Here is a 61,318-nt window from a genome sequence, read left to right on the forward strand (position 1 = left end):
AATTGACTATAAAGGGCAATAACTCCTAAAGGGGTCAACTGACCATTTCGGTCAAGTTGACTTATTTGTAAATCTTACTTTGCTGAACATTATTGCTGTTTACAGTTTATCTATATCTATAATAATATCCAAGATAATAACCAAAAACAGCAAAATTTCCTTAAAATTACTGATTCAGGGGCAGTAACCCAATAACGGGTTGTCTGATTCATCTGAAAATTTCAGGGCAGATAGATCTTGACCTGATAAATTTTTTTACCCTTCTGTCAGATTTGCTCTAAATGCTTTGGTTTTTGAGTTATAAGCCAAAAACTGCATTTTACCCCTATGTTCTATTTTTAGCCGTGGCGGCCATCTTGATTTGATGGCCGTGTCACCGGACACATTTTTTAAAATAGATACCCCCCCCCCCCCCCCCCCCAACATGATTGTGGCCAAGTTTGGATTAATTTGTCCCAGTAGTTTCAGAGGAGAAGATTTTTGTAAAAGATAACTAAGATTTACGAAAAATGGTTAAAAATGGACTAAAAAGGGCAATAACTCCTAAAGGGGTCAACTGACCATTTCGGTCACGTTGACTTATTTGTAAATCTTACTTTGCTGAACATTATTGCTGTTTACAGTTTATCTCTATCTATAATAATATTCAAGATAATAACCAAAAACAGCAAAATATTTTTAGCCATGGCGGCCATCTTGGTTGGTTTGGCGGGTCACGCCACACATTTTTTAAACTAGATACCCCAATGATGATTGTGGTCAAGTTTGGTTTAATTTGGCCCAGTAGTTTCAGAGGAGAAGATTTTTGTAAAAGTAAACGACGACGGACGACGGACGACGGACGCAAAGTGATGGGAAAAGCTCACTTGGCCCTCGGGCCAGGTGAGCTAAAAATTTGATGGCTCTTTTTTTTCGGACTGACTTAATATTGTATTTTAGTATTCACAGCATTGGTATATTACGAACTTTCTTCCTGGTTATAATGGCGTTAAAATCATTCACAGGAACAGAGGAAGGTAGAGTATTTTTTGCAGTTACATTTTTTCCACGTTTATATAAAGATGAAATGAAATTTTTGTTTTAGATACTGACTTTTCTCAGCAAGAATTTCAAGCGAGCCGGCAGTGAACCGAACTAATGAAGTCAGCATCAAAATATAAAATACCGCTATTTCCTTCTATGTCCTTTTATCGGCAATTTGTATCAACAAAATGCTTTTTTGGTTGAGCCGATATAAAGTTAAAGGAATTTGTTAGTAATATTTTATGTGTTCAAAAGGTTATGATAGTTGTTCGGTTATATGAACGAAGTCGCGTCCCATTTTGGACAAAAGATGTGTGGTGTAGATATAAAATTTCAGAAGATGAGACATCCTTGTTCAGCCACATTTAGTATTCGTGTGTTTCTCTGTCCTATATGTTCTCCCATTTATAATTTGTATTGTAGTCTTGTCATGTAATGTTGTCATTTTAATGTTATATTTAACATTGCCATAAAAGTGGTAGGTTTCTACAAAACCAGGTTCAACCCACCATTTTTTCTTTAAATGTCCTGTACCAAGTCAGGAAAATGGTCATTGTGATTGTTATATTATAGTTCGTTTCTGTGTGTTTTACATTTTAAGGTTGTGTTTCTGTTGTGTCGTTGTTCTCTACTTATATTTGATGCGTTTCCCCCAGTTTTTGTAACCGGGATTTTTTTTCTCAATCGATTTATGAGTTTCGAACAGCGATAATAATGGTGTATACGGTATACTACCGTTGCCTTTATTAAGTTCTCAATATTATATGTCTAGTAAAGACGTTGTTGATAAGTTTTCAATTTGAGGAAATTTATTTTTGAAACTTTTTAAATTAATCGTTTATAATTACTATCAATTTTGTTTATTTATGATTTTATTTCTTGTTTGCTACCTAAGCCCTTAGCCACTGGTATTTTGGTGATGCTTTAGCAACTGCATGGATCTCCTATGTTTATCATTACTAAAACCTATGAAAATACTGAACTATCTGAAAGAATTGAGTATATAGGAGTCAGGATTTAAAAATTGTTTTCGAGTGACAAGAAGTATCACATATCAGGCATGTCCAAATGCTGAAGAATTTCTGAACTTTTCCTACAAGGATAGGGTCTTGATATGGAGGGGGTCATTCATAACTGTATTTAAACAAACGTAGGCTATTTTTCTGGGGTTTTTTTTTCTGTTTTTTTTATACTTTTTGTCCATTTTTTTATATTTTTGGTCCATTTTTCTCTATGCTATTATTCCCATCCACACATTCAATGGCTGTATTTATATTAACATATTCTATATATGCCACCATTTATCACAGTTATTGCAGTTATCACAGACAATCGCATCACTCTCCCGGGTACACTCACGTTAAAAGATTGAGGATAACTAGATTCATACATGCAAGCTAATTATGTGGCTTAGGGAGGGTTAAAGTGTGTTGCTTTAAAGGATTTAGTTAAAAGATGGATGATGCGATCTGATTTGCCAGTAATAGAACTGTGTCAGTGATACCACGCTAGTTGTATACTATTGTTGTATTTGTTATGTATCGAGTTCTGTCTTCAAACCTCGATTAGGATTTAGAACGTAGCAATAAGGAAGCATTTTTGCAACCCAAGTAAAAAGATATTTTTCAACTTCCCATGCAATAACAAGAAAAGATCGATTAATTGATTGGTTGTTGATTACGTAAGTTTCAGTGACACATATTTGAAGCATCCTGACCAGTGGCGGATCCAGAAATTTTCATAAGTGGGGGCCCACTGACTGACCTTAGAGGGGGCCCGCTCCAGTCACGCTTCAGTGATTCCCTATATAAGCAACCAAATTTTTCCCAAAAAGGGGGGGGCCCGGCTCCCCCCCCCCCCCCCTAAATCCGCCTCTGCTGACCGATAAGAACATTTTTTGTTTTGATGATTTGTTGTGTATGACTTTTAAAAAAAATTAAAGGGAAAATGTATAGATCCTTTTTAATACATTTTGTCTTGTTTATTAAGTATTTTCTAGTCCAAAAAATGCGGGACAGCTTTCAAATATGTTCGATATTCTCATCATTTGAGAGTCCGGTATTTAAGATATTGTTATAAATGGGGATATCCCGTATTTAAGATTTTTCTTATAAATTGGAATATCAAGTGGTTAAGATATTCCAAGCAATTGGGATTTCCAGAAATTTAGATATCGTTGTAAATATTAATATTAAGTAATTAAAAACTACTATTATTCTTATAAAAATATATTGTTTTTACTTTAGGGGCAAATGGACAGCCACTTGTTTCATTAGAAGAATTCCATGAACTGTTCGCCGTTCCATTTAAGTATGGTGATAGAGAACAACCTTGGCCACGTTCAACAATTCTACTTTACAAATACAGCTCAAAAGCCACCTTAAAGTATGGGGACATTCCTGAGAACACATGGATTAGGATAGACAATGCTATAGGAAAACATGCTGAAATAATAATGATAAAAGATCTGAAGAAAATTCAGCACCATTTGGAAGTACAGCCAGATTATAAAGTAGGAAGTTATAAAGGTATACTCAGCATAGAAGTCATAATTAACTACTCACCAGATAGAGATTGTTCCGATAAATTGTGCACTTGTAAGAAATATCTGGATGCAGAAATAGTCAAGCAACGGAGAGATGTAGAAAAAGTCAAGCAACGGACAAACAGATATGAAGGACCTGCTGATAAGGTTAGGAAAATGTCCCCGACAACTGAAGTTGAAAGAGGAGAAAACATTAAGTTTAAAATCACTTTTTCTAACTTCTATAAACATATTGAAGACATATATGGACCAGAAAACATGGAAGGATTGACAAATCTTTTGAAAAGTGATATAAAACTTGATATATTGACAGATGAGAACTGGACATATTTTTTTAATGCTGCTGGATTAGAAACCGAAAGACAAAAAAGAGAAAAGGATGATAAGAAAATTTTCCAATACCTAAAAGGATTAGCAGCTCTTGATCAGACCAATATTGATTACCTAATAGACAATAACCTTGTGTAGTAAATATCATAAACAAAGCACCTCTTGATCAGACCAATATAGTAGATATCATAAACAATAACCTGGAAGTGGTTTTAGTGATTTATTTATTTAGGTTACTAGTGTTTAAATGGCAACTGATAAAAAAAAATAAACATATTATTAAATATAACCAATGTTAATGCATATATATGAGGGAGATAAAGTCCTTAATTTAAAATTAAATTCATATCTGATAACAAGTTTTCATTATTATCAAACAATACTAGCACATCCATGCAATTCAAAAAGTACTTGAAACTGGGCTGGTTATACCTTAAAAAACTCAAAGTCCACCAGCAGTTGTATCATAAACAGCTAGTACTATAGAATATACACTCATCCATATACTAGTTTCACTGTTATAATCAATCTAATAAAAACACTTTACATGTTCAAAATATTATAGCAGTCTTAACAAAAGTTCACACACAGACACATCTGGCCTGCTTTACAGACTAAGGATTTAATGTTGACAGTCCTAATTATAAAGTATCACATTAACTTGATCCAAGAAAATGAGGTCAAGGCCAAAATTTACTTATAAGGGCAATAACTCTGGAAAGGGACAATTATTGGCAATTTGGATTATGCTGACTTATTTGTAGAGCTTACTTTGCTAAACAATTTAGCTGTTTATAGTTTCTCTTATATTATTCAAGATAACCAAACACTGCAAATGTCCTTAAAATTACGAATTCAGGAGCAGCAACCCAACAACAGGTTGTCCAATGAATCTGAAAATTTCAGGGCAGATAGATCTTGACCTGTTAAACATTTTTACCCCCGTGTAGGATTTGCTCTAAATGCTTAAAATTCAGAGCAATAAGCAAAAAACAGTATTTTACCCGTCACTATGTCCTATATTTAGCCATGACAGCCATCTTGGTTGATGGCCCAGATACATTTTTAAAACATGATATCCTAAGGATGATTTAGGCCAAAAGTAGTTTTATACGACCGCAGAGGTCGGAACCCTGAACAGTTGGGGCAAGTATTGACACAACATTCAAGCTTGATATAGCTCTGAATTTGGATTGTGATCAAATAGTTGACACAGCAAAGGTTTAAACACTTAAACACAAGTTATTGACTGAAAACTACAAAAATGCTTATTTGGGACCCTTTTTTGGCCTCTCACTTGTTGAAACCCCCCTTGAAGCAACAACCCCAAAACTCAATTCCAGCCTTACCTTTGTAGTAAGAAACCTTGTAGTATAATTTCAGAGAGAATCATACACTTAAGTTATTGTCTGTAAACTAGAAAAATTCTTCTTTTCGGCCGTTTATTCCTAAATGTTTAGGGATATTAACCCCAAACTGACACCAAGCCTTCCCTTCATTATATGGAACCTTGTGGTACAATGTCAGAGAGATCCATAGTTAAACATAAGTTATAGTCCCAAAGCTTGAAAAAAGCTTGTTTTTGGCCCTTAATTCCAAGACTGTTTGCCCCATAGCCCTTAAAATAAATCCCAACCTTCTACTTAATGGTATGAACATTGTGGTACAATTTCAGAGTAATTGAAATACTTATACACAACTTATTGTTCTGAAACTAGATAGATGTATGTTTTGGGCCCCTAATTCCTGAACTGATGGGACCATAACCCCAAAATTAATCCCAACCTTCCTTTTGTGGTTATAAACATTGTGTTAAAAATGAAAAAAAGAAAAACCCTTATTTGGGCCCCTTTTTGGCCCCTAATTCCAAACTGTTCGGACCTCAACTCCCAAAATCTATCCCAACCTTCCTTTTGTGGTCATAAACTTTGAGTTTAAATTTTATTGATTTCTATTTACTTATACTAAAGTTATTATCTGGAAACCATCTGTCTTCGAACGACGCTGACAACGATGTGATACCAATATATGACAGCAAAAATTTTGCAGTCAAATAAAAAGGAACAAGTGAGCTAAAAACTTCACTAAACTACTGAAACATTAAAATGAGGTCAAAGAAAACCAGAGTGCACATGCTGAAATGTCTTGTCTTCTTTACTTACCATTGATATTATGTTGATATTCCTAAATGTAAAGCTTTACTACAACTATCACATAAACTCAACATGATCCAAGAAAATGAGGTCAAGGTTGTATAAACCAAACAAGAAATACATATACACCTTACAATCATTCAATTCACTAAATATAGTTTACCTATTGCTTAAAGATTCTAAGAAACAGACTTAACAAGGAAACTAAACATTGACCAATAAACCATGCAAATGAGGTCAAGGTCAGATGAACCATGCCAGGCAGGACCTATTGCTTATAGTTTAAGAAAAATATACCAAAACACAAACACTTAACAATGAACCATTAAAATCATAAAATAAGGTCAAGGTCAAATAAAACCAGTGAGACTGACATTTACATCATAAAATACTTCCATACACCAAATGCAATTGACCTATTGCATACAGTATAAGAAAAACAGACCAAAACACAAAAACTTAATGAGGTCAATGTCAGATGACACCTGCCAGTTTTACATGTACAACTTACAATCCTTCCATACACCAAATATAATAGACCTATTGCTTATAGTATCTGAGATATGGACCTGACCACCAAAACTTACCGGTAACCTTGTTCACCCATCAATGAAATGAGGTAGAGGTCAAATAAAACATGGCTGATGGGCATGAGGACCTTGCAAGGTAAGCACATACCAATATAGTTCTACTACTCAACTATTACCTCATGTTGAGGTTTTTGCACCAAAAGTCGCAGGCTTGACAAAGTCTGTAATGACAGTTGCCAATTAGACATGTACACTTTACAATCATTCTATACACCAAATATAGTAAACCTATTGCTAAAAGTATCAGATATATCATAATCAATTGGACCACGAAAACTTAATCGTTTTCACTAATCCATGAAATGAGGTCGAGAATAAAACTGTCCGACATGCACAAGGACCTTGCAAGGTACTCACATTCTAAATATAGTTATCCTTTTACTCATAAGAGCAAGATAAACAAATCTGAACTTTCTTTTCCAAGTAGTCATTGAACCATAAAAACGAGGTCGTGGACAAAAGACATATGGAATATTATGCTTTGTGAAAAATAGTTAACACCACAGCTGGATCAATATCCGTATGTCAAGCTTTCTCCGACAGATGTCTCAGTTTCTAAGTCTTGCTTATGAAATAGATGTACATGATATGCTTTTCTCATATTTCAAGTAAAACTATTGAAGTCAATTAACTTTCAAAGGAGAAATCTTGTTTATAATTTTGGTCAACAGTTTCTGAGCAAAAACTTGTGAACCCAACTGATGACAAAATTAAGGTAAATTTCGATAGGGCTTACCATTGCCGTTCAGTGGTTATTGTCCTTGATATATGGGAAAATGTCAGTTCCTGGCATCTTGACAAACTTATAGATTTTGTTTATTGAACATAAATGACCAAAAAAGATTATTGTTAAAGGGCATTAATACAAGCCGTTCAAAAAAAATTAAGGACAGTAGGGAGATATCATCATCTGATCATTGCTGCTTCTGCAACATTATATCTGTTAATAAGATAAAACTTGCATTTTACCCCTTTTTTTATTTTAAGCCATGCTGTCTTTTGTATGATATGATCATATGACTCAATTTTTTCTTTTTTAAGCTATGGCTTTGTTTGTGTCTGTTTTTGACTGATAAGTTTAAGAATCATCAACTTATATAGTTTCAAGTCTTGTATAACCCGGCTATGAAGGGTTCCTAACCTTCCATTTCTATAACCTATAGTTTCTTGCTACAGGACAAACAAAATGTTTCTCTGAACTGTTTACAGTAGTATTTTATTATGTGATAAACTTCATAAATTACTTAATTACATATCAAGCTGAATCAATTTCTGGTATAAAAATTTCATCTTATCAGCGTTTGTATCACAGTTATGAAATCTTCATTCATATTTCCTATTTGAAAATTCTTTGAAAATTTCCAAGAATCAGAAACCTGCGACATGAGAGTCTTATGTTGTTTTTATTGTCAATTTAACTCGAGCTTATTCATTCTTGTGTTGACTGTATTCTCCCACTAAGGTTTGATCTCAAGAGATGCATTTGATCCAAGGCTTTGGTGAGGAATGGTCTTGCAGTGTTCAACTCCATCAATGTCAAATAATTCAACTGAAATAATTATTATCAATGATTAAAATAACCACAATAAAATTGTACAGAAGCCTATTGTTAAGTGGGAATTATAGGAGTGCATGCCTTTATTTACCCTTCATTATGCTAAAGATCATATCTTGAAAATAGTTCTATTAAAACATAAATTTAATCTTTCGAAATTACAAGAAGCAAAAAAATAAATTTTCTCAGAGTTTCATCATGAAATTGTGAATTTAAAACTACAGAGAGTCAGGGTTCTCAACATTCTTTTTCCTGAGGGGTTCTTTCAGAAATCTGCTGCTTCTCACTGTTATTGCTATTGTTCCCTCAAATTTAGGTGGTCAACACCTTAAGACCACCACTAATAAAGAATTCTGCTAGGTGTGTTTGTTTGACTGAATTGATCATTATAAATCTTGGAGAACCTAGCAACTATAGAACTATCTTGGAATACCAGATATTGATTCAGATAAGTAGATGAAATGTTGTAATTTGTAGAAATTTTGGGAATGTTGTAAAAATATTTGCATAATACCACATTTTTATGTGAAGCGGAATAATCAGTGATCAAATTTGTCAAATAATTCAGTGTTAGGAGGATTCAAATGATCTCAGTGTGCCATTATGTTGCAATATGCCAAAAATAGTAAAAGTTCCATTATCCCTGTAAATCTAGTCAAATCTAAATGGCCGTGCAGAGAGGTCAACAACTAATGAGAAAAGTATGCTTGCTATGGACAGACAGACAGACTAATACTCTACGAGTTCATAAATAGGACATTCACTATAAAGCTACCAAGTTTTAATTGGTATTTTTGTTAATATCTTCTTTTTGTTTCATTAGGCCACCCTTAAAAAATTGTTTGTTTGGCATTGCCGACCCACACTATTAGCAGGTGGGTAGGTAGGTAGGGATTTTTTTTTTTTTTTTTACATTTAAAAGCCTTATACATGTAAATCATGAAGTCTCCAGATCAATGCTGTCTAAAGCATTGCAGCATTGTTGTGTGTACATGCTGGTGGTTTTTTTGAAAGGGGTCAACCATCAATGTCACATTCTACATCATATGGATAATTTCACGTAAGACAGTCAGTTTTATTGGCAAAGTTAACCAAAGTACCCAGAAAAAAACACAGAACTGAGGCAGGAAACTGACAAATTAACCATATAAAATGTACGACGTGAAAATTGAACTTTTTTTGTGGGACTGCCCATTGAACAGAGGCCTGATGTCACATCTTGAAGTTGTGGTCACAGTTTGGTAAAATTACCATAAGTTAAATGGCTCAACCACTACGGCTCCTTGTACAAATGGACAAAGATTTAAAACTTTGCTTTGGTTTTATAAACATCACTTTCTACACCATATGGGTAATTTCATGGCAGTCAGTTTTAGTGCTGTACTAAACCGTAGTACTTGAAGGAAAATGGCAACCTGTGGGAGGAAACTGACTAACCTTATCACATCTGACATGAAAATCAAACCTTAATTTTGCAACTGCCCAGCTAGGGCTCAAACCAATACCTGGAGGCTAGTAATCATACATGAAAGGTGTGACGAACTACCATACAAACATGCCTGATAAGTTTTGAGGATAAAGGATCTGTTCCAAATTAGGATAGCAAAATATTAAAAATTTGGAAGGTTGGCACAAATAGACATGGTGTTTATACTAATATTATCCAAGTGCAAGGTTTTTCAGGGATAGGTTTAAAACGTATGATAAATTCAAAATGGAAATATGCAGCAGGACAGACAATTTTTGCAGATAAATAAATTATTGGTTGTAATGCTTGTTTGATTAACAGAAATCTGGACATGCATTACATGAATACAGATAAATTAATGAGTCCTTAGAATTGTGGAAAAGGAGGGGATTTTATAAGCTTTGGTGCTTACAGCCATAATTATCTTGAATGCATCATTGTGGTTCTGACTATAGTAGATACTTTGTTCTCTGGTTCAATGGAAAATTTGTCAATGATAAATTTCAAATATTTAATAAGTTCATCAAATGTAAGAGCCACGCATATTTGTTCTGTGATGTCCCGGTGAAAAACTTCTATCTCATGAAGCGACAAAGTCAAGCAGAAATCATCTGTTTCTGCTTTACAAAAGATAAAATTGAGTCCTCTACAAGGTCTCTCAGAACGTTTCTTTCAAAGAATAGCTGAAATTTGATTTTTGATAAAATCCATCTCCCTTAACCAATGCATTGCAGCATAGGGAGATGCCTTCCCCTGCCGGCCTCTTTGACATTACTTTTTCTATTCCATGTGATTTAAATGTTTGCTCCCAATACAGTGTAAGGCAAGCGCTTTTAAGATCATGATTTGAAATAAGTAAAGCCAGGAACAAACTCGGTGGATACGATCAATTTCCGGCACAATTTCGATATTTTTAAATAAAAAAAAAAAAATTTCTGAAACGCAAATAAAATTATTTGGGCGGCAAGTTTTTCAGTGGGTCGGGCGGCAATGCCAAACAAATGAAATTTTATTTTAGGCCTTATTGATGGAAATCTTATAAGTGTTCAATTACAACAGGAATTGTGTAACAACAAAAGCTTATGCAGCTAGAATTTAGTAGTACCTTGGCATGTGTAGCATCACTTTTAAGAAAAGTGTCAATACTGCTTCTTAACTTGGCTATTCTTAAATCCCATATATCTTTTACAAGGGTTCGTATTTCGTCTGCATGAGGAATATCGTCTGTCGCACTGAAAGTATAAAATACTATTCTTATTTGTCAAGTAATTACATGACGAAAGAACTAAACAAATTTGTGAATGATTGATAAAATGTACATGTACAATGCTCTGAGTTTTAATACTGGAAGATTAACATCTTGTATAGTAGAACATGGGATGTCCAATACAAAAGTAAACTTTCTTGTGAATGTGTTATTTGGTTGTTGAGTAAACATTAACTTACCATTCAAGTGAAAACAGTTGTTCTATTTCTTAGTTGATGAGGATAAATTTACTTTACATTACCATTTAAGTTACAGTTGTGTTATTTCTTTGATGGCGAGTATACAGTAACTTAACATTTCAGTTACAGTTGTGTTATTTCTTTAATGATGAGTCTACCATAACTTACAATTTCCATGCGTATTGTGATCACCGGATTTTTACGAGATGGGTCACACTAAGGTCACTTTGAATACCGAAAATATGTTGGGGAATTGCTGGAAGGAAGCAATTAACATAAAGTTAACTTCTTTTAAATATGAACAAATCAAAGAATTTTCTTCAGAAAAAAGTATATGTACATAAGTTTTATAATGAAAACTTTCCATTGAGTAATAAAAAAACATATGCATATTTTAATTTGAAGTTTCCTATGACTTTAAGTAACAGCTGAGTTATTTCTTTAATGACGAGGGGGGAGCAAGAATCTTAAAAATCTGATTGGTGGTGGTTATTTTAGAAAGATTGCTTTAACATTTAAATGAAATATCCAAGTTTAAAATGAATGCATGGTGGGGTCAAATAAAAAGTCCCTTCCTCATTTAAGTGGCAACTGTGTTATTTCTTTGATGAGTATACCATGTATATAGTGACTTACAATTTAAGTAATAGCAGTGTTATTTCTTTGATGATGAGTATACAGTGACTTACCATTTAATTAACAGCTGTGTTATTCTTTGATGATGAGTATACAGTGACTTACCATTTAAGTAACAGCAGTGTTATTTCTTTGATGATGAGTATACAGTGACTTACCATTTAAGTAACAGCTGTGTTATTTCTTTGATGATGAGTATACAGTAACTTACCATTTAAGTAACAGCAGTGTTATTTCTTTGATGATGAGTATACAGTGACTTACCATTTAAGTAACAGCAGTGTTATTTCTTTGATGATGAGTATACAGTAACTTACCATTTAAGTAACAGTTGTGTTATTTCTTTGATGATGAGTATCCAGTGACTTACCATTTAAGTGGCAACTGTGTTATTTCTTTGATGAGTATACCATGTATACAGTGACTTACCATTTAAGTAACAGCTGTGTTATTTCTTTGATGATGAGTATACAGTGACTTACCATTTAAGTAGCAACTGTGTTATTCTTTGATAATGAGTATACAGTAACTTACCATTTAAGTAACAGCTGTGTTATTTCCATGAAATGAGGACTAGGCATCTCTGTAAAGAACTTGCTATCTGTTTCTTCTTGTTTCTTGTCTTGAAGCCTCTCTAAGAAATAAAACGTCTACAGATTAATAAAAGAAGCTGACGACTCTTAATAAATCCAACAACCCAATAAGGTTGCCTGAAAATAAGATAGTTAAAGAAGCGTTTATAAATATGAAGAGTTCAGAGTAGGATAATTTCACAAATAGAAGTGAAATGTGCTTAAAGGGGGAATAAATCCAATCTTTTACTTGTTTATCACTTTATCCTTGTACCTTTGATAACTTTTTACATCAAATCAGTATGAGTTTTAGAGTTATTTTCATCTACAAAGCCAAAATGGTTAATGTGGGAGTCTTGGAAAGTAACAAGAGGCTCTCAAGAGCCTGAATCGCTCACCTTAATTCTTTTGGTTAAATCTCTCATCAATGATTATTTTGGCTTTTCAATTTATTTAAATGTTTTTTGGATCGTCCTATTTTCTTCAAAAGCCAAAAAAAATAATCATTTTCTCCTATGTTCTATTTTAGCCATAGGAGCTATGTTTCTTGACATACAAGGAAATAAAATATAAAATTTATACTAGATACTCTGAAACTCATTTAGCCTAAGTTTGGCTGAAATTGATACAGCAGTTTCAAAGGAGAAGATTTTTTAAAGTAAGTCAACATGATGAACACATTGTGAAAAAAGTCTTTAAAGGGCAATAACTCCTTAAGGGGTCAACTGACAATTTTGGTCAAATTGACTTAATTGAAGATCTTACTTTGCTGAACATTATTGCTGTTTACAGTTTATTTCTATCTATAATTATATTCAAGATAATAAACAAAAACAGCAAAATTTCCTTAAAATTATCAATTCAGGTGCAGCAACCCAACAACAGGTTGTCTGATTCATCTGAAAATTTCAGGGCAGATAGAAATTGACCTGATAAACAATATTACCCAACGTCAGATTTGCTCTAAATGCTTTGGTTTTTGAGTTATAAGCCAAAAACTGCATTTGACCCCTATGTTCTATTTTTAGCAATGGCGACCATGTTTGTTGATAGATCATAACTTCGGATACAATTTACAAACTAGATACCCTAAGGAACATTCAGTTAAAGTTTGGAAGTATTTGGCCCAGTAGTTTCAGAGGAGAAGATTTTTGTAAAAGATTACTAAGATTTACGAAAAATGGTTAAAAATTAACTATAAAGGGCAATAACTCCTAAAGGGGTCAACTGACCATTTCCGTCATGTTGACTTATTTGTAAATCTTACTTTGCTGAACATTATTCCTGTTTACAGTTTATCTCTATCTATAATAATATTCAAGAAAATAACCAAAAACAGCAAAATTTCCTTAAAATTACCAATTCAGGGCAGCAACCCAACAACAGGTTGTCTGATTCATCTGAAAATTTCAGGGCAGATAGATCTTGACCTGATAAACAATATTACACCATGTCAGATTTGCTCTAAATGCTTTGGTTTTTGAGTTATAAGCCAAAAACTGCATTTGACCCCTATGTTCTATGTTTAGCAATGGCGACCATGTTTGTTGATAGATCATAACTTCGGATACAATTTACAAACTAGATACCCTAAGGAACATTCAATTAAAGTTTGGAAGTATTTGGCCCAGTAGTTTCAGAGGAGAAGATTTTTGTAAAAGATTACTAAGATTTACGAAAAATGGTTAAAAATTAACTATAAAGGGCAATAACTCCTAAAGGGGTCAACTGACCATTTCCGTCATGTTGACTTATTTGTAAATCTTACTTTGCTGAACATTATTCCTGTTTACAGTTTATCTCTATCTATAATAATATTCAAGATAATAACAAAAAACAGCAAAATTTCCTTAAAATTACCAATTCAGGGGCAGCAACCCAACAACAGGTTGTCTGATTCATCTGAAAATTTCAGGGCAGATAGATCTTGACCTGATAAACAATATTACCCAACGTCAGATTTGCTCTAAATGCTTTGGTTTTTGAGTTATAAGCCAAAAACTGCATTTGACCCCTATGTTCTATTTTTAGCAATGGCGACCATGTTTGTTGATAGATCAAAACTTCAGATACAATTTATAAATTAGATACCCTAAGGAACATTCAGTTAAAGTTTGAAAGTATTTGGCCCAGTAGTTTCAGAGAAGATTCTTGAAATAGTTTACGACGACAGGTGAGCTAAAAATGAATGTCTGGTCAACCCTATATGTCATTACAGCTTGAAGGCTTTTTCCCAAAAATGATTAAAATATCTAAAACACATGAGCAACTTTCTTATTGCATTGATAACAAATACACAATTCATCATAATTTATTTTTTAATTTTAACAATTCTTTAATTTTTGTCTTTTTATGATTGATTGATTATACGTTGCTTAATGTCCAATGGCAAATATTTCATGCATGTTGAATTGTTAAGGAGGATTTGCATGAAATATCATAAAAAGGTGATAGGATTTATAAACATGATGGACAAACCATGCAAAATTAGGGAATGTCCTTACTTAACAGGAATGGCCTTTAACATACATACTTTTTCTGATTAGAAGTCATGTTTTAAGTTTATAGATATAATTTCCTATAAGTGGTTAAATACCTGTATCCATCCAATCAGGGGGAATAATCCTACATTTTTGTCCTTGCTTCAGGTTAATGGCCATCCATAGTGGTACTTTGACTGGAAGCCCAGCATTAAAAGGTCCTACATCTCCCTATAACATATACAACACACTGTACATTTGAATGTTTATTTCAATTGCCAGTTACACAACAGTAAGAAGTAGTATTCAGCACATGTCATCCCCCATTCTCATTCTCAGTTTAATGTTTCTCCCATTGCATGTAAACTAGCAACCTGCCCAAAACAAAAATAATTAAAGTAGGAAAAACAGGCCAAGTCACCAATAACAGAAAACTTTACATTTCTGAATGAATTTAGATTTAGCTACATCACTAAATCAATTTTCAATTAAACGCTGATAATTTCATAGTGAATGGAAATACTCTCAGAGCCCTTCAAAACTCCATAGATGTTAGGCATGTCTAGTTGCATTGACACACTGAGATGCTGGCCTACAAATAAATGCCAGCATACAAAATGTGCCAAATAACCAAACAAATCAGAAAAGAACTTCCTTTTCTTAATTTAGAATTATATGCAAAAAGAACAACAAAATGTGCCACATAACCAGCAAATGACTCAAAAGAACAATTTATATTACCATTATCAATACCAAATTTATCTGATCAGAAATTTAACTTTTAAGCAGATTGGATATTGTTTCTGACGATACCTGTACCCAAAAAGACATTTACAGAAATTCAAACAGATCCCTTGGGAAAAGCTAAAGGGTATTGGGAATAACAAATTCTAAATTCATAAATATATTAGAGGTATTACAGTAACAACAGTCTTGCATCACATTTGAAACAAGTACAGTCATGTATGTAATTAGTCCGAGATTACTATGACGTCAAACGGCTGTTTTTCCAGACAAGCTAGGATGGAATATTTGTCCGTCCTAATGAATGCACTGCTATTTGGCTTCTGGAGGAGAATGACCGCCTTAGATCTATATAAATTGATCAATTTGTTCTTTGTGTACCTGCCACCCTTTACTTTCTCATATTCGAACGGTTTTCACAGTGAGGCCTAAATTAAAATATTGTTTGTTTGCCCTTTTCCGACCATATGTTTTGAAACAGGGTAGGTAGGTAGGTAAAATATTTTATTTTTTTCCCCAAAAAAATAACTTGGCTCGGTATATTATTTGTTATGGGTAGGCAGGTAGGTAAAATATTTTATTTTATAGATACAAAATCTGCATAATGTCATTTTTTTGTCCGTTTTGTTTTTGCAAATAAGTTTTCCGCTGGGACTATTAATTTTGAAAAAAAATATATAAGAGATAACTTTGTACTGGTAAGATAATGTCCGTGCAGACATATATTACTAGTAGAAAAAGTCCCTAGAGTGTTACAAATTTCGTGTGTGCTTTTTTTTCCAATAAAAATGCTATAAGACTTAAAACTCAATTGTCACGTATTTTGCATCACATTTATAAATGATCTGTATGGAAAACTTGGCGATTTTACTGCCAGATATTCTCCACTTTACAGGGTTTTGTCACTTTTGGTTCATGTCAGATATAAATATAAATTTAGCGGCATCGTTAACATAATCATTCTGATATGCGGATCACAAAAGGCCATCCCTACATAGAATACAACGTCCGTTTACAAATTAGTTTGTACACACGTTAATACTTTTGTATCAAACAAACTTTTTTGTAAATGAATTTAAGTTTAAAGGTACAGAGTAACGTACTTCATATCATGATTTCAGAAAGCGTTCAACATCGATTTCAAACAAATGCTTTGAAACTTCAAATGCAAGTGTTCATGTCAAACGCTCAGGTGATGCCAAACGGACTGGACCTTATACGTAAAGATAAAACCCGAGGATTCCGGTAAAAAAGTTTTGAGCGGGAAATACAAATATAAGATTTTTGGTAGGAACGAAAAAATAAAATAAAATAAAATCTTGCTGGTAAATACAAATAAAAGATTTTCAGGCGGAACGAATTGATAGGGTCGGTCGGTAAAGGGCAAACAAACAATATTTTAATTTAAGCCTGACTGATCGATTTTAGCTATTCAACTTTCATACTTCTACTTTGTTATGACCACCTTCAACATGATGAAGTTTAGGTTACTTTTACTTGGGGGTTCTGATCCCGGATCCCGCTCACTGTTTTGTCATATTCCTGTATCCAGCTCACACAATCTAATTAATCAAAGAGCTGAAAGCTCTGAGGAAAAATGACGCCACTGTCTCTAATATTGGGATATTTTTTATGCAAGTCTTGATTTTCACATACCGTAATTAGTTTAACAATGCAACATGTCTCGTAAGCATATAATTGATATTCGTATATATGTGTGTGTGAAGTGAAGATGACAACTGGCTGTTTTTTTAAGACAAATGAATAGGTCAAGACTACCTGAATTGTACAAATAAATACTGTAGAAAGGCTTGTATATTTCTCACTGGTACATAGTCCGAAACCCCCTTCTCCCAGAAAATTTTAGGTAATTTTAAATAATCTTTTTGTTACTGTTATCAAAGGTCTTATGAAACTCGGGTAATTTCAAAGAATTCTAGTCAAACCGGCACCTGGTTAAATTGGCACCTGTTCAAATCGGCACCCGGTATAGTCAAATCGGCACCTGGTTAAATCGACACCTGATTAAATCGACACCTGATATATTCAATTCGTCACTCATGTTAAATATATATTTTTAACAGTATTTTAAGCAAAAAGAGTAAAAATAAGAAAGGGGTTGCCAGATTTGTTTTCAGTATTTAAGCAAAAAGAGTTAAATACCTAAGGAAGGGATTGTCCAAAAATATTACGAAAAAATACGAAGTCTCCCAAACAAAGCTTCCATAACTCGCCATTCATATGGTCCCATGTTCATTTGATTTGATTTTTTGTCCCATACAGGAATATATATGGCTTACGAGTAGGGATCTCCACCATTTACAAGTATTCAAACAGGAGGGGGTGGTGGTGACCCCCAGGGAATTTACCTACATTTCATTTCATTTGTTTTATTGTCCCCTACAAGAAAGTATATGGTTTAAGGGTGGGGATCTGGACCGTTTACAAGATAGTAGCACATTCTCAAATTGAACGGGGTGGGGCAACCCCCAGGAACTTCCCTTTAATTTCATTTGATTAGCTTTATTGTCCCATAGAAAAATACATATGGTTCAGGGGTGGGGATGTTGACCGTTTACAAGTTTTCAAACAAGAGGGGGTGGGGTGACCCCCTAGGGACTTCCCTCTTATTTCATTTCATTTGTTTTATTGTCCCCTACAAGAATATATATGGTTTAGGGGTGGGGATGTTGACCGTTTACAAGTTTTCAAACAAGAGGGGTGGGGTGACCCCCTACGGAATTCCCTTTTATTTCATTTAATTTGTTTTATTGTCCCCTACATGAATATATATGGTTTAGGGGTGGGGATGTTGACCGTTTACAAGTTTTCAAATAAGAAGGGGTGGGGTGACCCCCTAGGAACTTCCCTTTAATTTCATTTCATTTGTTTTATTGTCCCCTCCAAGAATATATATGGTTTAGGGGTGGGGATGTTGACCGTTTACAAGTTTTCAAACAAGAAGGGGTGGGGATGACCCCCTAGGGACTTCCCTTTAATTTAATTTCATTTATTTTATTGTCCCCTACAAGAATATATGTAGTTTAGGGGTGGGGATCTGGACCGTTTACAAGATAAAAGCACATTCTCAAATTGACAAGGGTGGGGATGACCCCCTGGGCCCTCCCATTAATTTCATTTGATTTGTTTTATCGTCCCATTCAAGAATATATATGGTTTAGGGGTGGGGATCTGGACCGTTTACAAAATATAAGCATATTCTCAAATTGAAGGGAGTGGGGATGAACTCCCAGGGACTCCCCCTATATTTCATGTGATTTGTTTTATTGTCCTATAATCAATTCTGAAGACTGCATGTATCTATCACTTACAGTTTTCAAGTTATATTCATTTGAAAATTTTAGAAAATAAAATCCCATATGGTTCTATAGTAAACTCCTTCCTCCTTTCTACCCCCCAAAATACCCCTTAATAGACCCCAATGCACAAATGAAAGATTGATGGCTCACCTAGACATATTAGGCTACCATTTTATGAAATTCTAAGTCAATCTGACAAGCGGTTTTGGAGAAACGCTGCGGACAAGTTCATTTTTTAAAGTTTTTAAAGAAGAAGAAGAAGAAGAAGAAGAAGAAGAAGAAGAAGAAGAAGATAAGTCTCCAAACTTTGTTTGGGAGACTTAATAAAAACTTTATTTTTTAACTAATACAAAAATTCAAGCTTATTAAATCTGTTAATATCTTGTATTTAGCATGTGGATCAGTAATACATTAATTGAATTATGATCATAGAAATTTACGATATCAGAATTAACATAATGTGGGACGACAATTTTAGAATATTAGAAACTTTACAAAATAATGCAAATGCAAAGGAACATGAATGAACTGCAAACATGTAAATGTAAAAAATATATCATTAATTGTGGTAGTAAGTGTCACCTTGGGCGAGAGTACCAAAATAGGATTCAGATAAACAATTAAACAAATATTTAATTTCAATTGTTCAATTTATCCATCTAAAAGTAATTGTAATGAACATAATTTATAAAACTAAAAATAAAGATTGTGATAAATGGTTAGCTCGTACTGGACCATACGCGTCTACTCATATGGTCCGACCGTACGCGTATGGTGGGACCGTACGATTATACGTATACAGTCCGGACCGTACATGTACGGTCCAAATACTCATATGGTCTGGAACATGTATTTTTAATTATATATATGAGGTATATTTAGGAATTAACGGTATTGGATATTTTGTTATGCATTTTTTAACCAGTTGAGCATTTTACAGGAGTGTTGGCTTAATGCTGTTTAAACTTTCCTGAAAAAGAACACCTTAAATTTGCTATTATTTGGCATGAAAGTTTGATTTATTGAAAGGTACTTGTAGTTTTCCATTTTATTTTTCTAATTGTCTCATTGTTAAAACAACAGCTTGGGTAAGGGCTTCGTTGTTTACCTTTATACACAACAACATATTAACTATGTACTTGGTAAAAGTTATTAATTAATTGAATAGAAAATATTATAATATGCCGAATTGAGTTCAAATAGGTGCCGATTTGACTACATGCCGATTTGATTTGTACATTTCAAATCCTCTGCGATCGTTTGCCGTATTTTCTTGAGACGGCCCTGTTTTCGATCATCAAACAGAAGTAGAAACTGCTTTAAAATGATTTTAGAACGCTTCATGATTGTTAAAATAAGTTTAATTCACCTAAAAAACAATTTTGAACTTTGCGATGTTTTGAAAGGAAGTTTGAAAAGCACGTGTAAAAGAAGAAATTAACCGGTGAGAGTCGAAATCCGTACATGACAGATATCATTATAATATGACTTTGAAAATAAAACAGTTCTATCCTTTTGTAAAACAGTCTTTAATATTCCTATCACATTAATGTTTGAAGGGTCTTAAGTTTATACAAACCATTTAAGTCGGTATGAAACACCAAAACGGAATGAACAATAACCGAGTACGTTTTGTAGTTTACAAATTCTAAATGCATTGAACCGAAAGGAGAAATTTGTAATGAAAGGTTTAGTTTTTATATTTATCACTTTTAATTTGATATTAAATAGAAATAACTTATTAATATGGATGAGTTAAAATAATAAGTTTGAAAAATCATGAGAGCGCCCTCTACAATATCAATAACAAAGATGGCGGAACGTAAACAACCTCGCCGCGAATATTGAACTTGTTCTCCTATTTCTTGCTAATTGTACTATATAGTCCGCATCCCCACTGGAAGGTCCAAATTTGGAGAATAAAAGCGCGGACTATACAAGCCTTCCTATGGACAGGTCAACATTTTTGTTGTAAATACAATAAAGTATGTAAACTGGTTTCCTTCCGACTACAACACTTTGTTTGAGTGTAGTGGAATACAAGCAGATACCAGTTAGTTTGTAAAATAGTAAATATGAAACCGAGTGCGGTAGGCAGAGGCAATAATCGACTTCCTGTTGTTCTGGTCAATGGTATTGGAACAATGCCGCTGACGCGTCATTTTCCAAAAACCGATCTCTCATCGCTCCTGTTTCTGATATGTTGAGTGGGAGATCTAACGAAACCGGCTATGAGGTCACATGTGAGTGAACTTAAAGTTATGAATTTATAAAGATATGCAAATGAGTTGACTACCTATTAATAAGCCAATCAAAAAAGTTTATGAATTATTTTGACTGACGATTTCGTCGTAAATAAAATGAGTTACATCCCTTTGCCTTACGTTAAACTTCCAAGATCGTGGAAGACTCAATTTCATTGGTCGAAAAAGACACACCTACAAGGTCACTCACAAGTGACCTCAAAGCGGGTTTCGTTAGATCTCCCACGCGACATATCAGAAACAGGAGCGATGAGAGATCGGTTTTAAATTAGATTGCAGCTCACACTATGTACATAAGCAATTCTCATTCTTTTGTAATTTCCCTATATCTGGCTAGACTTCATTTCCCTTTTTCACAGGGGTACCACGATTTCCTGAGAAATACAAGAACAAGGTAATTTCCCCAAAACAGATATATCCTGAAAACAAGATTTTTTATGCTGTTATACTGCTTAAATTGGTATAACATCACACAACTATAAGGATTAATTAGGCGTAAATAATTAATGAAAGTACATGGAATCTTCAGAAAATCAATTCGTATATCTTGAATGCAAATTCCTTGTTAAAAACAATATGGCGTATATCATATTTTGCATACAACACATACAAATCAAGTTCTTGAAGTGAAATTGCACTTTTAGTGAGTAACAAATATCTTTACTATTTTTTAATATTGTTAAAAGTAGCATAACACCACAAGAAAAAAGCATAATACCATATAACAAATCTTTGTTACATGTATCTGTATATATCAGTTTGTTTTGGGGATATTATAAAGGTTTTTGTATTTCTCGGGAAATCGTGGTACTGTTTTCACAGCACAACAATTATTACGTGTCATGATAAGAAAAATAATGGCAATCCAGCATCACGCTTAGATCCCAATGAGACCCACTTTATACTATAGTACATTGCTGTGAGATTTTTGGGAATATTTTAGTTAGTCTTTTAGACTGTAGAGATGACTTTGACATGTCTTAAGTATTTTTGTAAGTCCAGCTGGGCCTGTGGTTAAGTGTGAAGACTGGTAACCAAACATAGACTTATGCATTATGGAATAATTATGGCACCAAATAAATGCCTTCAAATTATGCTACTGTATAACAAAAATGTCATGCATAAGAAGTAAATTGAGCGTTCTTATTGTGTTATTACTAACACCAATCAGGTATATCTTATCCTGTGTAAAGTTGGGGACAACAGATATTTCCTCTTTTTCAGCAAGAAATTCCACTTCAGCCGGATCCATTCAAGATTTTCGCGGGAGTTACGGTCAAGGTGACATGAATCGGCGTTGTTCGAATGAATTTGCAGCTAAGGGAAAAGCCCGTTCGTCAAACGCTTTTATGAGACAGACTGTGCAATCGGGCAGTATGGCTGTCCTTCTGCTGTCCCGAAAAGCAGGACTTGCAAAACAAGTAGCAAAAGGAGTAAAGGTCTTTTAAATTATTCATTGCCCTTGCATTCAACGTTTTTGTGACATTTTTCTATTATTTCTTGAGAGTCAGACCTCTGACATTGGCTTGAGTAAATAGGAAATTGACATCCTTGTCAATCTGTTTTTTTGACAGTTAATGAGTTATCTACCACATCTACATAATACTGCTTAACTTCAATATGTTGAAGATTACAAGAAGGCACATACAAGGGAAACAAATTAACTTAACATATTTACAATAATTGCAAAAAACATTTTTTTTTTTTTTAATTTTTTTTTGTATTTTGATAAAAACATGGTTTGGTTTAGCAGTACATATGTGGTTTTGCACCAGACTTAAAAGCTTCTAAGTCTGGGCTACAGGCTACTTGGTGTAACGTTCGTATTTGCTTGATCTCTTATCCTTGTCGCTTAAGTTACATGAAGAGGTAGTTACATGTGAAAGCATATGAAGTATGTAAAGATAGCAGTTACACAGATTATGACTTTATGAGTTAAAGGACAAAAGTCGAAAAGAGACCTTGCAACCTAAATTCCCCCATATGAAGCAGGTGCTCCCAAGGTTATAGGTTTTTAAGAGGCTTTTATGTCAATAAGGCCATAAGTTGAATAGGCCCTATTATAAAAACGCAGTGGAAATTTTGCGGGCTCTGACAAAATAGCCTCTATGGGGCTATTTTACTTGCTCCGACAAAATAGCCTCCTTGACGCTAATTTGTGGCTCCGGCAAAACAGTGATCATGATAATATGGACAAATAAAACTTACAGAGTTTTTTTCTTATTTTGTCGGTCTTAAGATTAATAAGAAGTATATACATGTAGATTAAGAAAGAAACATGCACTTATTAAAATTAGAAATCTTTCAGCAAATAAGTCTTCTCCTAAATATTTTAATAATATAAGCGCATATTAAATTGGATATTCTTTAATTTAATAAGAACTCTCTAAAACATGTTTTAAAACATTTTTAAAAGTATACATATTAAAATTGATACTAGTATTCTTTTATTAAAATTTGCTTTGATGAAAATACTGCATGTATTTGCCTTGGTATGAGTTAAACATTTCAGATTTAAAAGAAAAAACAAGAAAGTTAATTGTTTTTAACAGCTTGCCCCCTTGATCTTACTTTATTTTGCATTGTGTATATAAAAAAAACACAATGTGGGATTGAATATAATATTCCTATACGTTCAGTGCAGTAGAACAGCGGGTGATTGTGATAGCGCTGAAAAGCACAGCACTAAAACAGCCTTGGGAGAACACTGTTAACCCATCCCATGTCTATCTGTGATATTGGTTACAAAGGCTAATAAATGAGGCCATGTTTATTGTATTGCTTCAAAAAGGTAGACAAATTGCAAATCCTTTTGATATGAATTCTTATAGCTGTCTTACTTAAAAGAAGACTATATGATGGTCCCTTAAAGAAGTCATCAGACTTTGGATGGCCACAACCCTAGCACATGTAACAGTAAATTCGGTCCAGTAATAAAAAATTTCTGCCAGATTTTTCTTCCAAGGTAATCAAGTCTATGACCATAATTTTATTAGGAATGTGTGTCTTGCAATTATATTCCTAAGAAAAGTTTTATTTGTCCATATTATCATGATCATGTTTTTTCTATGAAAAAGGTCCCGCTTTATTAAAATTTGGATACTTTATTATGATAATCTTACACTTTTGTTAATTATTATAATATACAATACTAAAAAGCACTTTTACAACCAGACTGACAAAGACTATTTTATTTTGCACCTTAGGTTACTTGAACAAACATAAACATTCTTAAATATAAAATTTTATTATATTTACAGTGTTTACTGAATCATGAATTCACCATATGTTCTTCAAAAGCACCAAGACATTACCATCTCAAGACATGCCAACACATACAATGGCGTACAATTTCTACAACTAGATGTGTAGGAAATGATAAGCTAGCTGAGACGTCTGATCCAAAGAATGAAGTTGTAACTGCACCTGTTCTAGAAGTAGAAGAGGAAGAAGATTTGTACAAGTAATTTCTAATTATATGTTTGCTACAGATTTGATTTATTTTGTATTAAGTTTTAATTCCTTTTGACTATTGTGTTGACACAGAGTAAAATGCAGGATATCTACAAAAAGAAATGCTAGATACTGTAATACACAAATGTACTTTAGAATTTGTTAGTTAATACCAGTATCTTTCAAATCAATAACTGGTCCAACATCTACCTCAGCAAACGTCAGTACATATGTATTTTTTCTGGTATTTAAAAAAAGGATTGATGAAACCACTTTTGACATACAAAACTTTTTCCAGAAACGAAAGTTCTACATTGACTTTATTTAAATACATTACAGTTACTCTGTTGTGCAGGTCATCCAAGTCACAATTTGTAAAAGTAAACCATTAAAGGTCAAAGTACAGTTTTCACCACAGAGCCTTGGCTCTCATCTTACAGCAAGCTATAAAGGGCCCCAAAAATATATTAGTTTAAAACCATTCAAACAGGAAAACCGACAGTCTAATCTATGTAAAAAAGGAGAAACAAGAAACATTTATGAACCACATCAACAATCAATAAAGCTGTTTTAATTTTTAAGCATGCCTATGATTTTTTATGAAAATGATCTTTTGCTGCAATTTGGATATAAGTTTTGTTGTATTTTATCCTAATTCTTGTCATAAAAAGAATTATAAAAGTTATAGAACAGTATAATTTTGGCAGTGAGAATTATAAATGACGGTGATTCTGTATCTATATGATCTTTGGTTAATTTTTCAGTCATTATCATTTGATTTTAGAGAAAGGTACATTCCACTTACAAGACAGTCTTTGATCAGATTATTGGTTGAAGAAAAGGCTTTTCTAAGTGAAAGTGAGAAGAAAATTTATACAGATTTTGCTGTAGGACTAGATTCAGCAATAGTTAACAAATACCATGGCATTCTTCATGAAATTAAGGTAAGTACATTAAGACATCATAATTGTTTTTTAAAAACATCTGCATTTTAAAGTACTATCAATTTTATCATTGAAGTGCAACTTATCTTTTCATTCAAAATATCAAACAACCAAGACCCTATTTTTAAGTGTATAGATCCATTAAAACGTTTAATCCCGCTGCAAATGTTTGCACCTGTCCTAAGTCAGGAATCTGATGTACAGTAGTTGTCGTTTGTTTATGTAATTTATACGTGTTACTCGTTTCTCGTTTTTTTATTTTATATAGATTAGACCGTTGGTTTTCCAGTTTGAATGGTTTTACACTAGTAATTTTGGGGCCCTTTATAGCTTGTTGTTCGGTGGGAGCCAAGGCTCTGTGTTGAAGGCTGTACATTGACCTATAATGGTTTACTTTTTTTAAATTGTTATTTGGATGGAGAGTTGTCTCATTGGCACTCGTACCACATCTTCCTATATCTAGATATAGCCAAAGTTATATACTACTGTGGATTCATGATTATTCGTTGGATACCAGTTTTCTTTCATTTCGTCAACACAGGTGAACCATGAAATTAAATGTTCAACGAATAACATTTTTTTTTCTATAGGCTTGTATGCAGTGGCAAAACTATGAAACAAAATTTCCGTGAACATGTTAGTTTTCCTTAATCCGCAAAAAATTGGTACCCACAAAAATAAATTAATTCACAGTATTTACATAAAGTTGTTTATTTTTCAGGCACTGTTTGATCCTATTAATCCTGATAAAGATGCAGTCAAAACCAGAAAGTACACTAGACGTGAGAAACTTGACAATGAGTTCTGGTTATTACAAAGACTTGAGGACTTGGTAGAGAAGGCAAACTTTCATGAACTCTCAGAAAATACTCTCATTAGATCTATGAATGAGCATGATGTGTCAGAGGGTGTTAGGGTTTGTAAATTATCATTTTATTTATGCTTAAACAATGAAAGCTGCTAAGGCTTGATCCTTTTAAAATTTAAATATGATAAAATGAAGGTCAGGATTGGTATTGACCATATTTCATTTTTACCATTCACAAGATATGGCTCCTGCACTTTAACAATAACGCTAATAAAGATATTCTCTGCTAGCCACACATGTAATGCATTTAATGTATAGAATACAATGAACCTTGGTAATTTCATGATCATTTTTATTTGACAGCAAATTTTTTTGCAGCATTGAATTAACTAGTTATTTTCTGAAGAAGTTTTATAGTTTCCAGACAGTAACTTGAGTATAAGTGTAAGGATCTCTATATTTTTGTACCATAAGGTTACACACCCCAAAAGAAAGGTTGGGATTGATTTTTTTCATGATCAATTTCAATGGGGGTTACTTCAAAGTCTTGAAGTCTTTGAGTTCTTTTATATGCTGAATCTAACCTGTCACCACTTATTTTGAATTTGGATATTAAGCCAGTTTTTAAAATGATCCACATCGAGGTCCAAAGGTTCGAAATTATACTTTGTTTGATTTCATCATAAAATGAATTATAGGGGCTCTTTGATATTCCAAATCTTACAGTGTATTTAGATTTTTGTCACCCCTTGAAGGAATTTAAAAAGCTAGACATATGTATGATGTTACAAGTGGCAGCGGCTGTGGCATCAACAATGAATAATTTGCTTTGCACTATTAGAATAACTAAAAAAGCAAGACATATCTCTGTTAACAGTTTCATAAATTTTGGGCCCATTTCCAAATTTGTTCACATGAAGGTCCAAAGGGTCAAAAATTAAACTTCATTTGATTTTTAAAAGAGTTGAATTTGTGGTGTTCTTTATATGCCGAATCTAACCGTTTATTATGATTTTTAAACTTTGGTCCCTTTTATTAAATTGGTCCAAATTTATTTCGTACAAAATTGAATTCTTTATTTCATACCAAATTGAATTCTTTGGGTTCTTTGATATGCTGAATCTAACCACATATTTAGACTGGGTATTGGACCATAAAAGGTTAATGTCCAATTTAAAATATTTAAGTTCTTAAAGTCCACATTCATTCTGTGTCAGAAAAATATGCTGTGCAAAATATTTAATCACAAACAAAATTTAGAGCTGTATCAATCTTGACTGTTGTGTCCATACTTGCTGAGGTTGTATCAAACTGCACCCTGCTTAGCATTTTATCTTTAGAGAAATAGCAGATAAATTTAAGAAGCCTCAGTATATGAATGTCCTTAAAATGTTCAATTTCTACACAATAATAAATTATTTGACTTATATTTACAGGTCAAAGTGGATAGGAACAATTTTGATATTCTTCGTATTTGGGCCTTAGGAAAAGAGAAACCAGAAATGAGTATTCCATGGTATAGAAAATTACAGTTTTGGAAGACACCTGTCAAGAAGACAGATGGACCTGCCTTTTACAAACGTGTTGTAGTAGCTTTAAGGTTAAAGAAAGATCAGAAACTCATGTTAAAAGTTTATAAAGAAGTTCCAGTAAATGGTTTAGAAATGCTATTACCAGATGGAAGAATAGTAATCAAATCAAGAGACAAACAAATTATAGCAGGATCGGCATTCCTTGCAATGTCTTCTGTTTTGGCAAAATGTGTCACGATTTTAGCTCACCTGAATATAGATTGGTTTTTGGTTGTATTTATAACGGCTGGAATGATAGGAGGTCGTACATATACTGTGTACAATAATCGTAAAAATAAATACCTTGCACGATTAAATAGACAATTATATTTTAAGAACGTAGCAAATAATCGTGGCTCCTTGGCTTTGTTGGTTGATCGAGCTGAAGATGAAAGTTTTAAAGAGGCACTCATGGCCTATACATTTCTGTTGACAAATAGATCAGTATTAGCAATGAAGAAGGACGTTCAGTTTGTACCAACAGAATTAGGTATGAATTAAATGAAATTAGGTTCTTAATATCATAAATTGTTCGAACTATAAGAAGATGTGGTATGAGTGTCAATGAAAAACCATTATAGGTCAAAATAAGGTCTTCAACAAGCCTTGGCTCACACCGAACAGTAGGCCTAGCTGCTATAAGTCATTTATAAGCAATATACATGTAACAGAATCTTGTAGGATATTTTCCGAATAGTACAAAAAACAAGAAAGAATAAAGAAAGGTTTGGGAACAATAGTTGAAAAAAAATTAAGAGAAAAAAAATGGTCAGTTAAGGAATACGGAAAGAAGTTTCTCTATCCAGACCCTCATATATTCACCATAGTAAGCACTTTTATGAACTTAAGAAATGAGTGAATGATAATAGTATGTATGATTGGCAAATGTCTGACAATTGCATATATATGAAATTTACTCTTTGATTTAAAAAAACGTAATTAAAGTTTTTACAAACATGCCAAACTCAAAGGTAAATTACAAAAAGGGGCAAGACCATCAAACTTGACAAAATAAAACTTTGAAATCTATAATACTAAAATTACGAGGTCTAATTTGTCAGCCGTCATCACGTATAAACGACGAATCAAAAAATTCAACTTTATATATAACTAATATAGTACAAAGGTGTAGATTAAAAATTACACCACTCCAGGCCCTTTTGTTTTCCACGTAATTAATATTGCCAATAATTAAGAAGTTCCGGGTCGAGTCCGATACCGATACCAATAGTATATTCACCTGTTACCGATTACCTTATCTGTACGTTCCGCATTTGACAGGCGCACCACCAAACGGTGTATTCAGGATTAATATGCTATATTGTATTACATGGGTCATAATCACAGGGTTGACACTACCTAATTGTCAAATTGTTACCTATTGTAGTATTTTAATCAGTTAGACTTTCTAAGATAACAATAAGAATACTAAAAATCTGGACTAAAATAAGGCGTATAGGTACAGTTAGCGGGCATGACGTAAAACAGCGAATCAAAGAATTCAACTTTATTTATAACTAATATAGGACAATGCTGTTGATTAAAAAATATTACATTCCAGGACCTTTTGTTTTCCAAATAATTAATATTATCAATAATTGATAAGTTCCAGTTCGACGGGTTCAAACAGAAAGATTTGAAAGCAGAGAAAACTGTGTATCTTACAATCGGCATGACTTTATCAGATGACAATACTAAAACCAAAATAAGGCTTGCGCATAGTTATTTTAATTCAGTCACAGACCCGCGATATCACGGGTGTGTTCTAGTATATATTAAACAATGGAATAAATGGAAAACAATTGCATATTCCTGATTATGTACAAGAAAATGATGGGGTAACGTGTGGATGTAATACACCAGTTTCACATTTAACTGCGCATGTCTAATCTAATTAGCAAAACTATGAAATCACGCGATAATTCTCGAGAGTTTATCAACTGGGGGCTAACGGTTGTAAGCAGTGACCATTAAGACTTGGAAAAACAAGCATCTGATTGAGTGTTTGCATTTACATTTGGGTCATTTCTAACAACATGAGCATCATTTGAATCAAAATATAAAATTTATATTGACCAGACAACTTTAATTATTAACAATTGACACAATAAAAGATTTTAAAACGGACTACTGCTGTGTTGTTGATTGCAGTATTATATACGATCTGATATGCCGCCTGGCTTTATATTAATTGTACCTTTAAATGTCACGAATTCACGCTGAGATCGTTCACCTAACGGGAAGAATAAATTAGATAAATAAGCGGGGCTCACTTCATATACATAGTATAAGGTCATAAATTAAGAAGGCAATTAACACCTTGGCCATGTGGAATCCTCGTTTCACCTTGTATAATCTCACCAGGTGAAAATTGATAAAACGTACCCTTTTCTGTATAAACAGTTACTGAAAAAGGGCGACCGTTTGATAATTCATTTAACTTTTGTACACAATTATTTCCTGTAGTTTGTGTTGCAGATCATTCTTTTCCATCCTGCCTAGGTCATAATTATTTATTAGGAAATTAGTCTAAGAATATTATTTTTCTATCCCCCCCCTCCTGAAAATCAAATGGTCATCCCCTAGTACAGATGTTTAAAATGTTAACCCTGGTACCTTATTAACACTGAGATATCATGGCCAGTGTGGTTAATGCCACTGGGAATATTTTAATAATTTAGGAGGGGGTCATTCTGCCTATGCGGTAGGTTTTTTTTTAAATAAACTGGGTTTTGTAGCTATCTACATGTAAACCTCCTTCTTTTATGACAGTTGTTTCACGGTGAGGATTAATGATTATTTTGCAATGACTAAGCAATAATTATAAAGTCTGATTTGAATATTACCTTGACTTTATATATCTATTATAAAAGAAGACAACATCAATCAAAAACATCCTCTTCATTATGGCATCTTAATTAACATCAACTAAATGTCGATTATAAGATTCATAAAACTAAAAATGTAGCAGGCCATTTTTTTTATCCCTTGGGGAAAAACATCACATAGTAGAATATTTTTGCTTATCATTCTCTAGATACCTTCATGATATATGTATTTGTTTATTACTTTCTATTGAAATCTTCATATTTCTTAAATATTTTGCCATATTTTGACATCTAATCAATATCCTAATATTACATGTAACAGTAGCTGTATCCAGGAAGATATTTTCTGATATTCTTTGTAATTTCAGGAAATATTACAGATTTACATTTAGAGAGAAAATGTGAAGAATGGATAGAGAAAAAGACTGGTGCCAAAATAGAATTTGATTCGTCAGAAGCCATCAAACACTTACAAGACTTTGGTATTCTAAGTAAATTAAACGGGAAACTAAATGTATTACCACTTGATTCAGCCATGCGTAACCTTCCACAGCAACCATCACCAAAAGTAGAACGTATGGAGGAAGATTTATTAGAGGGTTACGACAGGGACTATTTCTTAGAAACGGAGGAGAAATACACAGAAGAAGAAAACAAAGACAAGAAGTATGGATGGTTTTAAAGGATGAGCTAGGCATAGAAGGATTTTATATTTAATTTGATTAAGGTGTTTTTAAACATGATTTGTATTTATAAAGTTAAAATTTTAAGTGAATTTCATAACTTTGTAACTAGAAGTAGTGACGTGTATGTTTTCAGTTGATTTGTGGTGTGCCACCCCTATAAATCATGAATTCAAGATTATCCATTGTACAGACAAAGTAAGTAATAGAACTGTCTGTTTACTATTCAAAGTTAAGTATATATATCTAAGAATTAAGTGAAATCATGAATCAAGGTTTTGATGGCTGTTATGTTTTACTCTAAAAATGTACCATTTTTATTAATACAGTACAGTTCTGCTACAATTTCCCAAACCTTCATTTGGTATTTATGTTGTAGGTTGTATTTGAAATGAAATATAAATCAAATGAAATTCTAATTTGTATGTCATGGAGAGCTCATAATGGGAAGAATGTTATAATTATATATACTAATTTATATAGATAAAAAGTTAAAGACATTAAAAAAAGTGCATTGACCAACTGTTCTTATGTTTATTTCAATGTGTATAAAAATGGGGGATGTGGTATGACAACTATCCATCATAGACCATAGGTTGGGGATGTAATCAACTACCTACATTGTATAAAAGGGCACAGCATGGCCTTCAACAATGAGCAAATCCCATGCCAAATATTAAGATATAAATAGCCATGTGTGACAAATCAAAGCAATTTAGAAGATAAATCCAGGGCCTGATATATACTTAAAGCACAAACAGCAACCAGAAACATCAAGTGAGATATGAATGCGATGTTTTATCAGAGACCTGATTGTTTTAACCCATTCTGACAAAGTGTCCAGTTCAACTTCTTCTTGTTTAGGCTCCCATGCTCTGGTGTAGTCCTCAGTGAAATCCATAATTATTTTGAAGTTAAGGTTCCAATAGATGTGTTGGGTTCTTTAAACTTAGGACCATGAGATATCACCTTTCAGAGATGTTCATGTTGAGGTATGTAGAGATCCCCAGTAATAACATGTCCAGAGGGGCTGTAATTATAAGACCAGTGGGTACAGTCCCATGTCAGAAGGTTGTTTTAGATATTGTTCTAAATCAAGGTCTCGCAATGTTTGTTTATAGTTATATACTTTGGTTGCAATGGTTTTAGATACAATAGGAACAGCCGCAAAAAAATTTTAAGGATCGTATAATGATATGATGTCATCGTCTGCGTCGTTCGAAGACACATTTGGTGTCTGGAAATAACTTTAGTTTAAGTGAATGGATCTCTATGAAATTTAATAAGAAGGTCCAATACCACAAAATGAAGGTTGGGGTTATGGTTCCAAAGGTTTAGGAACTAGGGGCCAAAAAAGGGACCCAAATTAGCATTTTTGTAGTTACCTGTCAATAACTTGTGTTTAAGTGTGTAAATCTCTCTGAAATTATCCCACAAGTTTCCCTACTACAAAGGGATGGTTAAAAAGGGGGGGGGGGGGTTATGGCCTTAATAATGTAGTAATAAGGGGCAAAAAATGGGGGTAAAACAAGTTTTTCTAATTTAAGGACAATTTACCCAATTTAAAAGCAGTGTAAGGGAGGTAATCCAATTCCATTTTAAAGAATACTGTTATATATATGTTTGATCACCTCCCTTACACTGCTTAGAAATTATGTATTAAGAAATGATGATTGTCTTGAGATGATTAGCTGTAAATTAACAATTTTCACATGACTGCAAAACACTTTTTGGGATCGTATAATGGTATGATGTCGTCGTCATCTGTGTCGTCTGAAAGCATATTGGTTTCCGAACAATTACTTTAGTTTACGTGAATGGATCTGATTGAAATTTAATAAGAAGGTTAAATACCACAAAAGGAAGGTTGGGATTGATTTTTTTATGATAATCCCAACCGTTTAGGAATAATGGGACCAATAGGGGCCCAAAACATACATTTTTCTACTTTCAGGATAATATCTTGCATATATATTTCAATTGCTCTGAAATTGTACCACAATGTTTAATACCACAATTAGAAGGTTTGGATTCATTTTGGGGGTTATGGTGCCAGCAGTTTAGGAATTCATGCCCCATTCATGCAGGAATTAGGGGCCAAAAAAGGGCCAAAAACAAACATACATGTATATCGTGTTTCCAGATAATAACTTGTGTTTAAGTGTATGGATCTCTCTGAAATTGTACTTCAAGGTTCCATACTACAAAGGAAAGGCAGGGATCGAGTTTGGGGGTAATTGCACCAAGGGTAGATTCAAAAAGTATTGGGGGGTCCAATTTTTTTAAGGGGTTCCTTTTTTGTCAAAAATAAAATTTTTATAAAGTTTCAAGAAGAAATCTGTAATTGCACAGTATTGCGCCAGATCTTGTCATTTGTTTTGTGTCAAAAATTTGATAACAATCAAAATTCAGACAGTATCAAGCTTGAATATTGTGTCCATACTTGCCCCAACTGTTGAGTGTTCGACCTCTACAAAAAGGTCGTGTAAAGCTGCGCCCTGCGGAGCACCTGGTTGAAAATAAAGTGGAATTTTACATGCTATCTCCTTGTGATGTAAAACTTTGCTGATGTTGATTGCATCAAATTACTTAAATGGCAAACTGAGCAGGCAGGAACTTCCTCTGTTTTTCAACTAAAGGTTCCGATCTTAAGATGGACAAGAGCTTCATCATAGAGTATACCGAGAAGTTTGTTAATTAAAGAAAATGTATTTCTGCATCTTTTTTCAAGTGCATAATCTCTCAAATAATTCAGAAAATTAAGAGGCTGAAAAAAGAATAGTTCTAATGTTATGTAACCCTAACGGATAATGAAGATGTGAAAAAAGGTAATCAAAGCTACCAGAGGGCGATCTGGATTTCGAAGACTTCTTTACATTAGGCCGATGATAATGTTTTCGCCCATTGGCCTAAGCTCATTACAATCACATCACTGCAGGCTCCATTAATGTCTAGGATTTACCGAAAAGGGAAGATTCGCTCGATTAAAGAAAAGATATGTAATTTCGAGACACATTTTTCCAGAACTTGTTTTGAACACAAAGTTTTTGCGATCATGTTAGATAATTATGGTGTGCATATGATTTGAGGTAAATTTGTATTTAAAAAAAAGACAAAATGCTCACCTTGGTCTATGTGCATATTCAAGAAAGGACACTCTCCAATATTATAGACGAGAATAGAATCTTTTATAAAATTCCCGAGTTTTGTAGATCTTGTATTGCTGATTATTTAGTCTGTTTAGTTTTTCTGATAGAGACTCTCTATTTTTTTTAGTTTACTAGAACACACCCGCGAAATCGCGGGCACATACAGCTTGTGAACTGTTGTAGGATGATTTTTTGTAAAAGATATTATGTATGGAGAATTTCATAAAAGGTATCAAAAACCCTCTTCCTTTTTCCAAAGTCCGATATTTGTTTCCTTTCTGTTAAATTCAATTATTTTCGTGTTTCTGGCCTCAGACCATAATTATTCTTCTCTTTTGCTACAATGCTTCTTTAGGTAAAAGTCAAATCAAATTAAAAATTTGCACCGTTTCAAACATCAAATAAATGTAACTGCTTATATATTATTATAGACCATTATAAGTCTGATAAAATATGCTTCAAGGTCAATCCATTTGCTTTTTCTTTTGAGAGCCTTACTAACATGCCAATGGTAGGATATGAATCTTGTATAAATGACTAAGACCGACTAAGGCTTATTTGAGGGGTGGACGGAGGGATCCTGATCCCGAAATCCCGAGATGCAGAATTTAAAGAAATTCATATCCCGAAATCAAAAAAATATATTCCCGGATCCCGTAAGGATCAATCCCCAAATCCCGAGCTTCAAAAAACCCGATCTCGACGCGCCGAAAAAGGTCCTGCCTCCCTCTAATCTCTTTCTTACTATCATTTTTGCCAAATCACTATTTTCACTTTCAACAATAAATTGTTATCCCCCATCTAGTCTGTGAATCCGTGGCGGTGCGTTCGTTCGGTCGTCCGTCTGTCCCGCTTCAGGTTAAAGTTTTTGGTCGAGGTAGTTTTAGATGAAGTTGAGCATGTTTTACTTATTTTAATGGCACTGGCTACGGTTACATGGAAATGTAACAATAATAAAAATATTATTGTTACATTGGAGACTAATTGCCGGATTGCAAAGTTGTGCGAGGAACCGATTACTAGTAATTACAAATGTAACAATAATTACTGAGGCTACGCTTACATTATGTTATTGTTAAATGAAAAACAGCAATGTACGCTAGATTGATTAAACTTAAAATTTCTATAGTTGTATTGCTTCATTCTTTCATATGTACTAAACAATACTTGTAATTTAATACTGATAAATAATAAAATATTATTATTCGACAAATGGTGTACAACTTGAATAGTTTTACTACGTATTAATGGTTTTGATGTTTGTAAAGATACTACTCAAGATTAGGAGTGTGACTGTCAAAGGCGAAAAATATAGTTCAATGGTTTCACTTTTTTAAAGTATTTAACTGCACACCTACTCTTATTACTGTCTAATTACTTTGGACCAATTTTGTTTATGGTGAAAAAATAAAACTTGGGATGCGTTTTAAACGAAACTGAAACAATATCAAGACATACATTTCATACAGCTTTATAACTTGACGCAAATTGATAATCAAAAGCAAAGTTTGCTAACTTAAATACTAAGAAATTCTGCATGTACACGTATCCGTGGAGGACGTAATTTCGTTCATCAAAAATGTGTCGGACTTTAAAAACAACTTATTGGATTTGTAGATATTGTCATTGTAAATAAATAATTTCAGTAAATAAATTGTATGTAATAAATGTCCTCAACTTTTATTATTTAGTACATATTACTAGTCCTATCGTACATTGCTTTTTTTCATGTAACAATAACGCAATGATACCGTAGCCTCAATAATTATTCTTACATTCGTAATTAAACAGGTCCTTACCCAACCATGCATTCCGGCATTTAGTCTCCAATGTAACAATAATATTTTTATTATTGTTACATTTCCATGTAACCGTAGCCAGTGCCCTTTTTTAATATATATTCAAGTGGTATGACCCCTTAAATAGTAAACATTTCAAAGAAAACAGTAGACAGAATCGGGGACTTTCTATACTAATATATACAGAATACAGAGAGTCTCTATATATTAAAGTAGATAAACGCGAAAATAATTGTCCTCTGAGGTATAATAGTTGTGGTTCTTCCGATCTAATCACCATGATTATGGAGATCGATTTGATTGGATTATTTATTTTTCATATTTTGTTATCTATCATACGATTGGTGTTTCAAACCGGAAGTCTAATCTATGACTAAAAGTCATTCTGATGACGGAATCATATCCGAACTTTTTAGTCGGGTTTTCTCCCAAAATAACTCAATCTGAATAATCATTAGAATGGATGACAAATGCGACTATGCATGTTACCTATAGGACACAGAGTCATGATGATTGATTTATTGTGGAAGGAAGAGAAGCGACACACAAAATGAGGTCTTCTCGTTTAATAGTATAGATAGTATAGATGCTCAAAACACATAAAAGGATTAAACAAATTCTCATTTAAGGGTTATATTAAACTCTAATAAAGACTGACAGGCGGTCTACTTACTATATCAGCAAAATTTGACTTGTTAGTAGATCCTGCAATGCTGATAATTTTTAAAAGTTGTTTAAAGCGTCTATATATCCCATATCAATTTTTATCACAGAAAAATTGGTAAAAATCGTCATTAAAGGGCAATAACTTCTATAAGGAATCGTCGAAAGATTTCCTTCATAAATTGTCTTGATTGTAGATTATGTCTATCTGATCATTTTTGCTTATTTATAGTTTCTATCTATTTATGATAATTTCTAAGATATAAGGCAAACACACCTTGCTGATCATTTTTGCTTTTAAAAGCTTTTCTTTGTCTAATTATAGCTTTCAAGATAATAGGCACTAATGACAAAAATATGGTAAAATTTGTCATTTAAGGGTAAGTGTATGAACAATTGGTAGAGCTCAACATTTTGAACATTTCTGCACGGTCAGATTTGTTTTTATAAAGGTTTTCAAAATAATAGACAGAACTTGCACTTTACCCTTTTGTTCCTTTTAAGCCATGTCAGCCATCTTGGTTGGCAGTTGGGTCATCGGACACATTTTAAAACTAGATAACTGAATGATGATTAAGGCCACGTTTGGTTAAATTTGGCCCGGTAGTTTCAGAGAAAAAGATTTTTGTAGAAGTTAACAGACGACGACGATGACGGACGATGGACACAAGTAAAGAGAAAAGCTCACATGACCTTTTGGGCCAGCAGATAAAAATCAAGTAAAGTAATATTTTCCAAAAATAAACCAAAATTTCAATTGTGGGTTATTTAAAAAATGTATTTACCTCGTTTGATTTTTTCTCGGTTTAATAACGGTATCATATTCAGGTCACATTTAAATACATAATTTCAATCAATTCATTGACGTCATTTCATACACAGACTTTGTAGTCCGGGAAGTATATAATAAACGATGAATCAAATTAATAGTGAACAGTTTGACAATTTTAAGTCAGTTGCTGTTGCTTTGAAATTAACAGTTGATGGATTACAAGACTTCGTTCATGGCAAGCTTCGAAGTTTACATCAAAATATATATAGAAAGTGTTCAATGGGTCAATGTAAGGTAGACTGTAGTAGAAGATATGGAAATGAATTTGTACGTTGGTGCAAAACTTGTCATGCTTGGAAGAAAGAACTTAACCAAATTAATCGGTACAGGAACCATTGGGATAAAATAAAATGGAAAAATTTAGACACAATGGATTTTCCCTTTTCCCATGAAGAGGTTGCAAAAGTCTTTGTTCAAGACTTCACGCACGTTCGACAAGGAGTACTTGAAGACTTAAATGCATTGATGTCCCTTTTTAGGAATACAAAAGTATTCCACCGCATTGTCAATGACAACTTAATTACCGATATTCAGGGATTAAGGAATAAATACTTTGCTCATAATTATTCTCTATCTATACATGCAGTTGAAAAGGCTCAGTGTTATGATTCGTTGATTGCCTTATTAAAAATACCTGATATAGCATGCACTCAGAGCTCCAAAATTGCTTTGAACCTATTAGAAGAAATGAAATTGTCACAAAATATACCAGAGAGAATACTAAGAAAACCAGACGTACAATATACAATAACAGTAATCCAGAATATTTCATGCAGGGAAACAATTGAAAGTACACACGATAATGGTATAGCTTTCTTAAATCTTTACGATCGTGTGGACAATGAACAATTTGATATCAAACGATCTACAGAGCTACTAAAGATAACTCAGTGAAATCGCAAAAAAATGTTTCGTCAATTTGTATTCCTGTTGGTACTTCTATCAGAATGTACATTTACAATATTGTACGGGTTGTACTCTAAAGAAACAGTACCAGTTAAAGGTAGGCGTATTTTCTTTCTATTTGATATTAATAACTATGCAAAATGTACCAAATGACAATTGTTAAATTACATAATATATAAAACAAGCGTGATACGATATCTTTGTTTCAGTATTAAATACGAGTGTACTCGTATTATTACGGCTTTTCGAAAGATAAAGTACATGCATCGAGGTATTGAATTTTTATTGATTTACTTTTTTTTAGTCAACTTTAATATTTATTGGTACGAAAAACCCAGTAGAAGTCCAACTTTTTATCCTGCATCAGTTTCATCTGACGTCAGTATTGAATATAATGCTCCTTCAACATTAGACGGTGAAATAAAGAAGTTTAGATATGGTCCCTATGGCCATTATATTACATTAGGCCTCAACAACGTTCAAAATAAACTCATCATAGATACCAAAGACGGAGAGGTTATAAACTGAAAAAGGACAAAAAGAGTGTTGTCGGGTTATTAATTAAAGACGCTCTTTCATCCTATTGTAAAAAGATGTAAAAGGGAGAAATTATACAAGAGGTTACTTGGTTCCTATTTAAGTTAATGTCTGAATATAACTGATATTCGTATATTACGTTTCGAAAATAAAAGAGGGACGAAAGATACCAGAGGGACAGTCAAACTCAGAGATCGAAAATAACTGTCAACGCCATGGCTAAAAATGAAAAAGACAAACAGACAAGTAATAGTACAAATGACAAAACATAGGCTGAAAACTAAAGACTAAGCAACACGAAACCCACTTAAAACTGTGCTCCAGAAGGGTCAGCAGATCCTGCTCCCCATGTGGCTCCCGTAGTATTGCTCATGTTACTACAACCCGGTTAATAGTCTTGTTCGGTAGGTCACATTTGTGAAAAAGGAAGGGGATTGCAGTAAGGACATAAGGAACATATCCGATATCATCTGTTAAACGGTTATTCCTTAACGGTCAACCAACTCGTGATGGCGTCCATAAAATTAACGAAGGGACGATTTCAACTTCACCCTTTGGAAATCTAGGTTTAATAGCATCCTTGTGAGCAGCAACCCTCTATCAAGGAAATCATGATAGAAAATACAAGCACGGGAATATCGTATCAATTGGGAGATGTATACTCCGTATGCAGGCGCTGCTGTAAGGTTGCTACTTAGAAATGGAAAGTTCACAAATGGGAAGCTGGAATTATCTCTTTTGTCGTAAAGTTTTGTTTTCAACCGACCCTAATTTAGAAATAAATAAATGAGTAAGTTGTACACCCATTTCTAGAATTAAAAACTAAATACAAGAACTCGCAATGAATGTGATGGGTTTATGAGATAGCTACTACACGGATGTTTTTAAGAATGAAATTATACATTCACCAGAAACTTCACACAAAAATGTACGAAAAAAGGGATGTTTTTTTTTTACAGTGATGTTCCTTTGTTACCGTCTTTCGATGTTAAAATATCCCAACTCGTTCTCTATGCTCGTGGCTGTATGATGTTTTGAATTTTAATGAGCGTAATATATGCATTACTAGTAAATTATTAATTCGGGATTTCCTTACAACAAATTTCTTAAATCCTTCACTAAATTCTTCAAAAGATACAGATATTTGTTTTGCAATTTTGGCTGTATCTGTAGACATCTTTTTTACAGTGAATAGCACATTCTAAATGTTGTAAATCGAGCCCTGAAATTTAGATAAGATCCGGGTAAACTAATCAATCCTTTAAATTTACATGTTTTAATATGTTACCAATTCAACACTGTAATCAAATCTTATTGACACAAATGTTGATTTTGGCATTAGTAAATTAAAGCTATGCTAAAAATTATTATTATTATACATATATATATATGTACTTTCACGGTACTACAAACTGTCGATACCTATATTTTGGCATTGCGCATGGTCAAGTTTTACTCCGACTGTTTATCACGTCTTCACATTGATACATCAATTATATAAGTAATACTTGGCTTTGAACTAGCCACCAGCAACTGTGAGTACTTTCGGATCTGTAGGTACCAAAATTGTATTACAACCCTAATTTCTGGTGCATCAAAACATGGAATGAATATAAGAAAGTCCATATTTTTCTGTTTTTTTTCTGGATTCATTTTTTCATTTTAATTCAAAGTATGATTATGTGCTGAATTAAAACATATATATTAAGTTTTTTTTAACAAATAATCTTTTTGGGGATAGCAAACATGGAAATAGAAGTGGTGCAGCCTAGTAAAAATAGCAGATAGTAAGTAGATAAAAATCAGCTTGACTTTGGCTTATTTTCTGTGGTATGAGGCACCCCTCCCCCGTAAAATCACTATTTAACATAACTACATAACTACATACATGACATGTTCATGAAACAATTACGATAGAGCATTTTATTTTAGAAAAAAATGTCTATAACCATGATCAGCTGTTTTGCATGTTAGCTTATAGGGCAGTCAATTAGAGGACTGCAACTTTTACTTGTTGTCTTTTTGTTGTTAGGGATTGTGGATGGATAAATACCTTGCCACTTGCGATCTTGAGATTTGTTTGAAGTCCATTTGCTATCTATTAATATAATGGGTTAACATCTTTGAACTAATTTTTTTTCATATTTTTGTGCTGTTACACCACTGTCTTAGGTTAGGGACAGATTTGAGTGATTACAAACATGTTTAATCCACCACATTCTGTACCAAGTCATGAGCCTGTAGTGCAGTGGTTGCTGTTGGTTGATGTCTATCATAATTTGTTTTCTCAATTGAATTGTTTAATATTTTTCTTTTCGTGACCTTTTATAGCCGACTATATGCTTTGGGCTTTTCTAATTGTTGAAAGCCGTACGGTTGTCTATACTTTATTAAATCAACTTTGAGTTCTTGGATAGTTGTCTCATCAGCAATTATACCACACCTCCGTATTTTTATATTGAAGTTTATTAATACTAATAACTTAAATGGTATTCAAAACAACTATGATGGAGAATCCGAAAATTTATTAGGTATACATCAATAAAGTCGCTTATTTGTCTTTTAGCATAAAAACTTAAGAGAAATTATCATGATTTGAATTAACTTTGAGACAGATAAAACATATTTCCAACTGTGTATGCCTTAATTATTGTCTTCTGAAAGTTGCACAAAAGACATATATGTATAATTGATATCATGCATTACACAAAATGTCGGAGAACATTTCGTCGTAGTAGCATGTGAATGAATGACTCACGTTTAAGTCATTTCTTCTGTTGAACTGTATTTGATTTTTTGCAAATTTTGTATACATCACGATTTATAGCTACAGTGTTTTCCTAACCAGTCTAAATTCATTTTAAATTACAGGTTGTCTAAGCGTACGATTTGACGAACATTGGAAAAGTGATTTAGATTTTGATATGTACGTAGAGGAAATAAACAACGAAAGCATAATTGATAGATCCTGGATTTTCCATAAAATATATGCACACAACAATCATGAAAGTAAAGGCATACTATTGTCAGCTGACATGGGGTTTGGAAAGTCAACCATTGTGTCAAATATAGTTTGTGCAGATCCAAGGTCTATCTCGTATTCATTAAGACAGCAAGTACTTGTTTACCACATGTGTCGGTTTGACCTTGTTTTAAGTACAAAACCTGAAGTTTTTGTCCGTAATTTAGCAGGTGCAATCAAAAAAAGAGATGCCAGAGATTGGTAATACAATTCTATCTGATGATATGGCATTAGATTTTCTGTATGGCAAATGTACAATAGATCCAGTAGCTTGTTTAGAATATTCTGTTCTGAATAAGTTGAAACATTTTAATGACGATCGGAAGTATCTAATCATTATAGATGCAATTGATGAATGCGAAACTTCAGGAGGAACTGATTTAAGGGCATACGATACAGTTACAGGGAAGGTAATGACGTTGCTAACGTAATTTGTTATTTTCGCGACGTCAAACTGTGACATATCGGGAAAAGATGCATTTTTCGACTGATTTTTATCATTCAAACTGATTTAATTTGAAAACGAGTTCATGGGCCCCTATTTTTCAAAACGGCATTTGGTTTCATTTTACAGGAAGATTATATGACCCAAATTTTATAAAACTGTAAATAGAGGATTTTTTTTAATTCTGATAAACATGCAGTAAAAAATTACGTTTGTTCCTCAATTCATGAACATTTGATAAATATGAGTTAATTCTGAATAAAAAATTGCATAATTTTTAAAGATACTTATAAAATACAGAAATTGCCGATTATTTAACAAAAAACAATTTGTTTTTATCTTTTATAACAAAAAAGTTATGTCTTTCATTCGAAAAAGAAATTACGGCCACAAATCTGAATTTGGAGCAAATATACAAAATTTCGACCTAATTTTACTCAAAAAAGTAGCACATGAAGGTATATTTTTTATTACATATTTAATTTAATCAGGTAAAACATAGCCTTTATGCAAATTTTCATGAACTTGTAAATACAGGATCAAAACTGTATCGTATGCCCTTAATTGATTTATTGTCTAGGAAGATTTCATTCTTTCCAAAAAATTTTAAGTTCCTTATTACTATTCGAAATATAGAAAGATTGGTTACTAAATTAAAAGACCTTGATCATATTGATCTACAAGCACATGCACACAGTAATCTGGAAGACATACGTTTATATCTTGAAAGAGAAAAACAGTTGACAAATGAAGAAATGAATAAACTTACCGACATTTCAGGCAAAAATTTTCTCCACGTTAAACTTTATCTCCAGTATTGTAAAAATTTGATAACGGATGGCTGTAAGTCTATTCCAGAAAGTCTTGAAAAAATATATATCCTAAATTTTGAGCGAGTGTTTGGTAAAAAAGGAGACCTATATGTCATTTCAGCACAAGTCAATAAGTGATTTCCTAACGAGTTCTTCAAGAAAATATTCGTATTTCTATGTCGATTTACAAAATGGTCATAAACGTTTTGCAGAATATTTACTGAATTCCTTGAATGTGTCAATGACGGACAATTTGATTGATATTGTACATCATGTAGCTTTGTCCCGAGTCTCAAAGTACGAGAATATATTGTTTCAATATGTCAGAGAACTGAAAAGACAGAACCTTATACCAAATTTCACCACACATTTGAATTTAGGAGCAGAGCAAGTGAATTGTTACGAAACACTAAAACTGTTAATCAAATTGATAATTTCAAATGAACCTCAGCAAACAGGTAAAAATGTTGCTGGCCAAAATATCTGGATTAAGAATGCATTGTCTGTAGCTGCATTTACTGCTGCTCAATACGGAAACGAAAAATCTTTGTTGGCGCTTCTTGACCATGGATCAGATATAACGTTTCGATATCTGAGTTCTGACCACCCATCTATCATATTTGACGAAGATAGAACTATGTGTAAGTATAAATTATTTTGCGGTTATAATATGTTGCACATCGCAGCACAGCGAGGTTATATCAAAATAGTGAACGAACTATCTCACAAAAATAGGACATTAATATATGACCTGAATTCTATCAAAATGAATGCTTTTCACCTGGCTGCTGAATTTGGACATGTTCATGTGTTACAGGTCTTTCTCAGCATCAACCGTTCTCTTGCAGATTCATATTCGTTATACTTAGCATCTAAAAACGGACACACGAAAGTTGTAATTCTATTGCTTGATTATGTTGATGAAAATTGTCTTCCTTGTAACGTGGACATTTCTTGGAGACCAACATTACTATCCAGTGAGGAATTAGAAGATGGGAAGACTTTATTTCAGATCTATATTACAACCGAACACTTATGAAAGGAGAAAAAGTGCCAGATTTTGATAACTTGAGATTGATTACTTGTGATACACCATTAAATGCTGCTGTGAAAAATGGCCATATCGAAATAGTTAAACTTTTGGGAACATATAGTGCTAGAACAGTCAATTGTAGTACTTACGATGGGTCTATTCCTCTGTTCACGGCAGTCAAATATAATCAAAACGAAATATTCAAATTTTTATATGAAATATCAGATTTATCTCATAAATGTAAAGGCAATTTTTATAATCAACAACAACTCACATATTTCGAAATAGTTCATTTAAATTCAATGAAATGTCCAGATAATGCAGGATTAGAACATTTACTAGCTATATATAATAATTTACAGCTGATTGGCTACGTTTTTCAGAAAGGTTACAAGAATTGGGAATCAGTAGACAAGGAAGGTTGTACTCCGCTTCATTACGCTTTCTGTCATCAGAGTTACACATTTGTAAATTTCTTTATATTCGAGAAAAGACTGAATCTTAATTTATTGTCCAGATCAAAAAATGGATCTACTCCGTTTCATTCGGCATCAGCGTGTCGGTCATTTATTCTTCATCAATATATGGAGAAAATGAAAACGATTGATTTGCCACCTATACCTGATGTAGTAGATGATGAGGGACATTCTATTCTACAGTATGGATTCAATAAATCAATCAGCATTAATGATTCGATTAAAATTGATAGAATTGGTGAAGATTATTTCGTCATTTCTTTGTTTCGGTTAGCTGTAAAGTTTCATCACAATTTTTTGCATAATGATAAACGAAAAAATAATTTTCTTCATCACGCCGCTAAAGCAGGAAATTACTGGGTTTTTTTCCTTACTAAGGATTTGAAAACCTTTGATAGAAAACTATATCTATTATTAAATCAACGCAATCAAAACAATCGAACTGCCTTGGAAGTAGCATTTGATTCTTTAACAAGGCAAAAGTCTTTTGAAGCGGTCAGAATTCCTGACAACTGCAGCTGGACTGATGTTTTCTATGTTGACTGTAAAGCAAACAAGAATATTTTATATTCACCGTGTTTCAGTATTTTGATGCAAAAGAAAACTTTTCTGCGATTAATCTAGATGAACTACTCAAGATAGCAATAAATAAGTCAAGAATCTATTCAATTCTTATTATGAAAGTATATGCGGAGCAGGAAGTTAGATATATTCTAGAGAGGTCTTTTGAAATACCGTTTTTACTATCAAAGTGTAATTCGCCATATATCATCGAATTACTATTGAACCCAAAAAACGCACTGCGTTGTGACGGAAGTAAAAGTGCTCTTCATGAAATAGTTCATAACGACAGGAACATTCAATGGACATTTCATAATCTCTCTTTTCTTGATCCTATTTTTGAAAAATTCTCTGCAAAATTTTTGGATAAATGCTTCGATGACCGCGGCTACAACTTACTTCACAGATCAATTATGGGTGCACATTTACCGACGATACAATATCTCATTAATCAAGGAATGAACCCTTGGCAAACAACTGAAGACAATAAAACAGCTCTTGAAATATCTATTTTAAATTCACCATTCACAGACGACGGTATTATACCGACTTACTATACATTTGGTTCACGCTATCATAACATTCAGTATGTATCTTCAGTAGAAAGTAAAGATGTTGCTTACGATAGCAACCGTCTTATAAATTTTGATAAAACGGCACAGAATCTTTTATACAAAAATGGTTTAAAAATACAACTCATTGGAAGTCAATTGTGTGACTCAAAGAACAAGGATCTTGGATTAATACATATTGCTGCGGCTAAAGGGCTCCTAACGTTTTTGAAAAAAAGCAAAAGACATATTTGGGTTGAATTTTTTGCGCTGTGAGGATCAATTTGGTGTAACACCTATGTATATTGCACATATCTATAATCAAACAAAAATTGTTCATTGGATGAGAAAATTAAAACTTCATATCAAAAAGCCAACGGAAAGCTCAGAAAATGTTTTACTTTTTAATATGATAGATAATTACATGTCTCCGGACAAGTATGATTGGACTTGTCTTCTAAGATATAGATACAGATTTACTGGAATAATAAGAAACCAAGTTTTAAAATGTAGTGTTACAAATTACCATGTACATATTCATCATTGGAGTATGTACCCAAATTACACACATTCATTATTGCGTTACTTTATCTCTCTAAGGAAGGATGAGACAAAACTACCTGCGATGGACAATCTTACATCTGTACATGAAACTCAATTCCAGAATGTACTTTTATCATACAGAGTGAATCATTGTCTTCTTAAATTTTTCCAGGATAAAGGATACTTTATGATGAGAAAACTTATGTTGTTTGGAGATGATGATAAAGACTTTTATTATCTCCAAATACTTTCATCGGCGAAGAACAAAATGAATATAGATGGCAAAAACACCTTCTCGAATGTTTCTAATTTATTATTTAATGTTTATGGGAAGTATAACCATCATTTTAGGAAATTAAAGATGCGGTCTGAAATTCATCGACTGTGGTTGCAACAAACCAAGTTTTTATATACAAATGATTCACATACATTCTCTAAATACAAATTAAAATATTTCCGAAAATTGACTAACCTTCAATCAATTAACAGAACGTGTAGGAACATTGAAACCAAAACAGCAAAGAGAATAAAAACATAAGAATATTTTTTACAGGGTGGATCAATTTAAATTTAATATAATATAATCCCAGTATCCCAGCAAGAATGTGTATTGCGCATGAATAGATTACGAAAGTAGTTTCGGAAACATGGTTTATCGAAGTGTAAACCAAGAGAAAATTTCGTATTGACCAATCTAATTCAGGTATTTACAGATATGGAAATCATATTAGAATTATCTAGTATTACTACAACACATTATTTAACAAATGGGAAAGTATGGAAAATAAAAAATAAAATGTCATGGCTCTTTACATATTGGTCACGTTTCCCACGTACTCTGTGATTATTGTTTAAAAATGTCAAGATCCGATAAATTTCGACAACAAACTCGAAAGTTGATTAAATTGCGATTAACAATAATTATCACTGAATGAAATATTATTTGTTGATACTACTTTATAGATTCGTAATAAATATAGAAAATATAAAAACAACTTTCATACAAGACTTAGTAAAGAACATATGCCTGCATAGGTTCAATGATTTCGATAATATTAAAGTTAAAAGAATCTTGTTTTCAAATGACTTTTAACTAACACTGAAATATTGATATTTTGTAAAATAATATTGAATTCACTCTTAAATATTCAAATACTCGTAAATATGATAAATTAATATATTTGAACTTTTGATGTTTAAACACATATCGGCTTTGCCATCGTTGTTAATAGACAAAATTGTCCTAGTTAACCTGAACTTCGAGTACTTTCTTTGTTCATTGATCAGCGTTATTTATTTATTTATTAGTTTCTTAAAAACAACGCGTGAATTATCAATTTTATTTGCATTTACGTGTGTTAAAGGGTTCATGTCCACAGGAAATTGACCTCATTTTCATGGTTCATCGATTTACAAAAGTCTATGTAAATAAGTAAAAATACTTTAGATAGAGTATACTATTTGTCATGTTAGTTTTGTTTTTATCATGTTTATGTCATCTATTATATCGTCATTACAATATTAAGTTATTTCCTTCTAAGATTGCTTTTATTTTATGTATGTTCTTTTATGTTACTTTCGATCATCCACAGATTGTTAATGACAGGGGCGGTTGAGATCCAAATAAAGTAGTCTAAGTGTTTGTCTTCCATTGATCTTTTATGTCTTTTTACATTTTAAGGAATGAATAAATGTAGATATAAACTCTGTGTATATTTTTTGTAGGTTAATTTACCATTTGTAAGTACTCGAACCAATTGAACCTCAAACTGCTATACGTCGGATTACTTTTATTAGAACAACGGATGTGAATGCGCATTCCAAATATAAAATAGAGTAATATAATGGACGACCTTGAATTTAGCTGAGAAGTTTACTGCCCGTCTCGAAATCGCACTAGATATATTAAAAGACGATAACTCATACTAGTACTTCATTCGATTCTGTATTATATTCATTGCGCGTATATGTTATATTGTATTCACGTACTTCCCTTTTCCTCTTTTAATCATCATTAAATCATGTAAATGTTCAGCCACGTATTGTCGCTTTTTCAAATAAGTTGAGATATCGTGGATTCCATATGATAGATTGAATGAAGCATGACTATTGAAAATAAAATTGGTGTCCCAATAGTCCTTTTTTTTTTTATAGAAAAAATAGACTCCAAACTTAATGCTAAAGGAATGAAACAATGCAGTCGCTTGAAATTTTGTTCGAAGGTTGAAACACAAGGAGAGTTTAACGAACTTAAAATTTTCTTTTGTATAACGGTGTTACAAGAATGATTGTACGGAATCTAAATGTACATATTAGTGGCCAAAAATTAATAAGGATCGATTGATGTACGATAATTTTGAAATTGGCACTATGAAAATATCGAGACAAAACCTCCAAGTCTGGTTCGGCAATTTCCAGGTCCCGTGCAAGTCACAAAAACAACATAAGAATGTCGCGGAGTTGAACAACTTTGTATGGTATATATGTATCCCTCATCCGTAACAACAAATAAATATACTAAGTTCAGATGTCGAAGTTACTTACAGCTAGTCTAAAGTCGTCTGTAACCATTAATTTAAAAAAAATGTATCTATGACTAAAATATTAATCAGTTCACTTCCAATATCCAATGGATTTAGTGTTAAGACGTCATTAACAGTCAGGGAAAAACAGTTTTGAGGTATCTGATAAAAACGTCGAATCCAAAATGTGAAAAGTGTGTAAATGGTCGACCAAAGTCCGTGTTTATTGACAAAAAGATGTGAAATGTATATCACCTCTTCGCAATAAATATGTTATTGTTCCTGTGGATATGGCTTTAAATATCATTGTTTGTGTATGTATACCGAACTATTCCGAGTGTCTTTTAACAGAATAAGAAATAAATGATCACTCTAATAATTCCACACACATAAAACATATCATTTGACAAGAATGAGATTTTGGCAAATCATAAGTCCTTCATGGCTCCAATAAACATTACAATGAACGTCAAATATGAGGACTGACCTTGTTTGTATTGGATACAAAAGCGTCACAAAATTCCATACTAACAACAGTACATTTCCGGCTTATCCGCATGTTCTACAAAGGAATTGACTATTAGTTGGACAAACATTCTGTTCACAGTAAAACAAGGTCTTCAGAAACACTATGAAAGTGTTTACTGGCGTAGTGTTATTAAACAAATGTGCATTCTAAAGAACTTCTGGATAATTTTAAATATCGATGTGTCTTTGAAATTATTCATATCAGAAGCTTTGATTTTTCAACCGTCACTAGCACCCTTGCCTATGTTAAATTGAAAAATTGTCTAAAAGAAATAATATATAGTAACAAACACCATGAATTTATTGCTTTGGGATACGAAATACCTTTTTAAATAGCGAACCAAAAGGTCAAACATGCTATACCGAGTAAAAAGTTATCCGTATGCTTGATTTTCTTCTTGACAACATTTTTGATGAATTTGAACCATTTCAATAAATTGTCGGCAGTCATATTGGAACGAACTGTGCGCCTCTCCTTGGCGACCTCGTCTCATTTTCAAATGAGTCGGATTTCGCTCAGACGCTGTATAAGAAAATTAAAGAAGCCAGATAATTTAATTTCACATTCAGATATATTGACAATAATCTTTCCATTAATAATCCAAACTTTTCTTATTGGATTTCATTAATATATATTACCCAGAACTAGAAATCGAAGAAAACAACACGCGACGGCGATCTTTGCATCATTATTAGACTTATACATCGAATTTGACATTAGCGATCACCTCGACAATATACCAATTTCACCTACATTTCCAAATTAGTTCGGTATCAAAGAGCTTGCAGCAGCTACTCAGACTTTATAAATCGGTAATTTTTACGTTTTCCTTTTGATCTAACTTTCTTATATTTTTACGGCTATGGATAGGACTTTTGTGTATTGCCTTACCGACCAGTCGATTTATTTGCTTTATAAAAACCTCATCCCCTTCTGAAACAACTGTATATATTGATAATGCTGCAGTTATTAAAAAAAAATCATTCTTCTACCTAGGGAATTTTGTTATTTTTAGTTTTATTTATCAGGTACGGTATGACCCAATCATAAACTGTTCCGTATCATTGTATCATTGCATGCTATCTATACTATTAAACGAGAAGACCTCATTTTGTGTGTCGCTTCTCTTCCTCCCACAATAAATTAATCTCATTCCTCTGTGTCCTATAGGTACCATGCTTAGTCGCATTTGTCATCTATTCTTATGACTATTTAGTTTGGGTTATTTTGGGAGAAAAACGAAAAATAAGGCGTCCGAATATTGCTTCCGTCATCAAACCGACTTTCATGTCACACATGACTTCCGGTTTTAACATTGAGAACCAATCGTATGATAGATAACAAAACGGAAAAATAAACAAGCCAATCAGATCGTTGTCCATATCGTGGTTTTTATATCGTATGAACCACTACTATTATACTTCGGTTTTAACTTACTCATATTAATTTTCATAAGTTCTCGGACGGGGAAAGGACAATTATTTTTGCGTTTTTCTGCATGTATACTATGATTAATATACTATTATAATATATAGAGACTCTCTATACAATATAGCATTGAGTTTCTGTCATCAAACCGACTTTTAAGTCAGACATGACTACCGGTTTTAACATTGATAACCAATCGTATGATAGATAAAAAAAAAGATAAATAAATAAGCCAATCAGAGCGTTGTCCACATCGTGGTTTTTATATCGTAAGAACCACTATTATCATACCTCGGTTTTAACTCGTACTCGGACGGGGACAAGACAATTATTTTCACGTTTATCTGCATCATCCCCATGTATACTATGATTAATATACTACTATTATATATAGAGACTCTCTTTATAATATAGCAGTGATCGCCAGGGAGAAGAAACTTTATATAATTAATAGTAAATAGAAAATTAAATTCACGTTAATATTTATAATAAAGATACGTAAAACTTTGTTCAAAGTATACAGAAACGCGAAAATAATGGGATATAACAGAAAACAAAATAATAACGGACTTTGAAAAAAAAAAGAGAGGGCTTAGAAATATTGTCCTGTCTCCATGTAACTTTTGATATAATTTCTTAAATTCTCCAGACATAATTTTTTTTACAAAAATTCAGTCTAAAATAGTTAACATACTTTCAACCAAGCTTTTATTAAAATATCCGCAATTTCGCTTTTAAATATAAGTCAAACAGGACTTCCGGTTTTAAGCTTGCACATAAATTTCATAAGAGTACTCAAGGACAGGACAATAATTATTGCGTTGATAGAGACCCTCCAAATAATATATAGCAGTGATCGTCTAGGAGAAGACATTCATAGTTAAAAGCAAATACACTTCATTTATAGTATACAGAAACGCGAAAATAATGGAATTTAACAGAAAAAAAAATAACGGACATTGGAAACAAGGGAGAGGACTTAAACTGTTTCCAAGTACCTATGAATTTTGATACTTTTTCTGAAATTCTCCAGATATGAAATCTTTTACTGAAATTCTCCAGACACAAATTCTCACAAGCTTTAATGCCCGCGATTTCGCGGGTCTGTTCTAGTATTTATGTAATCGTTAACTGGAGTTGGTGTTTCAAGGAAACGGATTAATATAAGCTATGTACAGCTTGTTTCCGTATCCTATTATTATTGTGTATTTTGTATGATGATATATTTGTAATGATGATGAAATTATAAACTGTTAACATGTGGTTTATTGAATAAATCATAGACAACTAATTATATATGATATAAATATAGATATATGTCAATAGTAAACGCATATTCAACTTTCGTATATCAGAGGGATCAATTTGAATAAATATGGTTGCCGGACGCCAAAGGCGAATACGTGAAAACTAGTGAGTAAAAGGAAAAGCGCAAAATTTTTTATTTATTCATTTTTTAGTTTTTCACATTTTCTTGTTTGCCCTTTTTGGTTATTTAAAGTTTTTAGCCTTTCTGTATTTTTTTAAATATTTATAAGGTGAGAACGACAACGCTGACATTTCTTTGCATAGTTATTGAAAGTTAAAACTGTCATCATGTTTCATTTTTCATCGCTAGAATGAAGAAACGAAAAACTGAAGTTGATTCTTGAGAAACACATTCAGCTACAACTATTTATGATGGAGAGAAAATAATATGATGTATCAATTCGTGATGCAAACTAATTACATGTAAATAAAAACACAAAACAATCAAAGGAAACAAAACTGTTATCACTGTTCTCGTATCCCGATCACGGGTATACTCGTGTACTTCTGAACCCCTTCACTATCAATGAATGATCAATGTATATAAAAATGATAAAGATATAATTGTAGGTCGGTTCATACTGATATCAACACGTTAATATATATATTTAACTTTGTACGCTTTTGTAACTTAAGCATTTTTTCACATTCTAGAAGATCGTTTGCCACATAATGAATCAAATTAATAGTGAACAGTTTGACAATTTTAAGTCAGTTGCTGTTGCTTTGAAATTAACAGTTGATGGATTACAAGACTTCGTTCAGGAAAACCTTCAAAGATTACATCAAAACATATATAAAAAGTGTTCCGTTGGTCGATGTCATTACAACTGTAGTAGGAAGTATGGAGATAGATTTTCACAGTGGTGCAGTACTTGTCAAGCTTGGAAGAAAGAACTCCACCAGCAGAATCGATACAGAAAACATTGGGATAACATAAAATGGAGAAAAATAGACACAATGGATTTTCCCTATTCTTATGAAGAGGCTTCTAAAGTCTTCATTCAAGACTTATCTCATGGTCGACACGGGTTGTTAGAAGACTTGAATGCGTTAATGTCACTTTTTCGAAATTTAAGACTATTTAACAGCATTATCAACGACAATATAATAGGAGATATTCTGCGAACTCGGAATACATATTTTGCCCATAACTATGCTCTCAGTTTACACGGCGTTGAAAAAGCTCAATGTCTCAATTGTTTGATTGTATTATTCAAAATACCCGAGATAGCGTGTACTCAGAGCGCCAAAACTGCTCTCAACCTCTTGGAACAATTAATGATGTCACAAGACATACCAGAGAGAATTTTGAAGAAACCGAACGTGCAGAACACATTAGCAGTTATCCAGAATGTTTTTCACAGAAAAGCGTATGGAAAATTGGAGGAAAATGCAATAGCAAATTTATTTTATAATGACAACGAAAATTTTCATATCAAACGATTTAAAGATGTGCAAACGACTAAGAGGAGGAATCGCATGGTAACGTTTCTACGTTTTGCAATCTTTCTCACAACACTAGGCATTGGAACATTTATAATATTGTATGGATTGTTGTCTAAAGATACAATACCAGTGAAAGGTAAACCAGTATTTTTTTTCATTTATCTTTGGACTACACTTATTTTGTTTTATTTGTTAAGTTATTTCGCTAAGAAAGTATATTTTGTGAAAATAATAGTGGTGGCAATTCTAAGCTTACAAACCTTTTGTTTCATTGATAAAAAATAATATGGATTCGTCCAGTTGGTAGTCATTTAAGTTTCTGTACACATTCTAGCACGTTGCGATTACACCAATAAACATATATAAAAATAAACAGTTTCAAGTTAAATATAGTAGTTTAAAAAAGGAGGGACGAAAGATACCAAAGGGACAGTCAAACTTATAGATCGAAAATAAAATGACAACGCCATGGCTAAAAAATAAAAAGACAAATAAACAAATAGACAAATAATAGTACAAAAGACACAACATAGAACACTAAAGACTAAGCAACACGAACCACACCAAAAACTGGTGGTGATCTCAGGTGCTCTGGAAGGGTAAGCAGACCCTTTTCCAAATGTGGCACCCATCGTGTTGCTTATGTTATTACAAATCCGGTAAAGAGAATAATTCGGTAGGTCACATTCGTGTTAAGTTGACCTGTTGATACTATTTTGTGTGAACTTTTGTTATTTACTGTTTACTTATTCATATATCTCGTCCCACTATTGTAAGTATTTTCCTTCTTTATAAGTATTTGGTATGACGATAAAAAAAAATTTCTGTTCTCGTACTATGAACAACAAAATTATTTATTTTGTAATCTATATTTCCGTTCTCCGTTGTATACCTTACTACAAACTATTTTTTTTTTCAACTGAGAATAATTCATTTTCGATGTAGGTGATTTTTTCTCCAAGGTTACGGTTGTCTTTCTCATATTGTTTTACATCTAATCCCCTTGTTTTATTAATTTAATTTGTTTTTACATTGTGTCATATATCAAATGTATTCATTCAGTGTATGTTAATTTATTTTTGTTAATATTTATTTATTTATTTAGTAAACCATTATAGGTCAAGGTATGGCCTTCAACACGGAGCTTTGGCTCACACCGAACAGCAAGCTATACAAAAAAACAAAATTAATAGTGTAAAACCATTCAAACGGGAGAACCAACGGTCCAATCTATATAAAAACGAAAAACGAGAAACACTTATGAACCATATAGACAGACGACAACCTATTATGCTTTTACTTTCACAAATTGTGACTTGGATGAAGAGTTGTCTCATTGGCACTCATATCACATCTTCTTACTGTGGATTCATTATTATTCGTGGGGTACCAAATTCGTTGGTACAGGTGAACCACGAAATTAAATGTCCACCGAATGACAAATTTGTTTAGACTTATATGCAGACTTTAGCAAAACCACGAAACTAAATATCCACGAATATGCATGTTTTCCTTTATGCCCGCGTCACACTGTCCCGATTTTTAATTACGCCGATGGCAACACGATTATGGAAATTTTCAAAATCGGGACTGATCGTATCCAGATCGGGCTATTCGTAGTGCCATCTTTAACCATCGTAGAACCATCGGCCACTTTTTCTAGCCTTCGGGGACAACTTCGGCAAGGGTTCTAAATTTTTTAACATGTTAAAAAATCCCCGAAGGTGCGTCCGATGTTGAGGGTCCGTATTGAGTTCGTATCACCATCATCACCATCGTAATGTCACCGGGAATGCATCTTTGAACATCGTATTGCATTCGTGTTTCCATCGTTTCCATCGGGCAGTTTTGACATTACGATGTCTACACGAATGAATCACGAAGCTACCCGAAGGTCTTACGATGGCAACACGACTTCGTGAAGACCTCATAATCCCGTCGTGTTGCCATCGAATAAAAGTACGAAGGCGACAAGATGGAACTACGACGGCAATAAATCCAGCTAAATGTAAGTTAATTTTTAGCGCTAAAATACATTTAAAGTGCCAATCGCGATATGCACTGGTCAGTCTAATACGACAGTTAAGACAGACGTTCACAAAACATGGATCTCATATCATATGATTCTATGAGAACAAGAAAGGCGACAGCGTTGTTTCTATTAATTCAAATGGAACAAGAAGAGCAGCTATTACAGGCTCAGGATTCACTTTTACAAGTAAAATATTATTTTTTGTCAATTTTTCATATCAAGTAACATAATGAAAATCATAAACGCGCCTCGTACACCAACACTGCAGGTACACGTATATAGAGAAACCAACTTTTTCTTCATTATTCTGATTTTTTATGTATCGTCTGAGTTGTTGTCACACGAATGTTTACTCCATAACCATTTTGTTTTCTATATGTCATATTTTGCCGCATTTGTTGCTTTCCCCACATCCTTCCTTTTGTCTATATTATTATGATATTCTCCTGGAAAGAGCTCTTTTTGAATAAAAGGGATCAACGAACCCATTACCTTACCTTTAAGATAGATCAGAAAACATGGGCATAATTATGGGTGATTATTCAGACTAGTGCACACATTTTACAGTTCAAACAAGGCAATGCACAATATAATATAAATTATATTCAATATTGATCAAACAATTAAAAACGCGTGATGCCTTCGGCATATAATTTAAATGCATCATAAGCTGTACACGACGTCTTTTCGTGCTCCACGAAACCTCTTTCTAAATTATTAACATCTATTTTATCAGCAATCAAAGACGGGCTTCAAAGTTATTGTGAAACTGCCTATTCTAGAGGTGGCGTGAATCAGATGTGGATACTTAAAAATTCCAAAGATCTTTTAGAGTACATACAATCTAACTCTCTTTCATCTTGTAACAGTATTAAAACATTTGACTTTTCTACTCTTTACACAAGTATTCCACATTCCAAACTAAAAGACAAATTGAAAGAGTTGGTATTACTTTGCTTCATAAAAATGAATGGCCAACGTAGATACAAGTATCTTGTCTTAGGGAGGGATACATCCTACTTTGTAAAGAATCACTCTGATTCAAACAAAAAATTCTCTGAAACTGATATTATCAAGATGCTTGATTTCTTGATTGACAACATATTTGTTACGTTCGGAGGACGTGTTTTTCAACAGACTGTCGGCATTCCAATGGGAACAAACTGTGCCCCTCTACTTGCCGACTTGTTTCTTTATTATTATGAGGCTGACTTCATGCAGGAACTTCTTAGGAAGAAAGATAAGAAGTTAGCAATATCCTTTAACTCTACTTTCCGCTATATAGATGATGTTCTTTCACTAAACAATTCAAAATTTGGTGACTATGTGGAACGCATCTATCCCATCGAACTAGAGATAAAGGATACTACAGATACAGTTAAGTCGGCTTCATATTTTGACTTACATCTAGAAATTGACAATGAGGGTCGGTTGAAAACAAAACTTTACGACAAAAGAGATGATTTCAGCTTTCCAATTGTGAACTTTCCATTTCTAAGTAGCAACATTCCAGCAGCACCTGCATACGGGGTATATATCTCCCAATTGATACGATATTCCCGTGCTTGCATTTCCTATCATGATTTTCTTGATAGAGGGTTGCTGCTCACAAGGAAGCTATTAAACCAAGAGTTCCAAATGGTGAAATTGAAATCATCCCTTCGTAAATTTTACGGACGCCATCACGAGTTGGTTGACCGTTATGGAATAACCGTTTCACAAATGATATCGGATATGTTCCTTACGTCGTAACTACAATTCCCTTCCCTTTCATGAATGTGACCTACCGAATTAGACTATTTACCGGATTAAAATTTTGTAATCATATAAGCAACACGACGGGCGCCACATGTGGAGCAGGATCTGCTTACCCTTCCGGAGCACCTGAGATCACCCCTAGTTTTTGGTGGGGTTCGTGTTGTTTATTCTTTAGTTTTCTATGTAGTGTCATGTTTACTATTGTTTTTCTGTTTGTCTTTTTCATTTTTAGCCATGGTGTTGTCAGTTTGTTTTAGATTTATGAGTTTGACTGTCCCTTTGGTATCTTTCGTCCCTCTTTTAGACATCGTATGGCCATCGCGCCATCATCGTAATCCATCGTGTAGCCTTCGTAATCCATCGTGTAGCCTTCGTGATCCATCGTGTTGGCTTCGGCTGAGATATGAAGCTTTGAATACCCGTCTTCGGTTAACCTTCGTATGTCCATCTTTGGCTATCGAATATAATTTCGGCACCATCATATAGACTTCGTTATTCATCGTATTTGCTTCGGTCACTTTTTGGTATTTTAACGAGATCGGGACCAACTTCGTACGAACTTACAATTTTCGCATTCGGGTGTCCATCGTATATAAAAATCGGGACAGTGTGACGCGGGCATTATCCACAATAATTGATATCCACGAAAATAAATGAATCCAAAGTATATCTATTTACATTTATAGTAATTTTTGTTCACTTAATAGTTTGTTGTTCAGTTTTAAATCGGTATTTTGACCTATAATGGTTTATTTTTACAAATTGTGACTTGGATGAAGAGTTTTCTCATTGGCACTCATACGACAAAATAAAATATTTTGTTGAAACATTGCATAAATTTTCATTCTGATTGGTGTTGTGGATTTTCATTAAGGTGGATCAAATAAACCGTGGTATAGCAAACATCGAATTCCCTCACAACATGTGCTCTTGTTAAATGTTTTTTTTATTTGTATCGATATGATGCGTTAATCCCTTTTCAACTGATCTTATGAGAATCAGTGGTTGTCGTTTGTTACCCTGTGTCGTTTTCCGTTTTTATTGCTGTTTCTCATTTTTGTTATTGTTAACATGAATATCAATTATGTGGTAATTTTTATGAATGATCTGTTTGAAAATGTATGAATTATTCGAAATAGTAAGGATTTTCGTATCCCAGACATAGATTACCTTAGCCGTATTTGTAACTTTTTGGAATTGTGTGTCCTCAATGCTCTTCAACTTTTATAATTGTTTGGCTTTATAACTTTTTGTTTTATCTGAGCGTCACTGATGAGTTTTATGAAGACGAAACACGCGTCTGGCGTATCAAATAAATAGTCTGTTTTAGGTGATATCCATTTGACGTGGCTTTGCACTTATACATCCGGTCATTTTGTTATTGTTCTATGATAATTTTTGTATTATTTTCTTTCATTTTTGTGAATGTGCTTTGTCCATATGCCTTTTGTATTTCTTTTGTACGTGTAACGGGGTATTTTGTAGGCAAATACAACATTAACGATGTTCTAGGGATCTTTTCTTTAATACACAATATTTAAGACCCTACAACATATAATAACAAATAATAAATATTCACATGACAAGACAGTACATATAACATATGGGCAAAGGGGAATAACTACAATTCATATTTATTCCTTAAATATCTATATACTACAATAAGTACTTTAAACACACAAATCTAACTCTTTAGTTAACTTTCCAATACAATATAATTCATATATATCTCATAATAATACATCTCAAATCTCTTAATGAGTTGTCCATTTTATAAATAGATTTGTATACAAAGTATACAAATTCTGACCAACATAAATATATCACATAAACTACACTTCACATAAACAGACAATTACTTAAATAAAACATTGACAACACAGACATTACAAATAAACAAAATAGAACACAATGCTTACCATGTATATGGTAAGAAGGTCAGTGTACTAGCTGGAATATCACAGTGCTGTGTACATTAAAATCTGAGCACTACTCATTTGACAACTTGACAAGGTATTAATCCATATCCTGAATAAATACAAAATATAACATTCATAAGTCCAGTGGCAGGACTATTTCACCAATTAAATAAAATACACAACTACATCTAAAATATGTAGTTTCAGAATTCTGTATTATTCAAATACCAAAGTTATCTGTCTTTTACTTTTATTGTAACTTTATAATATTTAAAGTACTAGAATGTTTTATATTAAAATGTTTAATATGACTCTGTGTTTTTATAAAATGATTTAATCTTTTACTCTTTCATACTCCAAATATTCCTCCATTCAATACATACAATCAATCCTTTCACAAAGTATTAAAATGACATACTATTAGTTTGTTAATTAGAAATAAGGTTAATCAACTGACCTGAATATAAGAATATTGAAAATCCAAGAAGTATAATACAAATATCATCAATGTCAAAGTTGAATATATCAAGCAGGTAATTTTTACTGCATTCCAATATGTCTACAGTCTAAATCTACCAGAAACAATGAAAACATATAGTAAGACCTTTGGCCTAAAGATTGACCAATCAAAAGGTTAGAATTTTCCCTCCAAAATGATATAACAGAAAAGAGGTTCACCAAAGGGAAAAGAGAATGATACTAGAACAATAGTGCTAGAAATAGAAACAATGAGTAACTAAACTATCAAACACTGCAATAAAATTAATAATCAACAATATCATATTTTAATATATCAATCAAATATGACTCTGCCACATACGTATGACGTGGCTCTGTACTTATACATCCCGTCATTGTGTTATTGTGCCATGGTAAAAAAATTTTGCATATATATTTGTTTTTATAGTATTTAAGATAATAACTCAATATTGACTGCTGTACCCTTATTTTTGAGATATTTACTTATTATGTCTGTTTGTTTTGTTCCCACATCTTTGTCAACACATTGGCATTTGATGTGACTGTCATACGAGTAAGAGGTTTAGCTAGCTATAAAATCAGGTTTAATTAAGCCACCGTTTTCTACATAAGAAAACGTCTGTACCAAATGTCAGGAATATGATAGTTGTTATCCATTCGGTTGATGTGTTTGAGCTTTTGAGCATACCATTTGATTAGGGCTTTCCGTTTTGAATTTGCCTTTGAGTTCAGTATTTTTGTGATTTTCCTTTTTGCTGTCACGTTTAACATCAGCTCTTTAGACTTTTGGGTTCTTATACATCCTTGGCTTTCAAATATTCGATCTGATATGTTTTATAACAAACATTTCTTAGACTGTTCGTTTATAAATGAAGACATTATTTGGAAGATTCAACCCACCATTTTTCACAAAATGTCCTGTATTAAGCCAGGAATATGGCAGTTGTTATCATCAAATACTCCGTTATTAAGTACGTTGGCGTTTGATTTTGTTGCACTTCAATGTTTCTGTTGTTTTCCTCTTATGGTTGAAGTCTTTCCCTTGGTTTTAGTTTGTAACCCGGATTTCTTTTCTCTTTATCCATTAATGACTTTCAAACAGCGGTAGACTACTGTTGCCTTTATTTAGAAACTAATTCAAACAAAGTTGA

The 61,318-nt window shown here is 33.0% G+C and overlaps 2 protein-coding genes across 3 annotated transcripts; one reads left to right on the forward strand and one right to left on the reverse strand.

Annotated features, from left to right (window-relative positions):
• Positions 1–7,830: 7,830 nt before the first annotated feature.
• Positions 7,831–22,446, reverse strand: LOC143079112 (DNA replication complex GINS protein PSF2-like). Its single transcript, XM_076254298.1, has 5 exons — positions 22,289–22,446; positions 14,915–15,029; positions 12,281–12,380; positions 10,770–10,896; positions 7,831–8,190 (listed from the first exon to the last, which is right to left on the reverse strand). Exons 1-5 carry the CDS (start codon positions 22,376–22,378, stop codon positions 8,071–8,073), a joined length of 552 nt encoding a protein of 183 aa, XP_076110413.1. The 5' UTR covers positions 22,379–22,446; the 3' UTR covers positions 7,831–8,070.
• On the forward strand, positions 22,427–31,935 carry LOC143079111 (transmembrane protein 143-like). Of its 2 annotated transcripts, none has more exons than XM_076254296.1 (6): positions 22,427–22,565; positions 24,387–24,589; positions 25,364–25,523; positions 26,245–26,439; positions 27,768–28,392; positions 31,099–31,935. In XM_076254296.1, exons 1-6 carry the CDS (start codon positions 22,476–22,478, stop codon positions 31,410–31,412), a joined length of 1,587 nt encoding a protein of 528 aa, XP_076110411.1. In that variant the 5' UTR covers positions 22,427–22,475; the 3' UTR covers positions 31,413–31,935. The 2 variants fall into 2 exon arrangements, with proteins under 2 accessions (XP_076110411.1, XP_076110412.1); XM_076254297.1 differs by having other exon boundaries at positions 22,444–22,559.
• Positions 31,936–61,318: the final 29,383 nt, after the last annotated feature.

This window comes from Mytilus galloprovincialis, chromosome 6, assembly GCF_965363235.1.
Source record: "Mytilus galloprovincialis chromosome 6, xbMytGall1.hap1.1, whole genome shotgun sequence".
Lineage (NCBI taxonomy): Eukaryota > Metazoa > Mollusca > Bivalvia > Mytilida > Mytilidae > Mytilus > Mytilus galloprovincialis.

Coding starts and splice junctions, on each gene's coding strand:
- LOC143079112 (XM_076254298.1), bottom strand. CDS start 22,378: ATGGATCCGGCTGAAGTGGAATTTCTTGCTGAAAAAGAGGAAATATCT. Junction 10,897..12,280: donor ACACAGCTGTTACTTAAATG/GTAAGTTACTGT, acceptor TTATACTTTCAG/TGCGACAGACGATATTCCTC. Junction 8,191..10,769: donor GTGATGCTACACATGCCAAG/GTACTACTAAAT, acceptor TAATTATTTCAG/TTGAATTATTTGACATTGAT.
- LOC143079111 (XM_076254296.1), top strand. CDS start 22,476: ATGAGACAGACTGTGCAATCGGGCAGTATGGCTGTCCTTCTGCTGTCC. Junction 22,566..24,386: donor AAGTAGCAAAAGGAGTAAAG/GTCTTTTAAATT, acceptor TTATATTTACAG/TGTTTACTGAATCATGAATT. Junction 25,524..26,244: donor GCATTCTTCATGAAATTAAG/GTAAGTACATTA, acceptor TTTATTTTTCAG/GCACTGTTTGATCCTATTAA.